The 53762-nt window shown below is 41.9% G+C and overlaps 2 protein-coding genes across 2 annotated transcripts; one reads left to right on the top strand and one right to left on the bottom strand.

Annotated features, from left to right (window-relative positions):
- Positions 1-8181: 8181 nt before the first annotated feature.
- On the top strand, positions 8182-21818 carry CAT (catalase). The gene is made up of 13 exons (XM_066552515.1): positions 8182-8417; positions 11973-12144; positions 13017-13127; positions 14470-14600; positions 15199-15303; positions 15640-15765; positions 16181-16372; positions 17111-17263; positions 17380-17518; positions 18515-18645; positions 18955-19062; positions 19607-19693; positions 20121-21818. Exons 1-13 carry the CDS (start codon positions 8352-8354, stop codon positions 20184-20186), a joined length of 1587 nt encoding a protein of 528 aa, XP_066408612.1. The 5' UTR covers positions 8182-8351; the 3' UTR covers positions 20187-21818.
- Positions 21819-26604: 4786 nt separating this feature from the next.
- LOC136557761 (acyl-CoA (8-3)-desaturase-like) lies at positions 26605-34368 on the bottom strand. Its single transcript, XM_066551896.1, has 12 exons — positions 34123-34368; positions 32566-32676; positions 31656-31853; positions 31198-31299; positions 30911-31039; positions 29961-30021; positions 29195-29271; positions 28807-28904; positions 28073-28169; positions 27727-27806; positions 26936-27061; positions 26605-26656 (listed from the first exon to the last, which is right to left on the bottom strand). The coding sequence occupies exons 1-12, from the start codon at positions 34366-34368 to the stop codon at positions 26605-26607; spliced, it is 1377 nt and encodes a 458-aa protein (XP_066407993.1).
- Between the last annotated feature and the right edge of the window lie 19394 nt (positions 34369-53762).

Raw genomic sequence — 53762 nt, forward strand, 5'->3', positions numbered from 1 at the left:
TCACACTTTTCCAGCATCTTCCTTCCCAGTTTTTATGTGAATGAACAATCTTTTGCCATCTCACCCATCTTGTGATGATGCAGAATGTGTATCCCACCATGGTTTTGCTACAGCAGAAGAGCAAGTGTAATTCCAACCTCAAAAAGTAAAATCCTGGGGAAAAAACATTAGGGAAGCAATCCCATACCAAGGTTTCAAATCTAATTGTCAGCTCAGTACAGGCACACGTTGTTAATTAGCACTGTAGGCTCACCTTGTCAACGTGCAGCCTGAATAAACATAACACCATCCACCTCCTCGGATCCCTAATTCCAGTTATGACACAGGGCTGCTTGTTATCACATAATCCAGGAATATTTTTCCAACAAGGAGATGGCTGACAGGCCAATTTGTGATTGCCACTCAGGATGAAACACATGCTGGAAGCAATGGGGAGATAATGACCCTTTTTTTCCCTTTGCCTGCATCATTGGGAAGGAATTCCCGGGACACATCACCTGTGACGGAAGTGCCACAGTGCTCTGTAGTATTCTGTGCATGGCACAGGCAGAACCGATCCCCAAAAAATATAGGAACAGTCTGGATGATTCAGTAAAAGTGGGGCTGTTCCAGGAGCCATCAGTACTTAATAAAATGGTGAGTCAGAATGTATCAGGATTTGACTAAAGGATTAAGTTAAACGAAGAATGGAGGGTGGATATTGTAAGATAAGTCATTATGGATCACAGCAAAGCTCCCTGTTCAAAAGTACCAAAATAGAGGGGGATAGACCCAGGTCTGCCACCAGTCCACAGGGGAATACGGGAATACTTAAAAAGAATTCTCAAGTACAATGGGATAGGAAATATTGGTTGCAATCCCTAGGAGTGGTGAGAAAGCAAAGGAGGAGACCATCATTGTAGAAGAAGACAGTGAAAAGCCTCAAGAATCTCAAGAAAATCAAGATATCTCAGCCTTCCATATCTTGAAGACTATTTTCAGTTTCAGGAATATGTATGGATAAAAACACCAAACAGAAGAGGGATCAGCACATTGTGAAAACAAGTAAAGAACCTCTCTACCATACTAAGAGCAAAAGAAAAGGAAAAAAAAAGAACCTTCTCAAATAACATGATAACCAGAGGACTACTGAAAAAGAATTGTTTTCACCCTGGGAGAATGAAAAGTAGTTGGTGATCAAAACTAGGCCAAATTTCCATGCTTAGTATGTTGTAGTGCTCTTTGTTGTAGCTGTAAAAATATATCAAATATTTTTAGACCAAAAGTATTGAAAAAAACTAAGTGAAAAATGTATATTGCTCTAAAAATTTTATAGAAGTCCACATTACAGGTGAAGACCCAATTGTGCTGTTCAACCACTGCCTTTAATCCAAGGAAAATAGGAAATGCAACCAAAGCTGGGTGGGAATGCTGATAGGATAGATCCCTGTAGATCTGTGCAGGAGGGTTTAGTGTATTTATGAGTTTGGTGGTTTGGAAGCTATGATCTGTATTTCATTTTTATGCCCACATCAGAGGTTTCTTGGCAGTGTAAAGGGCTTGTAAACCTCTTGTAAATATCTTAGAAATGTCCAGCCAGGGTGCAGGTAGCAATTAGGAGCTGGAAAGAAACATGTCAACTAACCTGGTAGCTTAGCATCAACCTCCAGGGAAAAAAGAAACCCAAAACACACAAAGAATTTGTTACAGTTTCCAGGTCAAAATAATTATTTTAGCAACTTTTGTAAAGATGAACATTCTAGAAACACAGTTCTTCAAACACATTAAAAGCTGGCAGTCTTTAGGATGTGTAAAAATGAACTAAATATCTAAGTAAAGACACTGTAATTATGGAATTGTTATATGTATATTTTGAGCTTCCATAATTCCAACTTACCTATTTGAGGCAATGAATTTTCTGTGAACAGAAAAATGAGGTCAATTGTACAGAAGAGGACTTGGGCTTAAAGAGCAGGAAAAAATCCACCCTTTGTTTTCCATGCACCTACCTGTGCTCAAAACAGCCAGGGGCTTGTCCAGGACTAATTCAGGAGCAGGTCCCTGGCAGTTTGTAAATGTTAAACAAATCAATGGCCATCTCTGCAACCCATAATGATTTAGAACTAATTGCTTTTAGGAAATGACTGGAGCAACAACTCAAATGCTGATAGCTGGGGCAAAGGGCACCAGCAAACTGCTGGCCAGATGGCAGGCACTGGGCTGGAAGAGTTATTTTATATTTATCTAATATCCCACTAACCCCAGGATTTTTTTTGCAGCCTTTCATGTTGTCAGAATGAAGATGTTTAAGCAGGTGGTTTACTTCTTGCCGCTCTTCAATCCTTAGATGTCTCCTATTATGATGGAAAACAGACTGAGAATGGCAGCTACTTCAAGTGGAAAAAAAAAAGGCTAAAATTTTCACATCAAAATAAAAACTGATTTTCAAAGGTACTGAAACTCCTATCGATTCCAGCAAGACTAATTAGTGTGCTGGTGTCCTGGGATTAATTATTCCCTGTGCTCTACTTGCTACCATCTCAAGGGACAAACCTAAATGGTTGTTATTGCTCTTAAACAGGACACCTCAAGAGACAGCTACATCCATCTTCTAGAATAAAGCAGATTTTTCAAACTGCCTTTATTTCACAATTCATTAAAATCATCTTTAAAAAAATCCGTTTTGTTTAGCATCTATTAATCAGCTAGAGACATTGAAAATTAATCAATCTAAGTATATTCAAGTGTGTGTGTATTTTCAGGGCCAAAAAAAGCAAAAGAGAAAACATTTTAAACTCTACTTGGATTATAAACACCTAGAAAATGCTATTTCAATGGGATCTTGCAGGCTGTCTCCACACTGGAATTTGCAGCAATTCCATGGGAAGCTGACCCAACCAGTCAGCAGAGTGGATTACTACCCATGTGGAGAGCTTGCTGATGCCCTGGCACACAAATGCCATGTGTGCCTGCCAACATGGTCACCTGGCAAGAGCCTTTGATGTCCCTCTGCTTGCAGGGTGCCCCATCTTTCCCAACTCACTGAAACAGAAAGGGATCAATCCAGCATTCCTCAGGACACCTAAATACCACTGGCTGCCTGACTCCAACCTCTCAGCTCTGCCTTGGTGAAAACATCAGATCTGGAGAATTTCTACCTCCTACTGCTTTCAAAGACAGTGACATTTCCTCTCCCAGTACCTCACAAATCCACTTGTTTGCCTTTCCTTGTTCTCCAGCATACATATTTGCTGTGGTTTCCACAAATTCATCTGTTTCGTTGCCATTCCACTGGCTGCTGTGTCTGTTGTTGATGGTTTTTCTCCATAAGCTCCCTGTGATGATATTTTATTTTCCAGTCAGCACTGTGATCCCATATTCCCAAGGAAATTCAGAAATCATCACTGTTAAGAACAAATTTTAACATTGTTTAGTACCAAAGTAACTGAAATTTGAGGTATGAGCTGTGCTGAAATCCATCATCACTGGTGTTAATGAATTATATCAATAATCTCTATGTGTCAGCCTAGAGCCCTACTGATGCAATTAGCTACACACATCTCTCCAAACTTTTCAAAGGCATGTGTCTGATTTTTCCTGGCCGTGAAACAATACCCTGATTTTCCAGTCCTGCTAGGCAGACAACGTTTTTAATTGCCTTTCATTTTCTGCAGCTTCAAGCTCCATTCATTTAGGATTCCCCTCTTTCTGCGGAATTGGAACACATGAAATGACACCTATAGTATCAAAGTATCTCTTGGATCAAACATCTATATTTATACATGCAAACATCCAGCATGCTAATTAAGCACTTGACTAATTTAAAGAACATGTGACTAAGTCATACGGAGGGTTGACCCATTTAAAAGCTTAAGAGCTTCTGTAACAACAGAACAAAATATGGCTGTGTTTGGCTTTAAATCTTTTCTTATGCAGAATGAAGCTTTAATGGGCTAAATCAGGTTCCAAAATGGAAGTTTTATGAATTGCCACTGGGTAGATGCTTCAGACAATGCTGCTAATAACACAGAGAACAAACGGAGAAAAACATTCATGTAGGCACTCTAACTTGTAAGGAAATCAAATTTGCATTAACAAAAAGAAAAGTGTGTGTCTATGATGTGAAATCATTTTAATGGCGCAGTTTTGAGGAGTAAAAACACAGAACTGAGGTATCCAGGATGCTAAAGATGTTTGAAAACACCACAACCCGAGAAGTGCTGCATTTCTTACCCTCTTTTTGTTCCTTCACTGATCTCAAGAAGTAGATTGCAGCCATCTTTGCAGCACTAAATATGAAGCACAAATTCTTTGTAACGATGATCACGAGTAGTTTATGAAAAGCAATACATTATTAGTAACAATTAATATAAATTAAGTAAATTCTATTTTTTGGTAAAAAAGGACTAGGTCTGGGACCACTGGCATTTACTAACCCCATACAAACCTCAAAGGTTGAAGACAACTGCTCCAAAATCACTGAAGTCATTCTCATCTACGGAGAATGAGAGAAGCAAAGAAAAACATGTTTGAAACACGAAAATTATTAATATTCTAACACACTTTTCTATATTTGAGGCTAATTTTTTTTCCTAGTAATTTAAATCAAGACTTTGCCCGAATAACTACAGCAGAGGAGGGTGAAAAATTACAAAACACAAAGCAAAGTTTCCTATCTTCCTTTCCCTGATTTTCTTCTAGGTGATTTTTTCACATTTTCTGTGCATCTCAGTATCTCACTCTGTCCTATGACACTCCAATGTGCTATTTCCCATGAAAGCCAGACTTCCTGCCTGCTTACTTTATTGTCCCCTCAATGATCCCTTAAAGCCCTCCTCTTCTGAAGATGTATTTCAGTGTTTTCCATGTTTTCCATTAGATCTGATGACTGAAAACACAAAATTGAACAGGCCACACACAATGCAAGTTACTGAGTGACTAACTTATCATCAAAGCTGCAAAATGTGCTCAGACCTATCTTACAGATGCAGAGATCCCCAGTTTATCATTAGCCATCTCTTGTTCCATCTCTCGTGCTCACACAGACACCTCAGCACGTGTCACCCCGGGGCTGGCTGATCTTTCACAGCGTGAACTCCATGGCTGTGTAATTGCCAGCTGGAGATACAAAATTGCCCTGGGTGTGTGTTGGGGATCAGCACAGAGAGAACGTTTTGTTTATTGCATTAAAACTGACATTAATTTGTTGTTTCCATTCATAAATCTGTTCTTTTCTAAAATAGAATAGCAACCTACTTCTGTCTGTGGCTGCCATAGCTACCCCTCAATCCTCTGCCATGTCATTATTCTTTGTTGCTCTTTCCATGCTTTTTCTGTGCCCTGATGTTTACACCAGGCATGACAGCAGAAGGATGAGTAGAAAAAGTTTCTGAGGTACTGCAAATATGTAAATATTAGATATTGATAGAGGCCAGCTAAAATTTCAGGTCTTGGGAATAGATTCATTACATTATTTCATAACTGGTCCACATGCAGTAGCTGAATTTGTTTTGTGACTGAAAATACACTCAGTCATATCAAGTATACTTTTATTATGTGAGCCTGAACCAGAGCTTTGATGTTTTTCTGACCTTATTCCTTGAGGCTCAGAGTAGAAAACATCACCTCCAGATGCATAATTTGGATCCTCTGGAAGATACAAGTTTGAATATTGAAGGGTCAATAAGCCTCCCAATCCTGTGGTAAGTGTTCTCATCAACAATCAGTTTTATTATGAAGTCAGCACACTCTCTCTCTCGTGCTTCTCTTTCCTGATCTCTTATTTTAGAAGTCATCTTGTCCCCCGTGCTTCTGTGGTGGAGTTAAACGCTCTGGCTCTGCAGCAGAGGCACTCAGAGTGTACAGATGTTGTTGTAGGGAGCTTGGGAACATTTGCAACTCTGATTTAATCACGGAACAAGCAGGGACCAAGGCAGCCAGAGAGGGCTGCTAGATGTAGCATGAAAGCTTGGGGTGCTTGTGGAACTTATTTAGCAAAGCAAGAGGCACTATTGACCTGCTACTCAGCTAATTCTGGATCCTTCCTTTGGGTGTAAATCACTGAGCTATGTGTAAACTCTATTTACAGCACAATCGTGTGTGTGACACTGACCTCATAGTTTGTGTTTAAACTCACTTTAAATACAACAATACACGAATGCTAAGCACTCTGTGTTTTAATCTCCCCAAATCTTAATTAAGGGCAAAGTGTGGTGTGGATCATGCCTCAGAAAGTCATGTGGCAGCAGAGAACCAGTCTCCCCAGGTAAATAAAGATGATTAATTTGGAATTGTTTGAAGTTTGTTTACTTAATGCAGATATATAACAGGAGGCAAATAAAGTGCTGCAGGAAACAAATATCATCAAGATAGAAGAGGGGGGAAAGGAAAAAAATGAAGACACCCACAGCCAGATACCTGTGGAATTCAAACCAGCATTCACTGCTTTTTTTTTTCCTGAAAAGACATTTTCTAAGACAAAATTAGAGCAAGGTGAGAGGCGAAAGTATTTGTGTCACACTGAACTTTGCCTTTGACATTTCTTATGAAATGCAGTCACTTGGTTTTAGTTAAGCTGAAGTGCAAACACTGTTTGCAATAGGTGCCACTGGTGTTGCCATCTTCTCTCTCCTGAGTTTTGGTTTGGGGTTTGCATATTTCCTTAGCTGATATTTAATCTCTTGTTTGTTTTTTATACAGGCATACACATGTAAATATATATATATATATGTGTATATGCACATATATCCTTTCCTCTAGCATATAATAAGGGTTCATAGGAAAGGAAAGAAGTTTTTGCAAGTTACTCTTACTTTGAAACAGATTTGTGACCAGCAAGTTTATCTAAACATGTTGGCCTGCTTAAAATTTAAAGTGTTAAACTGTAAAAGAAAAGCAAATATTGACTGTTCATGAAAATGTTCACATTTCCCCCAATTTGCTGGTTAAGCAAACTGAAATAGCAATTATTGATTAAAAAAAATTATGTGGGCAATCCTATTATTAAATCTAGGTGTGGTAGGTGTAGTCTGCTGATGGATATTTTATATAAAAATATGAGAAACATAAGCAATCTTCCTTGCCCTTCTTTATGTTGTTGGTTATCATGCTGAAGCAGAAAAGATTATGAGGCTTCAAGACATGAAAAAAATGTCCCAATAAAGGTTGAAGCAGAAAAAAAAAAAGAGTTTGCTGTTCTAAATTCTGCAGAAAAAGAATAGAATTAATGATATCCCCTGTATAGTGCAGACCTGAATTTGGGAGCTTTAACTCTCTAATCCATAATAACACATGGCAGATAAAGCAACTGTCTACTTGAAATAAGTTTGACTGTTCTTTGTATCTATTAAGACAAAGAATGTAGATATAATCTTTCAGATAAGGAGTTTAAGATGGATTATTTGCATTGTTCAAAGGTTTTACCTCAGAAATAGGAAAAATTACCAGCTTTTTATCATTCTTATCATCCTTAGTAGGTGCATGGGCCCCAAGCCAGGGATATTCTGCAGTATTATCAAAACTACTTGTGTCATATTTACTCACAATTTTTAAGTACAACCACATAATCCAGAACTGGGTAGGTTTTTAAGGTTAAAAATTCCAGTCACCTAAGAAATGCTCTTTTGTTGAGTGCATATGAGCAAAGTGAACCACCTCTACTCCATTTCAGGCACCAATATAAGAATAAGCCCGTATATAGTTCCACACTGATGTAATTTATATAGTTACATATTTTATATAGTTATATACCGGTCGCTTTGATTTTGCAATTTACAAATATTTTTTTCGCTGCTAAAGCAAACCCTCCCTCAGAAATTCCCTAAGTGCAGCTTTCACGGCGGCGAACCTATAACTTTTTCTATCACTGCACAACGCCTCCACCACCAGAAGTTTTAGAAATCTGCGGCATCTCAACAATGGGATTACAGCCGAAAAATCCCTTTCGCAGGGATTTTGGTAAATTTCGCAGGGGTATTGTTAAATTTCCTTTCAATTTCAAAGGAACCCGACAGCGCCGCCAGCCTCTCCCTCACAGAGTGAGGAGGGGGCAGGACCTCCCCGCCCATGATTGACGTGCCTTTAGACCAATCAGACCTCGCGGTGGCGGCTGGCCGCGGTGCTATTGGCCAAGGAGGTAGCGGGGGCGGGCGCAGGCGGGAGCGGGGCTGTATTGGCAGTGCCTCCCGCTACCCGTGGCTGCTGCGGGCGGGACGCGGCGGCGGCGCAGGGTCCCCGCGGGGTGACAGCGTGACCGGGCCACGACCTGAGCTCCCCGCTGCTGCTGCTGCCGCCGCCTCGCCGGGAGCGAACACAGCCCCGCCGCTCCTCTCCGCCTTGCCCTTGCTGCCTCGGGGGTCGCCGGAGACCGCAAAATGGCTGACGGGCGGGACGACGCCGCGAACCAGCTGAAGCAATGGAAGAACCAGCGGGGCTCGCAGGTACCCGCCGGACACCGCCGCTCCCCGGTACCCCCGTGCCTCGCATCCCGCGGGAGCCGCGGCGCCGGAGGGCGCAGAGCCCAGCGGGATGCGGCGTCCCCGGGGCGGTGGCGGAGGGGGAGGCGCCCTCGCCCCCTCCCGGCCTCGCCACCACGGCTTGGAGCTGTGCCCGGGAGCAGCGAGGCACGGAGGGATGGAGGCTGCCAGCTGGCCCCGAGCGACACGGGCGGGCAGCGCTGCCTGGCCGCGGCCGCTCCTTCCTGGCAGCGCCGGGGCTGCGCTGTGCCCCAGCCGCGGGCCCGCGGGCAGGAATGGGGGCGATGTTTTTCTGTCTTAAATCAGGAGTTTGCGTTTTAAGTTTGCTGTCACGGCGGTAGAGCCCGGTGAAAGTGCGACTAGGGAATAATAGAAAGGATAAAGCACGTTCAGCAGTGTGTGCAGGGCCAGGAGTTGGACTCGGTGATCCTTGTGGCTCCCTTCCAGCTCAGCGTATTCCGCATGACCAGACCGAAGGGAAATTTTAGGAAGAAATTCTTCCCTATGGGATTGGTGAGACCCTGGCACAGGTTTCCCGAGAAACTGTGCCTGCCCCATCCCTGGAAGTGATCAAGGCCAGGTTGGACGGGCCTTGGAGCAACTTGGGATAGTGGGAGGTGTCCCTGTGTCCCTGCCCGTGGCAGAGGGTGCAGTTCAATGACCTTGAAGATCCCTTCCAACCAACCCAAACCATTCTCTGGTCCTATGAAGTGGACTGGGACAGGTAGCTGACTGAAGTCATAAGGGCATGTTATCAACAGCATGCCACTCAGTCATCTGAAGATATAGAATAGACTCCAGATATCTAGGTTAAGGTGTAAATGTTGCAAGAGTTCACTTCCCTTCTTCGTCATGTCGCTGTGACAGTTTCCACGTGTCGTTTCTGACAGAAATGTGTATTTGCTACTAAATACACCGTGCTGGTTTTAAGTGGCAATTTTGCAAGATGCAAGTGGATGTTTCAGTTCCCATTGGAGCTGTTAAGTCGTCTTAATTTTATTTTTTCCCTTGCTTCTCAAAGGTACAGTGTGAAAACTACCTGATGACTTGTGACTCCATCATATCCTAGCATGTGTCATAGTAGTTCCTTTTTTATCCATGAGTAATTATTTTTGTAGGGATGTCGGCTTTTCTGTAGCAAAGCAGCGTTTGAAAAGAGGCCAAGGTTAATTTGGAGATTGGGAGGCAACCCAAAGCCTGTGTTGCATAAGGAGTCATGAGACTTTAAGATAGAAAGTAGGGAGGACTTATTAGAATTTTAAAGTGAGTTGTATGAGGTGCAAAGTATCAGTAATGCCTGGAAGTGTGTACTTTGATGTGTGCTGTTTGCCACAGCAGCGACTAAAATTCTCCTGGCTTTCTTTCCCTTCTTTTTGTCATGGCAGGTTAGTGTAATGAAATACAGATCTGAAAGTTCTTACCCATCAAGGTTTGGGCTGTGTGCAGCTCCCAACCAAATGAAAACACAGGCATCAAACAAACTCGGGTCCAAAAGTAGTGTGAGAGTTCTTCTTTAAACTATGGTGTGGGTTTTTTTTCCTCTCTGGAACTTATTTTGTGTGCCCCTCATAACGTTATCCTGAAACTAAAGTGACTATCTCCTTCCACTAAGTAAATGAATATTTTTTACTTCTTATGTGAAAACTAGAAAGTCTTCCTACACAAAGGAGACTGTACAGCCACAAAGCTGTTAATTTTTTTACAACCTTAATATCAACAAGTTGTGGTTTTAGCAACTACTTCTGGTGGCCTTAAATATTGGCGTTATAGAATAGTCTTGTCTGTAATAAATATGCAGTGGAAATATACTGAGAACAATTTCTGCTCTTGCATATTTCCCATAAGAAGCTATAGATAACCTCTTGATTTAAGCAGATGTTTGTTTGTTTGACTTGAAATACAAATTTGGCTTTATTTAACTTCCCTGTAACTTTCTGACATCATGTTTATGTTTGTAACCAGTTACTTATTGTCTTTTGTAATGTTTGTGCAGATTTCGGTGTAGGTGAGGGTTCCAGGCATCCCAAAGGAATTGGATTTATGCTTAAAGCTTTATACTAATGAAGTGGTGAAGGTGCAATAAAGAACGTGGATATTTTGGGAATCCAAGCCAGCTGCAGTAGCACGTGCTGCACGTTAGTAGCTACACAGTGGAAATGCACTTATCCTGTCAAATGTCTTTTATGTGGTTATTCATGGACCTGAGTGAAACAAAGGTGTCTGGAACTCCCTGTGTTCTCTGCCTCATCCAGAGCTCTGGGTGTGGATGTGAATAATTGTCCTTTCCTTGTCATTCTGGGTTGCCTTTTGGGGGGAATAAAGTCTTCTATCAGATGGGAATTTTGTCTGTTTGCAGTAATTAACCCCCTTAAAGCAGAACTTAGGGTAAGAATTGGAACTTTATGCAGTCACTGTTAGAATAATGAATGCTTTTCTCATCAAGAGTTGCTTCTTCCTTCTCTCCACCATCCCTTTTCATTTATGGAATTTTAAAAGGGGGGAGAACTCGTCAGGAAGGGCTGAGGGAGTTTGTGCTGGTGACGTTCAGGTGTGTGGATGCTTCTGGATAGTGTGGATAGAGAGGCCATATGGAATTATGTCATTTTAGTGCAAGCTATGATTCTGTTTGAGCTCACCCTGTTGCAAATTTTGTCTTTATTTTCTTTATTTTTTCCTTTGTCCTTATTTGTTTTTGTGTTCTTCTAAGTCCTTTACAGGGGTCCTAACAATAAATGTACTCCAGAGAAAACTGAAAACTGTGACCAACAGGTCTCTGGGGCTGATGTGCCTTTCTCACTACATTTTCCACAGCACCCAGTAAAACAGGAATATTGCCTTAGAGGAGCATATAACCCCACATGTGATGCAGATAAAGTCTTTTCCACTAGAATCTTTTTATGAGAAAGTAGGAGTGCACTCAGTTCTAGTGCAGGTGTTTCTTGAAGTTGTAGGACATTTCCTGGCAGTAGAGTTTCTTAGGGCTTGTGTTAATCTTAGTCCTCCCATGGTGCAGGAGTCTAAAATGATGATTCCTCAGGTGTTCCTACTTCTGTTGTTTTCCATAACTCTTCCAGACCAACACTAATTAAGGAAACCCCATTTTAGTCTGGTTGTAGCTCTTTGCTTATGTCTCTACCCCTGTACTGACATTACCACCTTCTTCCTCTCCTTTCTCCCTTATTTTCCAGCAGCTACTCCTGTTTTAGTTTTTTTTTTTTCCATCCCATATTTTTCTTGAAGCGAGATCAGTAGTCCTGAGAAGAAACATTTCTGAACTAAAAAACGTTCCTGGATTTTACATGACTTAACTCCCCTTCTTAAATTGTCCTAAAACTTAGCTTTGTAATTTAGGTAAACATCTGTATGTTCTGTGATTTCCCGCAGAATCTCAAGTCATTTTGCCACTTCTTGTTGATATGTTCTGTGACATGTAATGGTTGAAAAGTCATGCACATTGTGTGGCTCAGATACAGAGGGTTTTTAATTCTGGTGTTGAAAGTGTCTTTCTCTTGCTTCCAGAAACCAGATGTCCTGACCACAGGTGCTGGGAACCCCATTGGGGATAAGCTGAATATCCTGACAGTGGGGCCACGTGGACCTCTTCTTGTCCAAGATGTTGTTTTCACTGATGAGATGGCTCACTTTGACAGAGAGAGGATTCCTGAGAGAGTTGTGCATGCAAAAGGGGCAGGTGTGTTTAAAATCACATATTTTCTCTGTGTAGAATTAAAGAGCTTTTGAGTAAATGTGTAGATTGTGGTGCATAAATTACATTGTTGTTTATGATTTAGTGTTACTAGCTATAATAAATCTGTAGAAACAACAGTGGTAAGGCCTGGTTTAAAAGAACTCAAAACTTGAAGCACTGAAAAATTGTTTACAAAAATGAGAGAAAATGTGGTTATAGCCCTTCAATTTTTACTGTATCTGTTGTAGTCTCTGCTTCTTCTGTCTGTTCCTCCCCATCTCTATTCTAGTTAATGTTGTTGGCATGTTACTTAGTAGAGAATTTGGCTTTGTCTTCTAATGTATGTCTGCCAAAGCAAGCTGATAATCTAATATTTAAACTAAAAAACCTTAAACCTTTAAAAATTATTATTGATCTTAGTAAGGTAGAATTAGTACCTGGAGTTTTACCATGTATTGCCCTAGAAAGAGCAAATATGGGGCTGTATTTAAAATGTGACTGTACATGGGAAAAGTTCCTCTGTGGGGGTGGAAAGGATTGTGTTGCTTCACCCAGCTTACAGATGCACCAAAAATTCTGCAACTCGTAGAAGGATTAAAGAAATACCTGCCTTGTTCCCAGATGAATACACAGATCTTGGCAGAAGAGCATCTTCTGTGCTGCTGCAGGGAGCTGCTAACAGTCAGTTAAGGAGGAGAGACCGAGCAAATAGTTTGTGTTAAATCAGTTTCATTTTGTGAAAGAAAATGGAGTGTTTAGAGCGTTGTTTAAACTGGTGTACTTCCCTTGGACTTTAAATTGTATGTTAACAACAGACAAGCTGGGAGTGAGAGGAAGGTACCTAGATCTGATATTTTGAACTTGCTGTTCTTCAGGAGCCTTTGGCTATTTTGAAGTCACCCATGATATCACCCAGTACTGTAAGGCAAAAGTGTTTGAGCACATTGGGAAAAGGACTCCGCTTGCCATCCGCTTCTCCACTGTTGGTAAGGCTCTAAATTCACTTTGTGTCTTCTGCATGTGTGCCCTGAGAGCACTGTTTGCATTGTGGGGCACTTAAGGGTGTCTGCAATGCTTGCTTCATCTTCTCTGAAATTCACTTACATGGAAGACCTTAAGCAGCTTTTGCCCCTTTCTGTCAGAGCTCTCTGGAGACACTTTTCTGTCTGAAATGTGAGAGAGAGGGCAGCCCAAGCTGTTTTTTTTCTGACAGAAAACTTGCTTTGTTTCTGGTTGGATCACAATCAACTAATAAATTAAATACCTGTGATCTCTTATGCTGCAGGAATGTTTTGGGGATGAATGATAATCTAAGTAATAAACTAAATACTGGGCAAATAAAAACAATCTGCCATAAATAAACTCTGATTTCTTAAAGATTGGAATTCACAAACTAGCAAAATCTTAAATGCTATTAGTTGAAGGTGATTGTGATCAGTAGCTTGTCTGATAGAAAAACTATAATTCATGATGTGGATGTATTTAAAAGGAAAGAAAACCTAATGAGGATTCAGTTCTGGAAGTATTGGAGAGAAAAAAGTAGTCCAGCAAGGCTCAGGGAGCTGCTGGCTTTGGCCTACTGTCTGTTTCCAGTCTTAAATCCCTTAGGATTTAGAGGGTCCTGAGTGTTGTACAGGGTAAGGACACTGTGTTGAGTTTGAAATGTGGACTGCTGCTGGAGCAGGTTGTTGCATCCTTCCCTTCCCTTTGCCTGCCCTGTTTGGACACATTCCCTCCCTGCTCTTCTGGAATACACAAGGTTTTTAACGAGAGAATGAGCGTCCTACTGATTTCATCACAATTCAGCATTAGCTGTTCTGAGCATTTCTGGATCACTTCTGCTCAGGTGTTGTGCTAAGCACTTGTGCTCTGGTCCCATTGAAAATCCCATCCTGGGTGAAGCAGGAGGAATTAAAAGGATTACAGCTCTTCCATAGTGTTTTATTAGGCACGCTGGTTAGATTGCTACCTTTCAGATGAGAGCTTTCCCACTGGGATTTGGTGCACGGAAACAAATGTGGGTTTAGATGATTCAGCCTTAAAATCTGATGATGTCTCTCTTAGTGATAATGCAAATTCCACTCTTAATTGGCTCAAGTGGATATACTTGGTTTTTTCGTTTTTTTAACTGTGGCCTGAATGTTTGATTGGCTTTACATTTTTGAAAACTCACAGTGCCTGAAGCATTGTTGAAAATATTCCTACAGTTCCTTGGTGTAGAAAAGACTGGAACAAACCTTGCTCTTTTAGGATTTTATAGCCTATTTTCAGCTCATATTTATATGCATTTCCTATCCTAACACTTCTGTATGTTCATGTTTCTTCAAGCTGGAGAATCTGGCTCAGCTGACACAGTTCGTGACCCCCGAGGCTTTGCCATGAAGTTCTACACGGAGGATGGGAATTGGGATCTTGTGGGAAACAACACTCCCATCTTCTTTATTCGGGATGCAATGTTGGTGAGTAAGCACAAAAGGTGAGGGTACTTTGTGAGAAAGCCCAAAAGCTCATTTATATCTTGTTTTGGCTTCACTCAGAAGCAAAAAATTGGTTGTTGGTCAGATTGAACATTTTTTACTTAGAAATATGTTCTTAAACAAAAGTAAATCAAGAACTAAAGCTTGATAACTTAAGTGTTTTCATACTTTTCACTTGAACTTTTCACTTCAAAACCTTCTTGCCAATTCTTTTTATTAAATCTGGGGGTTTTGGTCTTTTGGCATTAGTTTGACAGCAGCTAGCAGAGGGGTTTTCCTTGAGTGCAGGAGTTCTGCACAGATATTTCATAGTATCTCTGTATTCATTTATGAGTCACATAAACACAAATATACAAATCTGAACAGCTTTATCTCTCACATTATCAACCACAAAATGAAAGCATTCTTTATCTCTGTTTATTCTAATTATGAATGTTTGACATTAATTTTACTGACTGGTCAGTGAGTTCATTTGTTTGGCAGGAAGGGTATGGCAGTAGAAGATTTTTTCTTTCAATGACCTTACAGCTTTGACTTTTTTTTCCCTCTCTTTTTCCTTTTCCCCTTCTGGACAAATTAGTTTCCATCCTTCATCCATAGCCAAAAGAGGAACCCTCAGACTCATCTGAAGGATCCAGACATGGTGTGGGACTTCTGGAGTCTTCGCCCTGAGTCTTTGCATCAAGTAAGCTTCTCCTGTGACTTTATTTTGTATGATTAAGATAATCATGTTATGACAGCAGGTTCTTAACTCTCTCTTTTCCATGTTTAATTTAGAAGTCTACGTAGTCTTATTTATATTTTATTTAAATAGGATTTTAAATTATTCATACTTATCTATGCTTACAGGGGAGTCAGTTTTATTTCATTAACACTTAAAGTAGAAATTCCTCAAGGAGTTCCTGACAACATTAACATAACTCCCAGTGATGCAGATTAACACAATAAACAAACAGTCTGGAGTGAAGACTTTCTCCTTGATATGCTGAGCCCATTCATAGTGTTGGATCCTTCTCTTCAGGTGTCTTTCCTGTTCAGTGACCGTGGCATTCCTGATGGCTATCGCCACATGAATGGATATGGATCACACACCTTCAAACTGGTTAATGCTGATGGAAGAGCAGTTTACTGCAAATTCCATGCCAAGGTATTGATTTTTTTTTATTATTTTTATTTGAAACTATACATCATACTGGATAAAAACCATAAAGATCTATGACTTTTCGAGTTTAATTCAGGCTCAAAGGTTTGTGGAGTCCTAGTTGAGTATCAGTTTCATACCTTTAACCAGTAGGAGAGGTATCTTTCTTCTTCTATTCTTTACTAGACTGTAAGAAACTCTTATTTGGGCATCTGTCTCTTGTTAATGGAGCACTATCAGTGAACTGATTTTTATCTGGAAGGCAGCTATTGAATGTACTATAAATCTAAACTCAAGTTACTGGGAGTTAGAACTTGGACAATCTCATTCTTGGATTATAAATCCTGTTAAAATCCATTCTTGATGAATCATCTCTGTAGTACTTTCTGCGTGCTGTAACTCGTGCTTTCATTGCTTTTAGACTGACCAGGGCATCAAAAACCTTTCTGTGGAAGAAGCAGGAAGATTGGCTTCTACTGATCCTGACTATGCCATACGGGACCTTTACAATGCCATTGCCAAGGGGAACTTTCCTTCATGGTCCTTCTACATTCAGGTTATGACCTTTGAAGAAGCAGAGAAGTTCCCATTTAATCCTTTTGATGTGACGAAGGTATGTCTGATAATTCTGGGAATATTCAGTTTCAGGTAGTTTTTAAGTGTATTCTTTATTGTAGAGCCACGATGAGCCAGGAATTCTGGAGATGAAGCTGTAGTTGTGTTATATCTGATGTTACTTTTCCTCAGGGAAATATGGATATGGCTTGATTCCAGGCCTGTAGATCCCATGGCTCTTCAGAAGTGTGATCTCAGATCAGAGTCACACCCTGAGCCTTGCTGGTCTCGTTTTGTCCCACTTCCAATAGCTGCTCCTAGGAATGCCTCATTGAAAGATAATGACATAAACTAGTGTTCCATAAACTCTTTTTTGCCTCTAACACCGTTCTCCCCAAGTGGCTAAAGACCTTTGAACTTAAAAAGTGCAGCTCAGATGGCAAAGAAAAGGCCAGTTAAGCCAGTTAAGCATTTTGAAGGAGCTGAAAACATTTGTGCCACCAGTTCCACCCACGCCCTGCTTCCCTAGGCAGCTTTTCAAGGGCCTGTGGGTATTTCGTTCAAGTACTCAAGTACTGAGATTATACTGGGATGACGAAATAAGTTGCATTAATAATCTGTGTTAATTGCAAAAGGCTTCTTAAAATAAGACATTCCTCAATGTTTGTTAAGAGAAAAGAAACTCAGTAATGTATTTTCCTAACCTAGACTGAAATCGGGTGAATTCTGCCTGGCAATTAAGCTGCATAATACTGTAATAATGTTGATTTTACTGGATGTGTGTTGTGTCTTACAGGTTTGGCCTCATGGTGACTACCCTCTCATCCCTGTGGGAAAGCTGGTCTTGAACAGGAATCCTGTCAACTACTTTGCAGAGGTGGAACAGATGGCTTATGACCCTAGCAACATGCCTCCTGGAATTGAGCCCAGCCCTGACAAAATGCTGCAGGTAAACAGGAGGTGTGACCTGAGGAGCATTGGTTACTTTGCTGCTCATGAAAGCTTTGAGTTGACATGCCCCTGTGTTTTACAAGTCGTGGTTCATGTTTGTGCTCAATGTTTTAGGGGCGCCTCTTCTCGTACCCTGACACCCACAGACACCGCCTGGGCCCCAACTATCTGCAGATCCCTGTCAACTGTCCCTTCAGAGCCAGGGTGGCCAACTACCAGAGGGATGGGCCAATGACTGTTTCTGACAACCAAGGTAGCCAGCTTTCAGTATAATGATGCTTAGGCACAGGCTGCAGCATTCTCTTCAATTCACAGGGGGCTTAATATCCATGTTTATTATCTTTACATACTTGTGTAGAATGTTTGTATATCTTCTCTGTTAATCCAATAAAGGAGACTTGGGATATTTGGATACAAGATGAGAAGTTTTTTCAAAAGTATAAAAAGCAAACAAAGCTTAATAAAAAGACCTTTAACAGGAAAGCAGTTTGTGGGAGAATACCCACAGTTAGGTTTTAGAGACTGACTTGGCTCAGTCCACTTCACTAAACTGCTTTGCTTTCAGATTTCTGAGAGATTGTGAAAGACAAAAGTGAAAATGCCAAGAGTAGAGCTGTCACTTCCCTTCTACTGAGCAGCTTCTGTTCTGTCAGGGTTTGCCCAATAGTGGCTGTTTTCCACCTGAGAGTAAACAAGGATGTACTTAAGCTGTGGCTCATGCCAAAATATGTGTTCCTCTGGGCTATGAATTCAGACACTCGCTGAGGGAGGAGAGGGAAATATTTGAAAAACAGGAACTTGAGGACAGCTGCTCTTGTCCCAGAATAGATAATGAGTTTATTTTTATGCAGTTCTCTTAGTTCACTAGGTGTTTAAAATACACCCCCTACACAGGGAAGCATTGTAGTACAGATAGGTGAATGATTGTGTTTTTATGCTGCCTTAAACTTCAACAATGACTGTCTATTATAATTGAGAAATATTGTTGTGAGAGTGGCCAGCTTTTCTTATTTTTGAATCAAATCAATATTCTCTGAAGAAAGCTAGTGGAAATTCTCTTTGTAGTAGGTGCTGTTAAGTACTGGCTTGAAGGTCTGGACAGAAAAATGCTGACAGCTGTTTTTAATAAAACTAATAGTAACTGAGTAATTGATTTAGATTCCTCCAAGCAAATAACATCCTCTGTCTTCTGACTTACTTGAAAGTGCTGCCATCTGATTGATTCGGTTTGGGGATTATTTTTTTCCAGGTGGTGCTCCAAATTATTATCCAAACAGCTTCACCGGTCCTGAGGATCAGCCCCAGTTCAAGGAGAGCCGCATGTTTGCTTCAGGGGACGTGCAGCGCTTCAACAGTGCCAATGAGGACAACGTGACCCAGGTGGAGCTGTGGGAAGGCTTTGTGCTGCTTGGTACACAATGAGGAGTGTGTAGGGTGTGGGTTAGTGTGAGCTCTCACAGAATCTGAAATTCAGATTTTGGGCATTGTTAGGTAGAGGCTCTGACTTGTTTTCTTGCCATTGTTGTCTGGAGAACGAGTTGTTGGCATATTTGCCAAAGAAAAACCCTGACAGATTGGATGCCTTTTAGATGTTTTGAGTATTTTAAGTGTTGCTTGACTAGGAAGTGAAAGCTATTTTTATTCACTTTTGGGACTATCAAAATAAACCTTTATTTCCTTTATGGGCAGGTGCGAGAATTTTACCTCAAAGTGCTGAACGAGGAACAGCGCCAGAGGCTGTGTAAGAACATTGCACATCATCTGAAGGATGCCCAGCTCTTCATTCAGAAACGAGCTGTAAGTGGCCTCTTTGGGGTTTATTCCAGGTTTTCTACCAGCCTAGTAACATTGTCATAATGGCTTCTGGAAAGGAAGATTAGGAATTCTCTGAAAAGGCTGGATTTTTTCTTACTCAGGAATTCTCATACTTAAATATTTGCCTATTTACACAATATAGCATCAATATATAATATGTTAAAGTAACTTTTTCCTGGGGGGAAGAATGGGACAGGTGTTGAACATATGTTTAGCTTGCTGTTTTAAAATTCAGATGACTGCTAGAGTAAGGTTTTGCTCTAAACAAGGAGAAGGCAATGAGGGCCAAGGAGGGATTGGATCCTTATCCTTCCCAGGGCAACTTCGTTTAAATTGAGAATGAGCTCTGTGTTGCACAATAGAAATAGTGTTTGAAGATGTTCATATCTTGTTTATAACTGATCAGAATTAAGCTTTTTTTCCTTATGATACCTACTGCTTGTAGCCCAGGAGGTGTGGTAAAGAACCCTCTTGAAATGGAGGAAAAAAATTCTTATTGCCTTTTCTGCTTTGTCTTCCTGTGCAGGTGAAAAACTTCACTGATGTTCATCCTAGTTATGGAGCCTGTATCCAGGCTTTGCTGGACAAATACAATGCTGAGGGTGGGCAAAAGGTATAGTAATGATTTTTGTAGCTGCATTTTGACTGGCTGTGAGTTATTTTGGCTTCTCCTGGAAATCCAATGACATGAGAAATTAGTCTTGATCCCCATTTGAGCTAAAGGCCAGAAGTCAGTGCTTGTAGAATTGCAGAATAAGAAAACACCACTCTAATAACAATTAAATGTTGATTAACTGGTGATGTACAAAGACTTTGTTTCAGTTGAGGTTTGTAGGGTTTCTGGAAGGTAGCTGCACATGATATAAAATGTGTTCAGGTTGGTTACCCACCCTTTGAGATGGTAAGGAAACATTGCCACAAGCCTTTCTTGGGCTCAGTGCTTGCTCCAAAGAACAACAACTCAGTTGATTCAATTTTTTCCTGCAGTTCTTTACTTTAAATGGAACTTGCTCTGAGTTTTTCTGTTGCTTTATTTTCAGGATGTAATTAGAACATATGCACAGTCCAGAACTCGTATGTCTGTCAAGGAAAGATCCAACCTGTAAATCTACAGAGCTGCTCTGAATTTTGCATCCTTCCAGCTGTACAAGAACCTGTCCAACGCTTTAATGAATGTAGCAGACTTGGGCCCAAGCACAGGAGTGTTTTACAGGTGTGGTATAATGAGCTCTCAAGTGCTGTCTGTACTCAAAACCAGGTAACACAAGCTCCTATCCTAGTGCCTTTCAACACTAGTGCTTTACTGCTTGATAACAACTTAGGGGATTTTTAAACAACTCATGGATAAGAAATTGTTTTAATTTCTAGGAGCAAACAGAAATTTAATCAAAGTACTGCTTCATTTTTTTTGTTGTACAACTTTCTTGGCTGAATCACACAGTAGAATTTCTATAAGGGCACTGTGATTGCCCTCATGGAGAAACTGCTTAAAAAGTTGATGCTGTTCAGTATTTCTAATAAAATAATTAATTACCTGTCTGTATTTATAAATACATCTCTTGAATTTCATTTTTGGCCTTCCAGAAGTAAAATGATACCCAGTACTTTGAGTAAAATGTTGGTATGTCTCATTCTTTATGAGAGAGACAAAGCTAATTACAGAGTTTAATCTAAATACAGTTCAGTTTTATTCCCAATATATATTTTAAGATCATCTTTGTTTACTAATGCTGTGTTGGGATATAACTGACATAAGGGAGGTAGCAAAGGATATTTTATTATTCCATGTACTGTTCAACCAAATTGATTACACCTTATAGCACTTTCAGGGGTAGGAGAGTAAATTGTACTTTCTAAACTGTAAGAATTTAAATAGAAAATACTAACATGCCAAATATTAATAAATAAACCTTCTAATGCATTAATATTGAAATTCAAGCTCAAGAAATTTCAAAACCATTCCCAGTGGTTGCTGAAATTCTTGTTGTACTGCAATAATTTGCTGTTGCTATTTCTTGATCAAGCCAGGGCTAATTTTTAGTTTGATCCTTTCATTAAGGCAGCATGTTTGTATGAATGTCAATATCTAGTAAATATGTCTAAAACCTGATTTGAGGCATGCTGTAATGTTACCCAGCATTTGCAGTTTAGTTCAATTGTGCAAAAAATCTTGGGACCCCAGTTATGTGATAATTATTATCCAAGCTAAATGCAAAGCATTTCAGAGCACAGCTACTGCTCTTAACTCAGGCAGATGTAAAAAATGCAAATCATAGCAGTTTGGGGGTGATTTGTCAATAATCACTGCATTTCTGGGTCTGCCTTGAGTTGTATTTTGACTAGGATTACTTCCTGATTTAAGTGTGAATTCCTAAGAATGGTGGCAGGTAAAGAAGAGTAGATACTAAATGCTGTTCTGTTAATTTTCAGAGAATGTTACTTGCTCTGTGATTAAATTATCTACCAACCTCTTGTGAAAAATCAACTGGGGTAGAGGTGCAGTAACATAATATGAACTGATGACCTACTGTATTCTAGGATTCCATTGGCTTTTTACCTGATCAGGCATGTGGGATTATCAGGCATGGTGATTGGGTGGGAATATTTTGTGCTGGAGAGAATCCTGACAAGTTTTGGAAAAGAGTAAACAAGGCCTGGTCTTCTAATTTTGGTTGTGTCTGCTAAGTGATTTATATGGTTGTCTTCTTTTATTTCTGAAATAAATGGAATGAAAAATCTCTTGGCAACATGTTTTCTGTGCAAATGTCTTCAAACACTTTGTGTTAATCTAGGAAGTTCATACATCCCTTCATCTGTTTTTCTGGAGGTGGTGCAGAAGCTGTAGGTTGGATGTATTTTCTGCAGATAACTTTTGTTTTAAAAACTCACATGTCAACTCCACAGTTGTGTTTAAATGACTTAAATGGCCTGTGTTCTATGCTAAACTGGCCATGACAAGTGTACAGAAAACTTAGCTTTTCCCAAAGCTGTGGAGAGCACTAGGCAACACTGGAAGGACAATAATGTTATTTCTTAAAAAAACAAGACAATAAATCCATTTACACCTTCTTATTTTGAGACTAACGAGACTGTTGACATTACAGAACAGCAGTTTTGTTTTGTTTTTGTGTTCTGTTCAATTAAAATCAAACATTCCTTTGCCATGTTGTTGCAATATGATTTCAGTGATCTGTAAATCAGAATTGCTCAACATTTTCTTATTCCTGTTGTATTTTAGATGCACATCTCCAGCAGTGGATTTGGGAATGAATTTGAAACTAATGTTTGGGAAATTACAGCTTCTCCAGCAGTACCTCTTCTTTTAATAGGCCTTCATTCCTAGGTTATTTTTCCTTCCCCAATATATTGGAACTTGAATATCCAAAAACCATGAGCAGATTTCAGAATCACATTTTTTATAGTGAACTGTGCCAGGAGATGAGGAAGTTTATGGGATTGCTAAATGTTATGTGGGGAGAAAAAGGGTGAGATAGGTTTCAATCAGACTTTCCAGTGCTTCAGAGATGTTGGAAAAAGCCCTGATTTCCTTTCTGTAGTGCAGCTTATTGATTGGAATTGCCTGCTAAGCAGTGTTTGGGTATCCATAATTTCAGCTTCCAGTAAACCAATCACTTTGTTTTGCCAAATATTCCATACCTGTTGCTCATCTTGCAGAAAAAGGCTGTTTGTTCTCTGTTTGTACATCTCATCCATGAATTCTTGCAGGCAGGTGAGTCACCATTTTCTCACAAAATGTTTTATGAGGAGGATGAAGCCCTGGCTCAGGATTCCAAAGGAATGTATGGGTGCCACATCCGTGGAATTGTTCAAGGCCAGGGTGGATGGGGCTCTGAGCAGCCTGGGATGGTGGAAGCTGTCCCTGTTCCCTGCAGGGGGTTGGACTGGATGAGCCCTCTGTGACTCTCTCTACACTGTGAGTTCAGTTGCTGTGGGGCTCCAGCCCAGTGCTGCAGAAGTGAATCGATCCATTGATGGTTGTGTGTTCTTATCTCCTGCTGATAACAAATTACACAGATCTGCAGTGCATGGTAAAGCCTGACCCTTGCCCTCCCCAGGTAATACTGCAGAGCTCAGTCTGAGCTGATGTTTGGGGTCAGAGTTGTGTTGTCATGACACAGGTCGTGGCATGCAGAGGTGGACTTGAGCGTAACCTCAACTCTGACATTGGAGATTAAACCTCAGCAGAGGCCTAAGGTCATTTTGGACAGAATTGGGAAAGTAACCGAGGCTCTCTTTTGATTATTGTAAATGAATTTAAGGCAGTTTTGCCAGGTTTGTGGCATTCAGGATGATTCCAGCTGGGATGGATCAGTAAGATGAAGAGGATTCCCAAAACCAGCCCTTTGTTTGCAGAAGGTTATAAAGTGGTGCATTGCTACACATCTGGGGAAGCAAATGAAGGCTGAACAACGAGGCAGTGGTGTAAAAATAACAAGTGAAGTATTTGATAGGTGACTGTTGATGATGACACTTTTCCAGCCTGGATTACAGAGCAGAGCCTGTGTGGTTTAATTGGCTGATGAAAGCTTGGATTTGTCACCCTGGAATTCCACCTAAAGTCAGACTTCAACCCAGAGCAGCTGGAAATCTCCTTGCACTGCAGGCCCTCAAGAGCTGGGCTGAAATTTATTCTCAGATCACAGACTGAAGCTTGATAAACTGATAGTTTTACTTTTTTAATGAAAAAACCTACTAAATATTTTTACATCCTGCTACTCAGAGCAGTTCAAATACTGTAAATCTCTAATGGACCAAGTCAGAAGGAAAACTTCCTTTCCTGTTTCATAGCATGTGATGAACCACAGAAATCCCTTATATAGATTTGCTGTGTCTGTTAATTTCAGTATTTATTCTTTGCTTGTTTCTCTCAGGTTCCCCATTTTTAAACTTTGACTAGGATTGGGAACTTTGGTTTTTTTTAATTGTTTGATTGGGGTTTTTTTCCAGTGCAACAAATCCTTGCACCTGTGATTATTGATTCAGGATTGACATAGAAGTAGATACACTTTCCTACTCAAACTATTGTATAATTCTCTTTTCCACACTTGGCAACCTTTGACCTTGTGTTTACATGTTGTAAGATTTATTGAGGAAGAACAGTGATGGCAGGTACTGGTTACAGACTCACAGTTGCAACACTCCCCAAACCGAATGAAAATACAGAATTTTTACATAATCATAGCTCCCGTGTTCTCTACAACTCTCAACTTTGTGGAGGGAAGCTGGAAATCCAGGAATGAAGAATTTTTTTTTTTTTCCTTATTGTGTGTGTGCAGAGTCCAAGGTGCTTTAGCTACTCGGTACTTTTCGTAAGAGATGTTATTGGAAAAATACTTCCCTTTGAATTTAAACTTTCAGTATTATTTCAAGTAGGAACTGTCTTCCCTGAACCTCTGATTCCAAAATAATAGTGTAAGAAAAGAATGAAATTTTGCCCTTCAGAGTTGCAGGAATCAAGGCTATGTTTTAGAGTAATCCAGTTAATATTTTGTATTGTTTTCATCATCGTTCATATTTAAGGAAGATACTCTACTGCTGCTACTCAACTGAAGATACTCTACTGATGCTGAGTTTTTTTTCACTCTCTTTTCATGTACCATAACTTTTTTTACAGAAGTGGGTTTTTTTGTTGTTGTTTTGGGGGTGGTTTTTTTGTTTGTTTATGCTTTTCCGTTGGGTTATATGACTAATTTGTATGTGTTTCCTTCTTCAGGCCTCTCAGTGATACCTTATTTGTAAAATCTCATCCAGCTAGCCAGTATTTTCTTGAGGGAGTGCAGGCAGCCTTTTATCTGAGACTGATGCTGCTCAGATTGCTCAAAGATAACCCAGGGAAGACTTGGCAGCTGCTCCTGTTTGCTCTGGCATTCATCCATATATTGCTTAGGCTTTATTTCATTTTTATCCACAGCCCTTCATATCAGTCTTGCTCAATCCTCTTGCACACCTGTCCTCATTGGAGCACTTTTGGGTCCTCAAACAATGGAAACATTCACAGCTCTCTTTGTTAATTGCATTTTGACTTGCAGGGGTCCTGAATTAGGAGCCCAGTGATGTCAAAGGTCCAAAAATCAAATTATGACCTTCAAAATCAGGCCTTTCATCTACCCAATATATAATTTTCAAAGACTTCTTAAGGTAATTTTAAAAGGCTTTTAAAAGTAGTGGAAATGTGTTTGCGAGTAAATGATACTGCTGTGACTCCTGCTTTATTTCTTAATTCTCCTACAGAGCTTTTGGGAATTGCTTCTTTTACCCCCGTGGGTCAGGCACTGTACTTTGTGCTGTTAACCTCTAAACATAATTGCACTTTTTTCAAGGCAGGAAAAATGGTTTAATAGCAAATCTTTCCCTTTTTCTGGCTGACTGTGCAGGGTTAAAGGTTTTTAAGTAATCAGCCCATCATTGCACAAGTAGTACAAAGTCCATTTGTTACATCATCAGAGACTTTTTTATATCTTTTTACCTCTTGAGTTTTCTATTTGTTGACCTTGAATTATTGAAAAAAATATGGTAACTGCTAATATTTAAGTGAATTTTGTTGTTCCCATAGTCTCCTTTCCAAAAGCTGGTCTTTTATCTCCGGGTCTGAGTATGTACTCACTGTGGTACTCACCTGAGACAAAAACAAGTACCTGGACCAGCCTCTTTCACTGACTCACCTTCTGCCTGGCACAGCCAAAATCTGATCTAATCTTGGTTTAGCTGCAACAGCAACTTTCAGATTTGACCAAATGTCTGTAGATGATTTATTTTACTTTTTGTTTACCTTTCTGTAGTATAATCTTAGTCCTGTAAAGGTGGGGAGTGTGTGTGGAGTGTGCACACATCTCAGCCCAACACAAAGTACGAAAAACCCCCTCAAACCAAATCAATTTTGAAGAGAGCAGAGGCCTTAAGCTGGTTTTAACCCCATGTGTGTTTCTTGTGACAATGAGAATGCTCTAGAGAACAGTAATGAAACCCATTCATGTTTTTATTCACTGCATGTGCACTTCCTACAGTCTAAGTGTTGTTTGTAGTTTATCCTAATTTATTGTAGTTTAAGCACATTGCTGGAACACCATGTTAATCCAAAATCCTTTGTAGTTTCAAACTCAAGTAAGCAAATGCTGTGTCAAGCATTAAACCCTCCACATGAGGAAAACAAAAAAACCCAATACCCGTGATCAGAGGCCTCTGACATTAAGTGTGTGCAGCTCCACCAGTCCATGATCTGACTTTGAGCCCATGCCCAGGCTCAGAAATGCTCAGACTCAGCAAAGAGCTCCTCCCTCTCCTAACAATTCACCTTCTGCTTGCCCTGCCCACTCTTAACATATCTGAACCATAACCCCAGGAAAAACCAGTAGAAAAATTCAGGCAGCTTCATCTCTGCTGGAATTTTTTCCCTCAGTCCTTACTCACTTTGTTCTGCCAGAGAGTCCCTTGTGGTCCCTGCCCCTCAGCTTGCTGGGAATGCAGCTGTGGCAGGCTGTGAATGGTAGCACCAAGCCTTGTCCTTTATCTGTGCAGGTAGGCATCGTGCCAGAGCTCTCCTGAGGTCTTCAGGGAGCTGGGAGAGAGAGAAAGAGAGGACACATCACAGGGCTGCTCAGGAGAGTCGTGCTGGGACAAGGGGTTGAGGTTTTGTCTCTGCTTATTTCCCAGAATCCCACAATAAGCTGAGCTGGGAGAGACCCACAAAGACTGAATCCAACTCAGCCCTGCACAGCACCATCCCCAAGAGTCACCATGTGCCCAAGGGGTAAAAGTAGAGCAAAACAACTCTTGCTCTTAGGATTCCAGTCTCTCCTGCATCCCCCTGCAGTTTTGGGAGTTTGTTTTTACTCACTGCACGATGTCTGCAAAGGCTGTGAGCAGAGGCTTGCACTGGTACTCGAGGCCATGCTTGGCACACAGGGACTTCACCAGAGGGGCCACCTTCCAGTAGTTGTGCCGTGGCATTGTAGGGAAAAGGCTGTGAACAGGAGACAGGCAAGCTTCACAGGAAATCCTAGTTATTAGTGCTTCCCAGGAATCACCCAGCTCACTATGAGCAGGGTCTGCTCCCAGCTCCTCTTTCCCCCTGCTGTGCTTTTAGCACAAGGAACTCATAGAAATTTCCTGATTTCCCCTCTGTTCTTTTCCACAGTTTGTCTCCAGATGAAATTATGTTTATGGAAGAAACTACTTTCCCCTCCATCCCTTTTTCCAGAAGTAGCTCTCTCCATATCACAGAGGAGATGAGCCCATCCTTCATCCTTGCATATCTCACCCTATAGAGTTAACAGCATAAAAAATAAGCAGATGTGGTTTTAAACTCCTATGCCAGACTAAAAACAGGTGCTTTAACCAGGACATTTCCATTGATCCCTAAAACTTGGGATTGACGCTATTGCTGTTCTTGCACTGATCCTGCCCCTGTTCCATTTTCTCTTATCATCCTGTGGATCCAGTGGAAGTTTTGAATTGCATGATTCTCTTTAAGAGTTTCAAGTTTTAAAGATAAACTCACTACTGCCCCACAACTATTTGTAGAATTCAGAGCAAAAAATAAGAAAGGAAAAAAATAAAAGAGAGAAGGGGAAATATTTTTAAAAAAGAGGAGGAGAAAAAAAATTCCCTCTTGGGGTGAGTACTCACTGATGCTCAATCTGGAAGTTGAGGTGTCCTGTGAACCAGTCATTGAACAGCGACTGCTCCACGTTGCAGGTTGCCAGGAGCTAGAGGAGGAGAGAGGAAAGCAAAGTCAGAGACAAGTCCAAGAGTATGTTTAAGAAGCAGAGCTCAACCTGGATTTCATTCTGGATTGCCCATGAGTGTCTCATTGCTGTACTCCTTTACCTTTTCCATGACTGAATCCATCAGCCTATTAACCTTCACCTCCCAGCCACCGACAGATTTCACCCTTAGTGCAACAGGAGACTTGCTTATGGTTAAAATTTGTACCTGTATGGCCACAATTCTTAAGAAGGCAAAAATCTTTTACCTGAGTAGACACCCAGTCCAAATTCTTGTCATAGTCGATATCCATTGGGATATGGTTCATCTGTGAGACCCAGACAAACCAGCTGCTCTCCAGCATCCTGTGCAATGAGATGAGAGAATTCAGTGCTGAGTGAGCCCATCAACAAGGAGCCATTGAAATAATGGCAAAGCCAGACTTAAAGACGTGGCTGAACACTAGCCTTGCTAAGCCAGCACCTGGAAGGACTTCCAAACTCTGGAAATTTAATATTTCCTTATGAAACTCATGATTATTTAATGTGTTTTGTTAACACTGACTGGTGTTCAGCTTGTTTTATCTGTAGCCAAGGCCCAAACTGATTAGAATCAGTGAAATGATCCAAGGGGAGAGTGTGCTGTCCATTCAAGTCAGTGCTGCTGGATAATACCTGGGCATTTGCAAGCCCAGGCTAAGCTGTTTTGGTTAAATGTGCTCTTTAAGCAGCAGCAGACTCAACACCCAAAGCACTGAATGTTATATGAGGTAAATATTTCTCAGTTTGGTCAGCACTCAGTGAAATCTCTTTGTTGCCACAGCTAATGGAGCAACACAAAACTTGCACTGGCAATTGAACAAAAGAATTTATGAATTAAAAAGTAGGCAAAAATGAGGTGGTAAAGGAGAATGTGGAAATATAAGCATAGAGAAAGGCAGGCAGATACAGATGTAAAGAATGCATAGAGAAAAGGCTGAAGAACCTTCTAAAGACACATCACCTGAATATAAAATAATATGCCAGGAGACTCTTTGTTTCTAATAAAGATCCATAAGTATAAAAGAATCTGATGTAGAAGGTCAGCATCCAGGCCAAGTCCTACCAAAGACAACAAGAAAAGTATGTCTTTATAAATTACATTTGCTTATTTATTTTTTAAGCTTCATAGTATAGGTAAAAGAGAACAATTTACTTTTGGCTTTAACAGTTTTTTTTTCTGAATGGCATAATCTAGAGCAATCTAACACAAGCCTATGATACTTTCTCACAGCTTGCTGTAAGAGGTGAATCTGAGCATTCTTGCCCAGCAAGGGGCTGGCTCCATGCTCAGAAGGAAGGCTGAAGGTCCCCATCTGACCCCTTTTGGTCACACAAGTAGCAGTACTCACCGCCCAGTACTTCTTTGTGTAGGCAATGTAGAATGTGTGGCAGTGGAAGTAGGTGGGGAACAGGAGCGGAGGAAGAGCTGGAAAGAAAAATTCATCACTGGTGACATAATGGACTGAGTGACAACATCAGCCTGGGAGGGAAGGGTCCTGAATTCCTGCTCAGCCTGGAGAACTGTCCAGGTTAGGATGCTGGTTTAGTGCCTTGAAACATTTCTAGGTCTGTCCATTAATCTCAGAGTTCTTACACACCTCAGATTTCATCTTAGGCTCTTGACTGAGGAACAGCCACAAATGATTATTTTGGGAAGTGGCTTCCACAGCCCAAAGCTTATCTGGCTCCTTATTCCTTGGTCTAAAGCAGGGGAACAACAGGAATGAATATTAAATCCCTTTTCTGTGAGGGATTTGGGGTTGAAGAACTCAAACACAGCCTTCCAAAAGGACATCTCACTTGCACTTAAAACCCCAAGAAACCAAAGCAAACCAAACAAAAAAAAAAAACCCTGAAACCCACAGACTTTGATACTACTGAAAGATGTGGTATGATATCATAACCCAGAGCCTCTGTGGAGGATGTGGGAGATCTGGGATAAGATGAGGCAGGTCTCCACCTCTTCCAAAAATCTGGTTGTTATTATTTTGGTTTTTTATTGTGTTCTTTGACTCAGGCACCTTTGTTTTTCTCAAGTTCTCCAGGTCAAAAGTAGAATCTCCAAGTCCCTTTAATATACCTCACGGGGAATTGCAGGAGGATAGAGATACTCACTGATGAAGAAGTATTTGTGTTGGTGGTTGTAGGGCATGTATTTTTTCTTTTTGATCCCAAGCTGTGGAAAAAAAAAAAAAAAACCAAAAAAAAAAAAAAACCAAAAAAAAAAACCAAACCAAAAAAAAATAAAATTAGTGGAGACCAAGCAATTTGCACAGGTAACTTGCTCTTTTCCATTTATTTTCCAGAGGGACTATTCTTGCACACTTCCCACAACCCTCATTCCTTGTTTCATGATTCATTTTGTGAAGAATTAGATATATCAAGCCTAAGTTATGTTAGTGGTCAGAAATATGTATTTTCTCTCATTTCCCCCCCTTATTTCTTCTCTGATTCTCTAAACTTAAAGCACAGCTCCATGATGGCATGGAGAAAAAATATTTCAGTGCTGTAGCTGCTGTGATGGTGTCAAGAACTGATGGGATCTACAGCAAAAGGGGTTCAGCACTCTTAGGTTGTCACTCCTGGCAATGTCCAAGCAGGATAAACTGGGAATATCCTACACAGTCCAACAAATTCTGCCCAACTGGGGTTCCAGGAAAGCCCTGGGTTTTTCAGTCCTGCTGCTCCTGTCACAGCAAACTCTCCTAGAGGACATGAACACATCAAAGTCACCCTCTGACTGAGCATCATACATTAATATCAAAATAATAATTCCAGGCTGACTGCAGCCATGCCTTACATTGATTGATGTTTACAGGTTATCTAATGATCATTAATTACTGAGTTGTTGTTCTAGGTCATTAGATTTCTCCAACCATGAATGTGCTGGTAGATTTTCCACCCTATATACAATGCCCTCACATCATGTCTAATTTATTTACATCAATATATCAGCTGTTCAAGTGATTCTTAAAGGGACTTAGTGTGAACTGTGGAGAAATAAACCTCATTACAGAAATTGCCATCACACCTTAGGTGTAGACTTCCCACACCCACTCACTGACCTCCACAGAGAATTTCTTCCCCAAAGTGAAGAGGAAAGGGTGCATATCAATGTCAGGGTCCTTGTGGAAGCAGTTGGGTTTGGCATGGTGCTGGGAGTGCAGGAGAGTCCACCACTTGGCAGAGGCCCCCTGTTCAAGGGAAGAACAAAGCATGAAAAGCATTTTCAGAGCCAGAATTCCCTTTACTTCCTGATCCTAATCCTTCCCCCAGTGCTGCACATGCTCCACAGAGTCTTCAGAACACATGTTTTTACAGGAAAACCCTCAGAAGTTTTCCAGGGACTCACAATCAAATGGCACATCACAAACTTGTGTAGCAAGTGGTTCCACTTGGTTTTCCTGAATACTGAGAGGTGTCCTAAATCATGCTGTAACCAGGAAGCCTGGACCTGGAGGAGGAGAAAGAAAACTTTAGGAGGGGAGAAAAAAAGGAATTGAGATGGGAATGGTGCACACTCATCCTTTGCATTGAAATATCAAGATTAATTTTCCGGACACCGCTCCCAAGTCACCAGCAGAAAGGGACTGTGGAATCCTGACAGTCCCAAGGCTTCCTCCAGAATATACCTTGCTGAAAGAATCCCAAACTAGGTTTAGTGTGAGAACCCCACATGCAGAATTTCCTCTTGGGATCCAGATAGTAGCTCTGTTTTTATGCCAAATGAGGACACAAAGGACAAGAAACTCCTCACACGTGTGTGTGTGTAGATTGATGCAAGTCCATGCTGTGGAATTCATTGCTCACCTGGGAAATGGTCAGCAGCAGCAGGGAGAAAACAAAGGGCAGTAAGGACGTCCCAAAGTAGAAGAGGATGAGCCAGGCAGCTGCATCCAGGAGCAGGATGTGAGCCAGGAGCAGGAAGAAGAAGAGTTGGTTTGGCTCCAGGAGTCCCGTTCTCTCGACTGTAGCGCGCAATTCCCGGAAGTCTTTCACCAGCATTTCCTGGGGGAAGCATCAGGGTTACAATTCTCTGGTTTTAGAGAGCACCACTTCAGCCTCATAACCCAAAAACCACTCTAATGGGGGGGAGAATGAACAAAGGATCTGGCTAAAAGGGCAAGAGCTGGGTTTAATAAACATTATCATTGCTCTGCTACAGCTTTTTGTTGAGGAGCCAGGAGCAGCCATCACAATGTCTGCATCCCAACCCCTAAAATAAATCCTCCTCAGTGCTTCTTCCGTCAAATCCTTGGCAGGCAGCAGAGGGCCCAGCTGGAAGTTGTGTTTAGTGGAAGCTGTACTTTGTGTGCATGAACTTCGCATGCCACCTTGTGGTAGGTCTTTGCATGGAATTGTTCCTTATATTTGTCTTCACTTTTCCCTTCCCAGGATTAACAAGGGAGAGTTAAATGCACCTACAGCTGAAGGAGAATATTTATTCTCCAAGACTATTCCTTTTCCTTTTGCTTAGCTCTTCCTCAAAGCAAGGGAAAGAAGAGGTCATAACTCTGCTATTTAGGTAGAATGGCTGTGATAAGAAAAATTAATCTTCAGGAATTTCATGTTTACACATTGTTTTTAAGTAGTAGCCCAAAAAATGTGAGGAACCTGGTTTCCATTGTTCCAGGAGCTATGCTGATAGAGAAGAACAAGGTGTAATCTCAGAATATTTCCCTTTAGTCTCCTTTGATCTGTTTTGTAAGGACAGACTTACATTTTTAGTAGGCTCAATGCTGGGTTGGTCAGGTGCCAGCTCCCCAATCTGCAGTGGCTTCAAGTACTTGCTCACCAGCACCTTGTCAACATGGAATGCCGCAAAGGCATCCTGCAAAGACACAGCAACAAAGGAAAAGAAATCCATATTTTGGTTAAAAAAAAAATAAAGCCTTTTGAATCACTCCATTCCTGGAAGTGTCCAAGATTGAAGCAACCTGGTCTGGTGGAAGGTATCCTTCCTTTTTTATCCTTAGTGAGAGAACACAACAACAAAAAGCAGTAGCAAGAGGACTCCACAGTTTCAGTGTGCAGTGTCACCCTTTCTGAAATGTTGGCATTAATTATACTCATTTTTTAATTCATCAGGTGTCTTTGCTTACTGAGAGCCTTTTGTGCTTCTCATCCTCTCCTGAGCTGCCACCTTTCATGGGTTTCTGCTTTTGGTTAAAATCTTCCAGCTCAATTAAGATAATTTCTTAATTTTTCATAATATATATCCAAAAGACTAAGCAATGGACCTAATGCAAGATGGACAGACACGAAAGTGGCTCAGATCCTGTAGGGCTTTATGATTTGCACATGGAACCAACTACCTACCAACCTGGCTCAGATCCCAGAAACAAAATATCTGGTTCATCCATTGTCTGGGATTTTCCAGCGTGCTAAAAGGAATCTGGCAGTAGTAACTCAAGAAATGAGTGCTGAAATTACAGAATGCAAAATTCAACTAATACACAATTTGAAATTTAAACTTGATGAACTGAAAATTATTTTAATTTCCACGAGCCTTAAATATCCCTTATATATGGAAAAAATTGCTGCAGCTCACAGCAACTACACAAGCAAGACCAGGAGATAAAAGGAATCCCAAAAACTTAAGAATCACAAAATGGTTTGGGTTGGAAGGGACTTTTAAAGCTCCTCTAGTCCAACCCCTCTGCAATGAGCAGGGACATCTTCACCTACATTAGATTGCTCCATCCAGCCTGACCTTGAGTGTGTCCAGGGGTGGAGCATCTCTCGGTGACCTACGCCAATATTTCACCACCCTCATCAGCAAAACCTTCTTCCTTATATGCACTCTAAATAGACGCTTTTTTAGTTTAAAGACAATCTCCTTTCCCTGGAGGTTGGTCCTGTCCCTCCAGGCCCTTGTCCAAAGTCCCTCTCTGGTTCTCTTGGAGCCCTTTAGGGACTGGAAGGGGCTCTGAGCTCTTCTCAGAGCCTTCTCTTCCCCAGGCTGAACACTTCCAGCTAGCAAAGGTGCTCCAGTCCTCTGATTATCTCCATGTGCTCCTCTGCTTTGGCTCCAGCTGTTGCTCTGATTTAGCTGGAGCAAGAGCTCCGATCCCGTTCCCGTGGGCTGCATCTCCTCATTTGCCCTTTCCCATGGCACGGGGATGGCGAGGCTCGCACGGAGCGGTCACACTTCGTTCCCCCGGCTCTGTCCCACACCCCGATTCCCGCTGAGGTCGTTCCCAAGCCCTCTCCGCGCGGCTTTTCCCGGGCGCCCTCCTCCGGCGCACCCCGGCTCCCGCATCCCCGCTCCGCTCACCGTGGCGTCCTGCCCGGCGTGGCTGACGAGGAGCCGGGCTCCCCCCGGGTGTCTCCGGTAGAAGTGGCTGATGTCGTACACCTTCCTGCCGATCACCAGCCAGCGCTCCTGCGGCGCCGGCCCCCGCCCGTTCCGCTGCCCGATCTCCTCCCAGGTGAAGCGCCGCATCCCCGCTGCGGGAGCTCTGTCCCAGTCCCCATCCCTGTCCCCATCCCGCAGCTGCCCGCCGCCCCCCGGCGGTGCCATCCTCCCTCCCGCAGCTGCAGCCCCGCATCCCGCTCCGCCGCGGCATTTAAGGGCGGGAGCCGCCCCGGAGCCGCTCCCCGCCTCCTCCACCCGCTCCAGCTCCTCGGGGTGGGGTTTGCCCCCCAAAATTGCCCCTTTCCCACCCTGGCTCTGCATCCCCAGTGCCAAAAGCCCCGTGGTACCCTCGGGGGGGGGCACCTGACTGCTTAGGGGGGTCCTCAGCAAGTTCATTCCATTCTCAGGACGGGCTCAGGGAAATCTTCCCTTAAAATACTCCTCCGATTAACCAGAAAAAATATCACTCTGTAGCTTCGTCTTTGATGTTACAATCCACAAACCCCTTGGATGAAACAAGAATTAAGCATATTCTCATGTCTTACTAAAAAACCCCAGCAACCAAACCACACCAATCTCCAGAAGACTCAGTATAACAGTTAGCACCTGATGAAACTCTGTATTTCAGTCCAGTTTTCCAACACTCCCAGTGAGCAGGGAGCTCCCACAGAGCCCATGGCAGGAATAATCCTCGAAGCTCTGCCCTGCATGCTTCTGTTACCTGGGATGTACCTGGGATGGCACACATGGAATGTTGTACCAGGTTCTGATAGCATGTTGTGAAACTGCTCTTTCTTCCCCTCCCACTGCCCCCTTACTGTTTGTAAAATTATTAATTAGACTTGGGGACTCCAGGAAATGAGCATTAATTGCAGAACAACACTTGGTGCCACTTTTCCTTTCCCTCTAAACAGTCACAGCATCCACATAATTTTCTCTAGTCAAAACAGACCCAATCCTGAAAATTTAAAATTTCAGTTGACTGAATGATTTCTTTATCCTGTAGAAAACCACATGTTAAAACCCACAACAGCAACAACCCAGATGGAGGAGCCCACAATTAGGACAGGCTTTTCAAAGTGCATGAATTAATTTATCTGAGATACCATCTTTTGATGATTAATTAATTTGAAAATATTTCTTTACATTTATAACATTTCTCATGCATCTACTTGCCCTTTTTTTTTTTCAGTGCTTGTTTGCTCTTGAGTCTACTAGTGCTGATAAAGCTCACACTTGGTTATGATTCTGCAGTCTAGATTTCCAAGAGAGATGTTGATGCAAAAGAAGAAATCTCATCTAGTTATCTCAATCAAACTGTTTACACAATATTTCCTGCTCTTCTCCTTTACAGGAAGGTGTGAAATTCTAAAGTAGATTTCTCAGCCCAGCTCCCAGATACAGCCAGCACAGAAGGTGCCTGAAAAGAAGTTTAATAGTGGTTATCATCAACCTGTTTCTTTTCTTGTCTCCTGTCACAGCAGGCACCATTTCCTCCTGATTCCTGGCTTTGCCATCCCTTTAGGCTCACATTTGGTGCTTTTTTGCAGAATGTGTTTTTATGACATTTGAGATAAACTGCTTCAAGCACACCAGCACATACCTTCAGGAATGCAGCACAACTCCTTCCTTTTAGCTTCTCCTCTTACACTGAATACTCAATGTTGAATATTCAGCAGAAAAGAGGGAAGAATCCACTCCCTTCTTGTCCCATGTTCATACCTCCTTAGCTACTTTATGGAATTATTAAGGTGGGAAAAGACCTCCAAGATCATTGAATCCAACCATCAAGATCATCAGCCCAAACTTTCTCTGATCCTAAAATCCTGCACGAGGCTAAATAGGTTAATTAATGGGTTAATTAATGAGTTAATAAGACAAGCAAAATTTCCTCCCAAAAGGGTTTTTAGTGTATGGAGCACACAAAATAACCCCAGACACCACAACTTCTGTGCACAATTCCAGTACGTAAAGGAGCTCCAAGAAAGCTGGAGATAGACTTTGGACAAGGGCCTGAAGTGACAGGACAAGGGGGAATGGCTTCCCATTGACAGAGGGCAGGGTTAGATGGGCTGGATATTGGGAAGAAATCCTTCCCTGTGAGGGTGGGGAGGCCCTGGCACAGGTTGCCCAGAGAAGCTGTGGCTGTCCCTGGATCCCTGGAAGTGTTCCAGGCCAGGTTGGACAAGGCTTGAACCTGGGCATGTCAGGAGACAACCACAAGCTTAGCTGGAGTTTTAGATTTTTTTAAAACTGCCCTCAAGCACCCAAAATGGTAGCGAGGTTTTAAGACCTTACATGGATTTATGTCAAGCCCTTGGATAACTGAAGCTTTCATTGCCTCAGGATGAGCCAGGTAACCTGCTGAGAGAAGGAGCTGCCTGTCATGTGCAAGACACTCATGACATTATCACCGTGTCAGACACTGCTCTGATAGGAATGCTGATAACATTATAGCATACAGCAGGTCCTTCCAAGGGGGACAATCCATTGGGGAACAGACCCTTCATTAATCTGCACCACAGCCCTTACATCACCAAGGTTCCAAGGTTCCAGCTCCTCAGTTTTCTACCCACATTAAGCATCACTGATTGGTTTTGCAATCTGTCTTTTCACAACAAAGATGTCAACTGCTAAAAAGATAAGCATCAAATTATGACTCGATACCTATCTGATAAGCATTGTTCCTTCACACATCCCACATCTTTATGCTCCTGTAATCCAGTCTTCCTTTCCTTGCACTGTACCAAAGCTGTATCATAGTTCTGTCTGGAACTGTTGTCTTAATACATATGTCATCAAGCCCAAAAAAGAAAAAAATTGGGGCAAAGCTAGATGGACTTTTTGTGCAGATTAAAATCTGATTTTTTCCAAACTGAACTGCTGCACTTCCTAAGTGATTAATATATTTGCTGACTGCCAAAGGAACTCCATTAGAGCCCTTTCTGCATGTCATGAACGTGGCAGATTCTAGAGAGAAACATTGATAAGATGATTGACACCAAAGGCATGAGGAGGTCAAGCATCTTCATAAATTAACAAGCAGGAATCTCCTCTCTCTTAGAGACAGGAGTAAATAGAACAGAATGGAATACAACAGAATATTTCAGTTGAGTTGGTTGCAAGGGACTATCATTTGATCACTTAGATCATTTAGATCACTACAAATATCATGCCTGACCACTTCATGGCTGACCAAAAGTTAAAGCCTCTACCATTGCTCAAATGCTTCTTAAACACTGCCAGGCTTGGAGCATCACCCACCTCTTGAGGAAAAAGGGAGAAAAATTAAAAGGAGCAGTAATTAAGCTGAGTAACTCTGAGCAAAATGTAAATAAAAGTATAAATAAATAAAATACATTATTAAATATAAATAAATAAACCACTTAGTCATAAAAATGTAATTTATAGAAGAATGCAAATTGTATCCATAAATTATTTTTGCAGCCTGTAACCCCCATTCCTTCTTTTTCTTTTCTTATTCTTTCCTTATTCATTCATGTGGTGCAACTCCTTAGAGGAACACTCTCTATTCATTCCTCATTATTCCTAGCAGGATCTGAGCCAGTCCTTGGAGTTTACAGCAAACTGGAAGGAACACCATGGCAGGGACTTTTGAGGGTCCTGATGTTCTGCTGTGAGGACTGGTAGAGCTGATTACGCTGTTTTGGTGATAATTTAGCCACAAAGTGGTAGGGCAGGGCTTACCTCCTGCGCCAACAGGAGCGAGGTGAGGCAGTTCACACAGGCAGGGTTGCAGGTTCCCTCCTGCTAGTGGGGCTTTTAGTTTTGTGTTTGTGGTGTTTCTGTTGGTTGGTTGGTTTTGGGTTTTTTGTTAGTAATGGTTTTTACATGATCAAAATCCACAGTTAGTACAAGTGCATGTAGCCAAATAGAACCCTCCAAAAAGGATGTGTCTGTCCAGACCCCTTCCTGTGCAGAGTGTTTGAGCTATCAGTGGCTCCAGGGGGCATTGCAGAGGAAACCTGCCTGCTGTGTGAACAGGTGAATGGTCTCCTTTTGCTGGTGGCCGAGCTCAGGGAGGAAGTTGAAAGACTAAGGAATATCAGGGGAAGGGAAAGGGAAATAGATTGGTGAAGTTCCACCCTTCTGTCCTTGAGGGAGGCCCACCAGGAGTCAGAGGACTCCCATGCCTTCCACTGTCAGGCAATAGAAGGACACCTGGTGGATGAAGGGGAGTGGAAATGGGTCCCTGCTTAGGGAGGTAATAATAAAAGTTCCTCCTGACCCTCCTCCCCTAGCCAGGTGCCACTTCAGAATAGGTATGAGCCCCTGCATCTGGAGAGTCAGACAGATGATTTAGAAGAAAATTATCTGCCCAGTGAGCCTCCCAATTACACCTCATCTGTCAGACAGATCACTGCCTCTAGCATTAAAAAGAAAAGAAGGGTAGTCCTTGTGGGTGACCCCCTTCTGAGGGGAACAGAGGCCCCATGACACATTGACTGGACCCACCCCACAGAGAGGACTGCTGCCTCCTGGGGCCCAGGTATGGGATATTTCCAAGAGACTGCCTGGGCTGATTCACCCCTCTGATTATTACCCACTGCTGATACTCCAGGCTGGCAGTGATGGAATTGAAAAGAGGAGCATCAGGGTAAAAGGGACTTCAGAGTACTGGGTCGAGTGGTTGATAGGGCAGGAGCACAGGTAGTGCTCAGGTAGTCCCTTTGGTGGCAGAGAAAAATGATGAAAGGAGTAGGAGAACTCACATTATCAACAAGCAGCTCAAGGGTTGGTGACATCAGCAGAATTTTGAGTTTTTTGATCATGGGGCAACTTTTATGGCGCCTGGCCTGCTGGAACCAGATGGGCTCCACCTCTCTGTTAAAGGCAGAAGGATTTTAGCTCATGAACTGGCAGAACTCATTCAGAGGGCTTTTAACTAGGTTTGAAGTGGGTAGGGGATGCAGCTGGGCTGTCTGGAAGCAGGCCCAAGGGTGGTAAGCCCGAGATAGGAGTGAAATCAGTAGCCCAGCTGAGGTGCACGTATACTAATGCACACAGCATGGGTAGCAAACAAGAAGAGCTGGAGGCCATGGTGCAACAGCAGAGCTATGATGTAATTGCCATCAGGGAAACGTGGTGGGACAGCTTGCATAGCTGGAGCACTGCACTGGATGGCTACAAGCTCTCCAGAAGAGACAGGAAAGGGAGAAAAGGTGGAGGGATGGCGCTTTACACTAGGGAGGCTCTTGATGCCCCATAGTATTGAAACTAATGATGATGAAGTTGAATGCCTGTGGGTAAGAATTAAGGGGAAGGCCAACAAGGCTGATATCCCTACTGGGAGTCTGTTATCGACCACCTAACCAGGAAGAAGAGGTGGACAACTTATTCTATAAACAGCTAGAGAATGTTTCAGGTTCATCAGGCCTTGTTCTTGTAGGTGACCTTAACCTACCAGATATCTGCTGGGAACTTAATACAGCAGAAAAGAGGCAGTCCAGGAAGTTCTTAGAGTGTGTGGAGGACAACTTGTTGTTGCAGCTGGTGGGTGAGCCCCCCAGGGGAGGGACTATGTTAGAGCTGTTGTTTGCAAACAGAGATGTTCTGATGGGAGATGTAGTCGTTGGAGGCTGCTTGGGGCATAGTGACCATAAAATTAGAGAGTTCTCAATATTTGGTGAAATGAGGAGGATCATCAATAAGATTTTACATTGCACTTCTGGAGGGCGGACTTTGGTCTCTTTAGGAGACTTATTCAGAGAGTTTCTTGGGAAGCAGCCCTTAAAAACAAAAGGAGTTCAGGAAAGGTGGGTGTGCTTCAAAACAGAGATCTTGAGGGCACAGGAACAGACTGTCCCTGTGTGCCAACAGAGTCAACGAAGCAAACGTCCTGCCTGGATGGGCAAAGAGACTTCAGAGGAGCTTAGGAACAAAAAGAGGATGCATCATCTTTGGAAGGAGGGGCAGGTCTCTCAGGAAGTTTTTAAGGGGGCTGCTAGAGCATGTAGAAAAAAAATTAGGGAGGCCAAAGCTCAGTTCAAACTTAATTTGGCAACTTTTGTCAAGGATATATAAAGGTTTTCACAAATATATTAATGGCAAAAGGAGGGGTAAGATCAACCTTTGTTCTATACTGGATGTGGGAGGGAACTCAGTAACTGCAGATGAGAAGGCAGAAGTGCTTAACGCCTTCTTTGCCTCAGTTTTTAGTGAGAAGACAGCTTGATCTCAGGACAACTGTCCTCCTGGGTTGGTAGATGGTGTCAGGGAGCAGAATGGTCCCCCTGTTATCCAGGAGGAGGCAGTCAGAGAGCTGCTGAACCACTTGGGTGTTCATAAATCTATGGGAACAGATGGGATCCACCCCAGGGTGATGAGGGAGCTGGCAGATGAGCTTGCGAAACCGCTCTCCATCATTTACCAGCAGCCCTGGCTCACTGGTGAGGTTCCAAATGTCTGGAAGCTGGCCAGTGTGACGCCCATTCACAAAAAGGGTAGGAAGGAGGATCCTAGTAATTTATAGACCAGTCAGCCTGACCTCAGTACCTGGTAAGGTGATGGAACAATTTAAATTGAGTCATCACATAACACTTACAGGATGGCCAGGGTATCAGACACAGCCAGCACGGGTTTAGGAGGGGGAGGTTGTGTTTGACCAACCTGAACTCCTTTTATGGCCAAGTCACCCGCCTGGTGGATGCAGGAAAGGCTGTGGATGTTGTGTGCCTGGACTCCAGCAAGGCCTTTGGCACTGTCTCCCACAGCACATTCCTGGGAAAGCTGGCAGCCCGTGGCTTGGACAGGAGCACTCTGTGCTGGGTTAGGAACTGGCTGCATGGCCGGGCCCAGAGAGTGGTGGTGAGCGGTGCTGCATCCAGCTGGGGCCAGTCACCAGGGGTGTCCTCAGGGCTCTGTGCTGGAGCCAGTTCTGTTTAATATCTTTATTGATGCCATGGATGAGGGGATTGAGTCCTTCATTAGTAAATTTGCAGATGACACTAAGCTGGCATTGTGTGTCAATCTGTTGCAGGGTAGGAGGGCTCTGCAGACAGACCTGGAATGGTTGGACGGGTGGGCAGAGTCCAATAGGATGAAGTTTAATAAGTCCAAGTGCCAAGTCCTGCATTTTGGCATGACCTCCTGCAATGTTATAGGCTGGGGACAGTGTGGCTGGACAGTGCCCAGGTGGAAAGGGACCTGGGGTACTGGTGACAGCCAGCTGAACACGAGCCAGCAGTGTGCCCTGGTGGCTAAGAAGGCCATCCTGGCCTGTCTCAGGAACAGTGTGGCCAGCAGGAGCAGGGAGGTTGTGCTCAGCACTTTCCCCTGTGCTCAGCACTGGTGAGGGCACACCTCGAGTGCTGTGTCCAGCTCTGGCCCCTCAGTTTGGGAAGGACATTGAGACGCTGGAGCATGTCCAGAGGAGGCAACGAGGCTGGAGAGGGGCTGGGAACACAAACCCTGTGAGGAACCACTGAGGGAGCTGGGGGTGCTCAGCCTGGAGAAAAGGAGACTCAGGGCTGACCTTATCACTCCCTACAACTCCCTGAAAGGTGGCTGTGGTCAGGTGGGGTTGGTCTCTTTCTCCAAGTAGCACTGACAGAACCAGAGGACACAGTCTCAAGCTGCACCAAGGGTTGGATATTAGGAAAAAGTTTTTTATGGAAAGAGTGATAAAGTGCTGGAATGGCCTGCCCCAGGAGGTGGTGGAGGCACCGTCCCTGGATGCGTTTAGGAGAAGGCTGGATGTGGCACTTGGTGCCATGGTTCAGTTGAGGTGTCAGGACGTGGGTTGGACTCGATGATCTTGAAGGTCTCTTCCAACCCAGTCATTCTGTGATCCTGTGTGATTCTGTGAACTGCACCCACAGGTCCCTTAAACTCTTGAAGAAATTCTGGAAACATGGAAGCCACCTCCTACCAACTTTCCCTCACTTTTAACCACTTATGCTCTAAGGAAAACCCTGCATTATTCCTATTTTCTTCATACCAACTGGCTTTTCCAAGCACCAGATTACCATACTTCTACCCAAAACAAATCAGAACTTTCTAGTCCCAAATTCAGGGCTGATGAGGTACTAAATATGTGGCTCTGCATGTCTGAACAAGGCAGGCAAGGTTGTCAACACAGAGACGCTTCCATGGGAACTCAAAACATATTTGAGGGTTGGTTGAGCCAAGCTATGGCACAAAAATAGGGAAAAGAAGAACCTGAACAAAAACTACAAAGAATGTGGCTGCAGAATGTTAACATGGTATAACTTCTAATGCTTTTAGTGGGATAAATGGGAAATAAGCTGAAGGAAATGCTGGGTACAGCAGTAATGGAGTTGGCACATGCTGAAGTTGCTGCATAATACAAGGGATTTTGTAATCTCTGGGGAAGTGATTTCTCTCATCAGCCTTGTTTCTCACACCTCAGACTTCACCATGACAGCAATTACCTACAAGAGAGGCCAGAATAAAGGACAGAGCAGCTCCACATAAACACATAAAACCAGTTGTATGATCACTCATTCCCACAGGAGGCACTACTGTCTTGTTAGAGCAAGAAGTAATAAATAAAGCAACTGAAAGCTTTATCAGTCCACATGACTTTCCCTCATGTTATCCTGATTAATTCAGAGATTATTGGTCCTACCAGTCCTACCAACAGCAGAAAATCAGTGAAAGTATTTCGCAACTGCACTATTTCAAACAGAGTATTTCAAACTTGGTCCTGAGAAATTAAAACAGTTAAGGTTAGGCTCAGTTCTATACATTATGTCCAAATCTACCAGTCCCTCTCTTCATCCCTCTTCTCCTGCAAACACAGACACTTTATTTTAGAATAAGGGTCAGAGGGAGCCAGAAATCCCTCAGAAATCTTTGGTTCTTCCAAATAATGTTATATCACAGTATTGCTAAACTGATCTTTCAATCTCCAGTGTACCTGGAGTATCCTGAGCTGATTTCCACTTCACATTGCCAATCTGTGGAGGAGAGAGGGATTAATGTTGCATAATTCCTAATTTCTTTGTCCTGTATATCAGAACCATAATTACTTCCTTTCCTAATCTCCAGAGGGTGATGTCCTGATGAAGAGAGTGTTTGGAAAAGGCCAAAGGAACAGCCTAGCAACTCCAAATGTGTTGGAATTATGAAGGAAAGGGAACAAAATCAATCTCAAATTATAAAGTCAAGAATTAGGAAAGGAAAGGAACAAAACCCATCCACAATTAGTTGGTATAGAAGGTGAAACATGGTTCTCACTTGTGGTGGAAAGTCAGCAGAGAGATTTTATAAGGGTGGTGATTATGTTACTGTCACACTGCTGGCAAGGATGGGGAAATGCAGAAAAAAGCTGGAACCATTTTGGTTGGAAAAGACCTTTTACAGTCATGTTCTTAAAGCAAATCTGAGAGAAACTTGTGACAGTGTCCACCATAAATGCACATTTTCTCCTGGAAAGGAAGACAGAGAGGAGCACTCCTTATGTTTGTGCCACTGCATTCCCTCCTTTACTTATAAAAGTGAGGAATTGTGCATTTCAAGAGCTGAGGAAGCACAAGGAGATGAAGAAGAGCAAGGAGCCAGCAAGGATTTGCTGCACATTACAAGCTGTGTCCACATCCTACACAGACTCACAGATCCTGTTGGTAGGAAGCTTTGTCTGTTTTAGTGTTTGGGGAAAATTCCAAACTCATTCCATCTCCTGAGTAAAGATCCACCCAGCCTTCCCACCTGAGGTGTGTCAGCAGGTACAGGCAGGCCCCATCAGCCATCAGGGTGAAAACATATTGCACAACCCTCCAAATTACCTTCCTGAGAAGCTTCTTCTGTAACATTTGGACTCAGCTGGTGTGTCTTTCACTGTACCTCCTGAGATGCACTTCCTTTGCAGTTCTTTGCACTAACAGGCTCATACTGACACATACTAAACCCAGCTGGAAATCACATTATTCTGCAAAATTTAAACACAAAAATATAATTTGCAAATAAATAAAATATAAATTTTATATATATATAATTTATTTTGTAAATAAAATATAAATTTTATAATATAAATTTATATAAATTATATTTATATAAATATAAATAGATGACTTTTCATTTGGAGAAGAATACTGCAAATATCACCTGAAAATGTGATTGGTCCTTTCATACTTGTTTCTTTCTTTTTCCCCCCCTTTGTTGTTTGCAGGAAGTCTTCCAGGCCAGGCTGGAGCAATCTGTGCAAGGGGAAGGTGTTTCTGTCCATAGAATTGGATGGGCTTTAAGGTCTCTTCCAACCCAAACCATTCTGTGACTCCATGAAGAATATTATGTCCTTTAGCAGTCTCACCCCCTTTTATCAACTACATGTTTAAGGATTATGCTGTGTGGTGGCACAGGTTCAGAAAGTGCTTCATGGAACCTCTCTGTCTCCAAACAGGATGGTGTGAGCACCAGAATATTTCAAATACAGTAAATTAATTTAATCACTTAGCTTTAGCTGTCTTAAAATGCATAATGTAAATGATTTATGTGTTCTTGCTCTATAATCATGTAAGGAAATGGACAGCATAAATTAGATCCAGAGATAAATATCTCTCTCCATTGACAAGAAAACCCAGGCAGCAGCTTGGACAAGATGCTTGACTCCATAAAGATGGACAAGGTGAATCTTGTTTGGGGAGTCCTTCAGTGCTGTTGTTGACAAGGTTCTTTTTCTAACAAGTCATTGCTGCAGGCAGGACAAGTTTTAGATTTAAAGACAACTGGAGTATTTGAGTTCTAATCAGCATTTCTTTGTATTCCTTTCCTTTGTTGTGGACAGTGACCAGTTAAGCTCATCTTCTCTTTCATAAGTGAAATAATGGAGTTCTTTAAGGAACTGTGCTTTCAGAAAAAGTCTGCAGAAGCAGTTGAAATAGAAAATCAAATAATTAAAATACCCCTTTGCAGAATTACACTCTTACAATTAGCTTTTAAAACTTCCTCACCTTTCAGAAGGAGCCTAAATGATTCTCCTTTATTCTCCCCGTGGGAGAGAGAACATTAAAACCCCAGTCAAGTTATTCAGCCACTCTCAAGCAAGAACTGGTGCTTTCCACACGTAGAATCGTCTTACAAAATCCCAGACACCCACTCACTCCATGAGGACAATCTTGTCACTTTTATTGGAGGGAAATGAGGGGGAGCGGAGCTGAGGGATATAATTCATCCTGTCACTCAGGAGCCATTATCAAGATCAAAAGGGAGGAACTGTATTTTGTAGCTGGACCAGTTCCTTGCTCAACCTGTGCCCAGCACCACCTGGCTTACCTAACTGCCTTGATTCACCTGGAGTGGCTGGATCCATATTTCATCACAACCCATCCTTTCTTTTGGGGTCTTCCTCCTCCTGCATCCCTGTGAAGGGCAAGGAATGGAAAGTTAAAGCCATCTGAACCACACCATCCTTGTTTGTCAAACAGAATTTATCTAAAACAACCTATAAAGTCTCTAGTTTATCTATATTCTGGCTTGCAGTTGCATTTGGAAACATAAATTTGCATAGGTGACATAGGCACAGGACACACTAACTTCACATCCCCGGGTGCACAAGTGCAGCTCGCTCTGGAATCAACAGGGATTTAGTAACTGCAACTTCAGTGTTGTAAAATAAGGGCTACAACTCAGACAATCAAAACCTGTGCCTTTGCATATCTGTAATAACAATATATCTGTTGGAAACTTCTTGCCCATCTATTAGGAACCCTAAAAATAATTATATATTCCTTTCATAGTAGTGTCCAACATATAAAAAGCAGATAATAAATTCAATCAATCAATAGAAGGGGTGTTAAGCACAGAAAAGTGAGTGTTGCATTGTAGTGCCTCCTTTAGGAGGGTTTTAAATCATAAATATCTTCATATAGCGCAAATGTGTCATTGCTCCTGCTCAGGGACAAAACCAGCAATTCAGTTCAAAGTTTCCTTTATTCTTCTTACCTATAATCAAAATGTCTCATTTTTCAGGCAGAACCTTTAATTATCTTCTCCAAAAAACATTTAAAGAATCTATAAGGTTAAAATTGTTAAGGAATGCATGTTAAGAAAAAGATTGATGGGTCTCAAACATTCAGTAGAATAGAAACATTCATTAAGTATAACAAATATTTAAATATTTCCTTGCACAATCCCTGCAGAGCTTACATGGGTCAGCAATGGTTTATCATTATCCTTTTCCAATGTCATCAGATAAGTTATCTCAAGAATCTAATTATTTGCTGTAGATAATCAATTGCTCAAAGTCTAAAACCCTGCCATCACTAATGATTATTAATGCTGACCAGATTATTTAATGCTCCCTTGGGTTTTTTTTAGAGTATTATTTTATGCTCTTCAATCAAAACTAACTTGTATTATTGAAAGAAATATCAGTAAAAATACAATTTAACGATTCCCAGCTGTTTTTCACTTAAGCTTTTTCTGATTCTGACAATGAGTCAGTAAATAAAGAGTAAATGTACATAGAAATTATCAGAGTATGCACCATTTAAAACTACCTAAGCAAAACACAAGAGCAAAAGTTTTAGGGGGAAAAAGGCATCTTTAAAATATAATGAAATGAGCCAGATAAAGCAGCTTCTGAGAGAAGCAAACTCAGAAAGTAACTGGGAAAATTATAATAATAATGGAGAATAAAATTTATCTATCTATATCTATCTATCTATATAAAATATATTATATGGAGAATAAAAACCATGCAAGCAGCGTAGATTCAAGGTGAATTTTCATGTGCAGTCCTTTTCCTCTCAGTTCTACATCCTTGAACTGAGGGATTCTTACTGAGACAAGTCCATTAAGGGACTAGATGTTTATTTGGATTCATGGATTACTGTTCCATACGTTAAGTGGTTGGAATACTTTGTTGTTCTAGTATGGGATCTTCTTTAGGTGCTCCATGAGCCACCTGGAGTGTTATCCTTGGAAGGAAATTGCATTATAAATCCTTTTGCTCCAGCCCAGCAAGATGGATATTAGTGGATATTATGCCAGTATTGCAATTGACTTCCCTTAATTGCTCCTAATCCTTGATGAGACAAACAGAGGCCTTGGGCTGTGCCTGTGGGATACTTCTCAAGTACTAATTGGATAATCTTAGCCCTGAGCAGCTAAAACCATAACCTTTGTTCATGTCCTGATTGATTACAGATTGCAAACAGGAGGCACCAAATACAGATTGCCTGAGGAGGCACCAAAGCACTCCAGGTCCTGTGCTTTGGGCATGGAACAGAAATCTTGGGATTATCCCAGGATAATGGATGGAAATACATATGGATCTGGAAATACAACTTTTACCATAATGGGATCTCCCCTGTTCTGGGACAACAATAGGGTAATTAATTAAAGGACAAAAGGCTCAGTAATTAATTTGCACCTTTAGGGATTATATCAGGGACACAATGAAATTAAATTTCCTGTTGGAAGAGGCATGGCAAGGTTTTGGGAGCTGCAGAGGGAAGCAAAGGAATGAGTTTAACCATGCAAGGCTGGGTCAGGCCCAGCCACTGCCGGTCTCTCACATGGAGCAAGCAATGGAAACACCACATCCCCTTCTATTTTTTATAAGATGGATTGAAAGAAAAGGCTTTTTTGAGAGGCCATGCAGCTATTCCTGAGCTCCTTTCCTTGGGGAAGAGGTTTAGGAGGAGAAGGGAACTCAAGGACTCTGACCTGTTATCCGAACTCCGAGGCTCTCCCCCTCAGAAAACGAGGCACCAAAAAACGGGTAGCAAACACTTCCTGTGGTAAAAAATCACCTCAGAGGTGCCATTTGTCTTCTTGGACACTGGCACAGCCTCACAGCATCCAAAGGTATCCCCACCAAACAGGAGCTGAGGAGCAGGCCTGCACATCACAGGGAACAGCTGCGATAAACGTGAGGCCATGGGCTGAACCTCCTTGTCACGGCTGCAGGCAGACAAGGCCTCTCCTTTATGCATAAACCCTCACGATTTGGTGGTGGCAAAACAAGTGAGCCAAATTCTCACACTCTGAAATTTCCTGTGGACAATGATCCTTCTTGTTCAGCAGATGGAATGTCTTCTCTAAAATATACACGTTTGGGGGGGATGAAATTTGTGAATTTTAAGTCCTGTGTACTCCTAGCTTCTAAATCCACCATTATTTCAAAATAACCCACCAAAAATATTAGAGTTTTCATCTCATTTTTCCGTCTCTTTCATGAGCTACTTAAAAGTTGGAATTCCTGTCTGGAGATAATTTGGGTTCTTTTACTCCCAGAGCAGAGCTTTGATTGAAAAGCTCCAGCTGCAAAGCTGCTATAAATTGTTACAATTGCTGCACCTTTTCATTATCAAATACACCTAATGCAAATGTAACCCAGGAGAAAGATTTTTTTTTTTTTATGTTGTCATTTGTTATTGTGATTTGGAGAACATTTCTGTGTTATTCACAGCACCTGTTACAGGGAGGAATTCATCCAAAGAAAAGGAAAAACTGGCCCATTTCCAGGTGCAACAGCAGGATTCTGTCACAGGGGGGCAAACTTGGATAATTTTTCCTCATCCTTTTCCTGCTTTTTTTCCTTGAGAACGCTTCCAGAGTCAATTCTCGAGGCTCTCTAACCTTCCTCTCCTTAGCTGTCCAAATATCAATCAATTAGAAACTCAGCTACCTCTCCCTCAGAAGTGAAGAAGATCACAGTGGTTTTCTCCAGATCCACATTCAAGCAAACACTCCTTTGAAATCGTCTGGAAAATAAATTTTTAAGTTTTTATTTTATTTCAAGTCATAAGGGGATCTGCTGACCCCAGAATTGAGGGAGTCAAATAAAATACCCCCGGTAGCTGAGGATTACACTCCAAAATGAATGATTTCACATTTTGGGTTTAGAAAATGCAAAGAATAATCCTGACATGTATTCCATGGTCAGCTAGATGCATTTACCAGCAGGGGGGAGCACACAGCTGCAGCCAATATTCAGCTTTAGTAAGCACCAGTGCACCTGGAGCAGGCAAGGTTTACTCCCAGCTCCAGGTGGGAATGATGCTAAAAGTGTCAAGCAGCGACCCAGAAGCCAAGTTGAGCTCAGAGATGAGTTCTGGGCTTGCCAGGTTCCAGGTCTCCCAGTGGGAAACTTGTTAAAAGATTTTCTTTGCAGAGACAAGAGGGATTATCTTGCTGTCTACAGATTCAGACAAGAACACCAGGCACACCCTGGTTCATGCAACTGAAGAGTGACAGCAGACAATAAAATACTGCATGAAGGAGGCAGCTATGCCTCAAACTTGCTTTTAATATCTGAGGTCATATTTAAGGGCTTGTTAGTCAAGAGAGATTCCTTTTCCAGGAATCTTCTGTTCCACAGGGATTGCAGCCCTGAAGAAGCAGCACCAAAGCAAATCATAGTCCATAGATTTTTTTCCCCAAAGCCATGTTTTCATTAAGAGAAAAATGGAAGGTTTTTATTTCCTGGGACACTGGGGAATGGCTTCAAATTGCCAGAGGATGGGTTTGGATTGGATATTAGGAAGAAATTCTTCCCTGTGAGGGCAGTGAGGCCCTGGCTACATGAAAGGATTGCAGTTGGTGCTGATCAAGGCCTGAAAGGCACCATAATACCAGGAATACAAGGATGGGGAACTGGGATCTTGTGCAGCTCCCTGGAAAAGCCAACTGCTTGGATTTGTTGGCATGGTATCTGTTATCTTGGCACACTGACAACAAATTTGCAGGACAATAGCTGGGATCTCTCCTCCTCTGCTCTATAAGTCATTGGGTGTACTCATGGTAAGAAATACCAGCAGATTTTATTGAGCCCAGCTGCCTAAATCCACATATTACTCTGGATATATTAACCCCCCCCCCCCACCCCCCATATTTATTTCAAACCAGCTTTGTGGGGGAAGAAAAAATGGCAGAATCCCAGTAGTAACAAAACTGGAGAGAGTAGCCCAGAGGTAAATCCCTTCCCAAGGTGTTATTAGGGAGAGATGGAGGTGGCAAGATAACTCACACAGGCAGTGAAACTATCCAGGGATATTCAGATTTTGGACTGGGGAGTGTAGCAAGGATGCAAATTAAGAGTTTACACTGAAAAAAAGGGGATGCTGGTTAAAGATATAACACAGGGCCTTTCATCATCAACTATTTTTAAATATAAACAGTCAAAATACTCAGGGCCATGCTGCAAGGAAGTAAAAGGATTAAAAAGACAAAGAGGAGTTGAGAGTTTTCATTGGAAGGGACACATTTCAGAGAGGTGCTCAAAGTGTACATTACAACTCCAAGAATACCTTATTTGAGTCAGGGAAAAGTTTCCTCAGTACTTTTTCTACTACATTCTTAGGCACTACTGGATTTCACCTCATTCCAGAGACCACAGAATTCAGGACTGTTGGGTGGATGGTCACATTGGCAGAGTTTTCTCTCACCTCACAGGCTGTCAGCATGTCTCACCTTCTTACTCAAGGGATTTTTTCATTTAAGAGTTAGTAGGAGCAATAAAAAGGAGAGGTGGGCTAATAAAAGAGGGTTTAAAACTACCCTGAGAGCATCTCTTTCATTCTCACACACCCAAAGCCTGCAACTTCAATCCTAGGGTTAAAAATCTTACATCACCACCACTTATATTGAGCAAATTTTGTGTGCTGCAATATCACACTTTTAGCTTATGTCCCACATCTGATATTTAAATAATTTTAATGAGCATTTTGCTGGGTAGTCCCTGCCTGCTTTACTTTACTGTGCACAGCTGATGGATTTCTGATTCAGCAAACTGGAGCTTCACAATGGGGTGTTGAAACACAGCACCAGAAATTCCCAGCTGGAGTTTGTGTCCCATCTATTTCCCTGAAAAAGCCCAGGTAGAACATTCCAAAATTGTTTGGCTCCTCTCTCCCTGACATAACACACAGAATGCAGGAAGTCTTAGTTTGAAATTTCATTTTGTTTTGTTTTGGTTTTTATGGCATAGATATTTTAATATGTAATTTTTATGTGAGCTTTGGGTTTGGTGTGGAGTTTTTTATTTGATTTTTTTTTTTTTTTGCTCATGGTGTGTGTAGATTTAACACCCACATCAACAAGAAAATAAAGACAAAAATAAAAACCACAAATCCTCTTTCAGCTTCATGAGGAGCCAAAGCCTGGTAAATCCACCGTTGCAACAGCTCAAAGGGGTTTAGGCTATTTCATCATTCCGGAGGAACAGAAGAAGGTTAAATGAATATTTGGGACCTCTGGCACGAGGATGCAATTCCAAAGGTCCTAATAAATCAGTGGAAGTGGAATGAGTAATTCCTGAGAAGAACCACCCTTTAAATCAGAGCTGCCTCTTCCCAAAGGGGGGAAGTCCCTGTGGATTCAGCTCATGTAGGATAATAAAATAAACACTAATTAATCCCTATTGAAGCTGGGTTTGTTTCTTTCTTCAGGCCTCTACTTTTGGGCACTGGGATAATGCTCTGATCTGATGTGGTCTCTCTTTTGCCCTCTCCTGCCTGTTTGTTGTGCTGGATACCCCACAGACCATGAACCGAACATGACACTGATCCAACAGGTTGTGAAAGGGTAGAAAAGCCCACGTAAGCAAACCCCAGCTCTTCACTGACTGGGATCCAACTGGTGTGCACAGTTCTGCTCCCAAAAGTGGAATTATGAGTCAGAGTGAAAATGAAGGTCATGCAGATCGCTCTGTGCAGCAATTCTTGCAGGCAATATGGGCTTTATTTGCATAATTAGCTTGTTCTTGCTCAATAATCTCACAGGACTGGGTTCTGGATGTTTTGCTGGATTTTTTCAGGTGTTATATACTATTAAAACCCCCCAAAAACAAGGGATAGTACTTTAAAAAATGCCTTTGTTTTTATTTCATGAATACATTTAAACTGAATCTCTTCTAACTCATCACAGATTGGAATAGCAGCTCCAGTGGGCACCTTTGTGTCAACACCTTCAATCAATAAACTGGATTAACTGGCACAAAAAGATAGCATGGTGTCTGAACATTGGGTTGTTTTTTTTAATGGAAAAAATACTCCCACAAAATCAAAATTTCAAATATAAACATATTTACCCTTCTAAGCCCAACCACCCTGCAGATAAAACACACAGATAGGGTAAATAAGACTTGAGTGGTAAATATTTGTAGGGACAGAACAGTCAGTAGGGAGAGTTCTAGACCATTTCCAGAACCTAAACCATCCCTAAAAGGTGTATTTTCACATCTATTTTTATGTGTTTTCAGGTGTTACTTCCAAGAGAGAATATAGAGCTGTTAGGGAAAAATTATTTTTTTCAAACTAGATTTACTTTAGTGACCAGACAAATCATTAAAGATTATTTCATTTGATTTTTCCTTATCTATCACCAAGGATAAGAGGATATAAGGAAGATGCATTTATATTTTTCTAAGAAAATAGAAAAATACCCTTGGGAGGCCAAGAGCTTAAGTGTGGAACATCCTCACCATTCTCACCATTCCCCAGTTAAGAAGACTTGAAGCAGAGTGAAAGAATTAATATTTTGATGCAAACCTGCCACAATCCATGGAGGAGTTGAGGAATTTCCTAAGGGACAAGTTGAACTGAATGGCCACAGCCTGAGATGAAGCCTTAGGTACCACATTGCTCTTGTAAGTTTATTTACAAAGGATGCAGCATTGCTTCTCCCAGCTCCATTTTTGAGAGAAAGCAGCCATAAATATCCTCTGGAAAGCACAGTCCTGACTTTAAGAGTGTGATCCAAGCATGCCCATGGGATGAGGTCCCTGAGGGGGATGGCAGCCAGGAAAACCAAGCACGCCCCACCCTCGGGTGGGAGATAAGAGGAAAATTTCTCAGACAGAGGCAGCTCTGTACTTGCAGGGGAGCACAGCTCAGCACTTTGGGCTGAGGAGTAATAGCAGAACACACCTTCTGTGGGCAGCACCTGAGTAAAAAGGCATTTTAGGTGGCAAGCTGGAATAGTCATCTGTTTTTTTGGAGTTCAATGTAAATACAACCTCTGTTTCTGGCTGTCTCTTTCTTTATGGACAAACAAACTGCAATTTCCTTCAAGCCAGGCAACAAGTTGCCCTCCAAACAATCATTCAAGAGTTTTTAGGCAATAAAACTGAAGGAGTTTTTTTGCAGGGGTGGCTGGTAAGAGGAATCAGTGCCTAAGTGAATAATTTTACACTCAGGAAAAGAGGTGCTGGACTGAGATGCTGCCACACAGAGCAGGAGTTGTTCTCTCCATTTTTAAATCCTCTTCATCGGATTCCACCCAAAGCATCTTATCCCATTGCATCCCTAAATCTGGGGCCTGAGGGAAGAACAAAAAGATACAAAAGAACTTTTGATCTACCTGGAAAAGGGAAACCACTTCCAGCAGCATCTCAGCACCAAACTCCAGCAGCCAGGAGGATTCTGCAAAGCATCTCCCTCATTTCCTTGTCTCTTCAAGGTACTTTAGATGGCAAATATTGTCTTTCAGGGAATATTAAAATTCTCACCTGACCCCTTGGACTTTGTAATGCATGTTAGAATTTAACCAAGGTAAACCAGCTCCACTGTGAATAACCTTTATTAAAAAGATAAAGAAATTATTATCAACACAGAGCAGCCTGTTGAGAC

Source organism: Molothrus aeneus, chromosome 6 (assembly GCF_037042795.1).
Source record: "Molothrus aeneus isolate 106 chromosome 6, BPBGC_Maene_1.0, whole genome shotgun sequence".
NCBI classification, from domain to species: domain Eukaryota; kingdom Metazoa; phylum Chordata; class Aves; order Passeriformes; family Icteridae; genus Molothrus; species Molothrus aeneus.

Coding starts and splice junctions, on each gene's coding strand:
- CAT (XM_066552515.1), top strand. CDS start 8,352: ATGGCTGACGGGCGGGACGACGCCGCGAACCAGCTGAAGCAATGGAAG. Junction 18,646..18,954: donor ATGAGGACAACGTGACCCAG/GTGGAGCTGTGG, acceptor CTTTATGGGCAG/GTGCGAGAATTTTACCTCAA. Junction 19,063..19,606: donor TCTTCATTCAGAAACGAGCT/GTAAGTGGCCTC, acceptor CTTCCTGTGCAG/GTGAAAAACTTCACTGATGT.
- LOC136557761 (XM_066551896.1), bottom strand. CDS start 34,368: ATGGCACCGCCGGGGGGCGGCGGGCAGCTGCGGGATGGGGACAGGGAT. Junction 31,300..31,655: donor TGCTGCTGACCATTTCCCAG/GTGAGCAATGAA, acceptor CTCCTCCTCCAG/GTCCAGGCTTCCTGGTTACA. Junction 31,040..31,197: donor TTGTGATGTGCCATTTGATT/GTGAGTCCCTGG, acceptor TCCCTTGAACAG/GGGGCCTCTGCCAAGTGGTG.